A 72,089-nucleotide genomic window follows, 5' to 3' on the forward strand; every position below is an offset into this window, starting at 1 on the left:
GAAAAAACTCATCCATGAAAAACACTGAACCTGGAACACAACAAGAAACAAAAAAAGGTACAAAATATGTTTATATATTTATTGTTAACATGGAATTAACATCAAGGTTTAACATTTCATTTACAATCTAACTTTGAATAGATGATGAAGAAAATCTGACATCCCGAGACTGTGATGGTGGCATCTTTTTTATATTGACACTGGTTTTGGGTAGCATCCTGTCTATTATTGTCCTGATTTCAGTGATATTGTTCTCAATTACACTGAAACAAAAAAGCACCCAGAAAAGAGGTAAACACAAAGCTCATGGATTTTACAATTTTACTAATAACAATTACAATAGTTGAAGCAATGCAACAGATTTGTTTTACTGTTGTCTTACAGATGCTGATGTCCAAGCTAATCTTCAACATGAAGAGGTAACATTAATTATTATTTCAGTATTATTATAAACATTATTAAGTTTGTGTCCACAGTACTTTTTAACATTTAAATTTTAGTTTTTGTGAGTTTACATTGAGCTTATGTTAGTATATATTTATAAAGAGAAAAATCTTTTTATGTCTTATTATATTTTATTTAGCTTTAGACCAACTAAGACCCTGATACCAATTGAGGAGTATTATACAGAAGTGGATGGTCTATATTATATGTAGTTGCCATACAATTTACATAAACCCATCCTGCACACAAAGCAAATCATGTCTGTATGCAGATGTGGTAGTACCATTGTGCCACCGGGGTTCCTTAACATTGAACCATGAAACATGAATCAAGGAACATGACCTAAGTAGTGATTACTAAACATTAAAAGTAAAAAAGAAGATCAAATATAATATTTTAACCCTTTTGAACCTTTTTGACAGTGATTAGTTACTAAGCTGTTAGTATAGTTATATATTTTTATGTTACGGATATAATATGCATGTTGTAATATTAATTAAGATTTCAGTATTTTAACTGACTGTTATAGGAGGACAATCCAGGGATGGTGAACTATTCTACAGTTACTTTCTCCAAAAGCAAGAACAAACAAGCAGAGAAAGAAGTGGTGTATGCAAGTGTTTAGTGCGCTGCAGTAAAATAAACAATTATCACACTGTTTTGCATGAAATAAAATTTGAAATGTCGTGCATACTGTATATTAATCTAATATTTGAGTCATTTAACTGTTCATGTTGAAATGTTATGACGGTTTATTTGAAATACATTATTTGGTATATAAAAGTATGTTGGCACTAATCTGAATTAAAAGTTACTAACAGGTGAAAAACAGCAATTATATAATTGCCTGCAACAAAGTCCCAAAAATGTTGGGACAGACTTTGTAATGTTGCCGTTCTCACAACACTTAAAAGATGTTTTGGCACTGAGAATACTAAGTGATGAAGTGTTTCCGGTTTATTCTGTCCCATTTTTCTTACAAACATGTCTTAAGGTGTGCAACAGTGCAGGGTTGTTGTCACATTTCTCATTTTGGAAATTCTCTTTATATTATCAATTGGGGACAGGACAGGAATGCAGACAAGAATGCAGACAGGTCAGTACCCGTACCCTCTTTTTCTGCAGCCATGCATTTGTAATGTGTGCAGCATGTGGTTTTGCATTGTCTTAAAAAATGCATGGACGTCCCTGGAAAAGATATATTTTTACAAGCAGAATATGCTGCTCTATAATGTTAATGTACTTTTCACCATTTATGTCACAACACTGGAATGCTGATTCGTCTGACCACAATACATGATTCAACTGTGTACTGGTCCATCCCAGATGCCTTTGGGCCCAGAGAACTCAGTGCCTCATCTGGACATGGATAACATAAGACACAGTAAAGTGTAACACAGTCACAGTAAAGTTTTAAGTGGAATTTGTGAATGTAATTGTAGTGCTTGTCAAAGGTTTGCCAAAATGATTCCTTGCAGATGTGGTTATATCAGTTATTGATGAATGGCGATTCTTGATGAAGTGCAAGAGGGTATAGATATCACAAATGTTTAGTTAAGGCGTCCGCACTTGCCCTTTACACACTTTAATTCCTCCCGATTCCTTCTTTCTTTAAGGAACATTGTTTTTAAACCTTTATAATAATTTTATTACGCATTTGTTGACAAACTGGAGATCCTCTGCCCATCTTTGCTCATCAAAAACCTAGCCTTTCCTGGAAGCTGCTTCTGTACAAAATCATGATTACAATCATGTTTACATCACCTGTTTGAAATCACATCATTATAAAGTTATTTTTACCCCTTTACTAGCCCTAAATTCCACCTAATTTTTTTTATCTATTTTATTTAGCCTACCTGTATGTGAACTCGTATTATGTGTATGAAAGCTGCTTAAACACTGCTTAATTTCCCTATGGCGATTAATAAAGTGTTATCAGCTTTTTTAAATCTTATTTTTAGAGATCCACCATTTACCTTAATATCATCCTTGTGAACACTATTTTAATCTTTTGTGCAAACTTTTTTTTACTGTGTTGTATTGTGAGATCACATTCATCTATCTTCCTTTTATTTTTTCATTACAATTATGGTTAAATAATTTACAATAAATACATGTGTTATTTTACATAACTGCAAAAGCTACCCATCCAACTCACATTTAAAAAAGACATCCCATTTGTATAAGGGCAGATGCTATTTTTAAAGCTTCGCTAGTTTCATACTCCATTTCACCAACAGCCAGTGGAGAAGATCTTAGTAGGTAGGTAGGTAAATGAACCAAGAATTTAATTGATGTTTTACTTGTCACTTTGTAACATGGAAGCAGCCATCCAAGAGTCACTACACATTTAGATTCCTGTCCATCTGCACACTTTAGTTTGACTAGCAGCTGGGGACACAGTGACGTAGCCATTAATTGACAATCACCTGTGTCTTGTATCTTGTTCCTTGTTGCCTTGTAATAAAAGTAAAAAAGAAAATATTTCCAATATGAACGCATTTAGAATGGCCGCAACACACTCCCAAAAAGTTTTGACAGGTGTGTTTTCCTATTAATCCTATTAATTCCTATTAATGAGACTTTTCAATGATTTAAGGGTAAGTGTTTTTATTTTTTACATGTTGAGCATATAATAATGCATAGAATATCATGTCAGCCACTGACCTATTTTGGCCCCATTACTGAAAAAGTTGGGATGTTTTGTAAAATGCAATAAAGAATCTGTGATGTGTTAATTCTCTTGAACCTTTATTTAACTAACAAAGGTAGTAACAAAGTTTTCACTGACCAAAAAGGATCCACTAAATGCTCAGTCAGTACTAGATGCTCCACTAAATGCTCACCCAGGGAATCAAACTCACAGTGCTAAATTCTGAATCGTTATAATGTTTACTGAACTCTAAAACATGACACATACAATGGCAATTAATAAGTTAATGGCATGTGGTAATGATAAAAGTATAATCTGTAGGTAAAACTATTACTGGGAAATAATCAGGGGCGGGCGGCTTGTCCCTTAGGGCAGTTGGACAACGCACCACCTAAGGGAGAAGGGGAGGATTTTATTGAAAATCATCTAGATTGCTCTGATCTACTTACCTTCCTACCTACTTTAACTAGCTGATTAATTTGCACAATGCTAACTGATGATTGTCTGGTTAGCTAGCTGTTAATTTACCCATTGAACAGGTCACCTTGCCCTTGCTTTTTGCCCTGGCCCTGTTTGGCAAAGAAGTGGACTATGCTTGCATATTTAGATGTTAGAGAGACACACTGTCATCAAAGCAACATATTTATCTTGGGAAGTCTATTATTTCAGCAACACAATGTCAGACCTCACTCTGCATGCGCTAAAACAGAGGGGTATCATAGACACACGGAACATGTGCTTGACTGGATTGCCTGCAGTCCAGATCTGCCTCCTACTTGGTGCAGCAAGAGGAAACGAACAACTGGGACCACAGTCTGTTGAACAGTCCTCAGCCAAAGATGGTGTGCTGGTGGTGCAGAAAGAATGGTCATTAGGCATGAGAGTGCCGGGCTACACAGCCAGCAGGAAACGACAGCAGGGCTGATCAGTGAGGGCAGGCTGGACCCCTGCCATCAAGGCACTCATCACCAAGTACACTGTAGGGTGACTAGGCTGGCAGAAGGGTCTGTGGTTGATCTGTGTGGTCTAGAACAGACAGGTAAAGGCCTTACTGGACACAAGCTCAACAGTATCACTGCTTTAGCCTTAAGTCTTGCCCAAGCAGTGCTGCAGCCAACTGCAGAGACATGACAGAAGTCTGTTAAAGGCAAAACAGTGTCCATTGTAATGAAGCATGCAGAAAACCAAGCACTTGTGGAATAAGATTAGTAGTTTAATAAAAGTAATCAAAGAGTACAGTAAGGGAGATCCAAAAAGGAAGTTAATTACAAGCCAGACTGTCAGAAATCCAAACACATTAATGAGTAGAAACAGGGCAATTCCACAAAAAAGGTCCAAAAACATTGGACCTGTAATTTCACTATAAAACTGGTCCTATAAGTCGCTGTAATTTGCTAACAACAGAACATGTGGTACGATATTCATAAGGAAATGGCAATACTTTGCAATTAACTGCATACAAAGTATAATACATGGATATGTTATACAATTTAGTACATAGTATAAGTGGGTGGAGGGCATTTTGGAATATTATATTTCTACTGTCTATTGGGTTTCGGTTAAGGGACAACATACTATTTGTAATGAAGAGCGAGCAATAAAGTCAGATTTGAACCAGGGATGCTGGCGCAGGAGACAAACACTCACCAGACTGCACCACCCAGGATATAGTGAACTGCTTTGACTTAAGCTCACTTGAACGGTGCAAAAGCGGGGAATTAGGCCGAAGCCAACCTCCTGCTGACAAGGCAGGAGTGCTAGCGCTAACGCTAAAATAAACTTCAGCACATGGGCTGAACATAGTCGCACCAAGCTTTTCCTAACAAGGCAGATGGAAAAGGGCTAACTACCTCAGCCTTACAGCTTACATACCCGAGCGGTCTTACACCGATCGGGCTACCATCTTTCCCTACAAAAAGTGTGAGTTGATGCTCCAACAAACAGACCAAAGAAACAAAAGGTGTGATGCCCGCTGCTGCATGCTGGTGGCCTAAATAGGCCAGGTGCAGCTGCAGGCAATCACTCTAATTAGCAGACCTCCTACAAGAGGCCTTGCTTTGCTTTGTTCTGTAACGCCTGCTTCGCTGGGAACCCGGGGTAAGTTCACCAGCTACCGCAGGCACCCTAACATGTTTATTCTATGTTTAATGTAACTGAACAACAAACTGTTAGTCAATTTCATAACTAACCATTATTGGTAGGATTACCACCTCAATTCCTTAGGTTAAGAATACAAGGTAATTGAATAGGTGATGATAATCAGACCCGTGATTCATCTGACTGTGATGAAACCGATAGAGGGTTAGTATGCTTTCTCCACTCCACTGTGTGGAACCCATGTTTGATACAAACGGTGGGAATTTGTGATTAAGAAATCCTCCCATCGTCTTATTCTAGTTTCCATGAGGTAGGTCCACATCGTTTGTGTGTGGCTACCATGCAACCAAATCCTCAATTGCCTTACACCCCTTTTGTGGGTTGTTTGCATGATATTTATATTTGGCAATGGAATAATCAAACATACCTGTTATCTAATCATTCAAAGGTTGATATATTGAAATCTTTCCAGTGGGAGGTTCAACACAGTCGAGTGGACATAAGCCTAGAACAAATCCAAAAGAAATTGAATTAATCTTGCATCAATATTTGCTTAAACACTCGGCTAAAGATTCATGGTGAGGTATTTTCAATAGGTGGTCCCCACGGGCCACTTCTTTGTTACAATTAGTTACTCATCCTATATTAGTTCTATTAGGGGTTTCTATTGTCTTACTTGTATGGAATACTTGCTTATGTGTTTATGTTTGTAGACTTGTGTGTAGGGTTTAATATAATGCTATCTGCAACTAAGCCATGGCCGAGGGACCAAGTGTAAAGATATGTTTAAAACCTGGAGTAGGTATTTTTTATTACGTAACGCAATCTAAAGTACGAAGACAGACATATGGTCCAAATCCATGGGGCCCTTATGGCCCTGCATGCTGAGCGGTACGCAAAGAACGCAGCCTTATCGAGATCTGGAATGGACCAACCTTGATATGGTCTAGTAATGTGTTTTGGTCTCGGTTGTGGCCCTGACTCACTGAAAAAGAGGAACAGTTATTTCGAAACTGGGAAGCTGAAATGCACAAACCCTTGCCTTACCCAACCTTGAGACATCGTTATGAAAATTAGTGCAACTCCCAGAAAGGGAGAGAGTCTGGCCAACTCCTTCCCGTTCATACACAAAGGTTCTAGTTAACCGCGCCTGAATTGCTATATAAAAGGGGAAAAGTCCCTGGCACTTGCAGGAGCTCAGCCGTGGGACAGCGTGAATCTCCCGGCATTTCTGGGTGAAGTTTATCTCCTGCCAGAGCTGAAGGGGCTCCCCAGCTGATCAGATGTGGGTGATGATAGCTTAAATCCAGGGTGTATATATGCTTTGCAAGTAGTTTTAGGTTGGGAATTATTACTTATTGTATGTGTAACTATTGTGCATTATAATAAAGCTATTATAATCACGAACCAAGCGTGCCTGCTCTCTAACTCCTGAAAGTGAAAGTGTGAATCATCCATACTAAAACAAGCCAATTATGATTCAGATTTTATTTATTATTTATTTATAATGATGTTTTACACTTTGGTTACATTCATGACAGGACAGGTAGTTACACATTATTTATCAGTTCAAGTTTAATGTCAAACACCATCACAGTCAATTTTGTATCTCCAATTCATCTAATTTCACATCACATGTCATTGGACTGGTAGGAAAGCCACACAGATAAGTGTAGAACATGCAAACTCCAAACAGAAAGGACCCGGACCTTCTAGCTGTAAAACAACAGTGCTACTTCCTGATTCCCTGTGCCACCATTATGATTCAAATAACTGTATACATAAGCCAGTTAGCATTGTGGAAAATAATTAAAACAGTTAAACTGACATCGAAGTCTACCTGCAGGCAAGGGGAAAAAAAAAAAATAATCAAATGTCCTAACTTTGTAAATATATTTAACTCTATTACATGCATTTTATTTTATTTTATTTTATTTTAATAAACAACTCTAATAGTCACTCTGGTTGTTCTTTAATATAAAATATTTTATAACCCATACATTATTCACTTCCCATTTAAAGTTAATATAGTACATTTGTGTAAATAGGCTGTTTGTAAAAACAAACAACCAAAAATTCTATTTGCATGTCTACTGTACTTCTCTAAAGGCCACGCCTCTTACAAGTAAATAATGAAGCAGTTTGATTATGCTCTCATGCAGAAGACCGCCAACTACATCTCAGATATGAAGCTCTACTTCTCACCCACACTTGTGCTCAGTATATTATGTAAGTATATTTGTTTTGTTTCCACTGTGATAAATTAGAACAGGAACAGCTATGTTACTACATAACTATTTAAAAACATGTATAATAAACATTATGGTGCTTTAATATTTAGAGCTGTAAATTACACATTGGAGTATACTATACAACAAAAATAGAGCATTAAATATTTGCAAAAAGCTAAATGCAAATTTTAAATTTCTTCTACCACTTTTTTGTTTTTTTGATGAATTTCAGGTTTAGGTTCTGCCCAGTGGACACAGAGCCACAAACTGACAGTCAGTGCTGGTGAAAGTGCAATTTTTCACTGTTCAAACATTTTGAAAAAAGACATTCTTTACTGGTTTAAGCAACTTTACAACTCATCACCAGTTTGTATTGCAACAAGCCTTTATGCTTCTGGCCGATTTTTTTATTGTAATACATTTCAAGAAAACAAAATTAAAATCACCAGGAGTGAAACAACTTCAACTCTAAAAATTGTGAAAGTGGCTAAAACTGATGCTGCCCTTTATTATTGTGGAGTTATACGCTGGAATCGCATGATCTTTGACAATTCAACAAGGTTAGAGGTTAAAGGTAACAATGTTTAATTATTTACATTTTTACATAATTTTATTCACATACATTGTTGTTGATATAATTGATCACTTTGTTAATATAATGGGTAAAAAACTTTATGTGTATTGAGGACATGTGTTTTTTTTATTCTGTGCTTCAATGATGAACATACTTCTGAAAGTATTTTCATTAAATTACTGTTAGTTTTTGGAAGTAATTTAAAGAGCAAATATTTTTTTAAACATGACCAGTTGTGTTTTTATATAAAATGTGTGACATGTGAAAATATAAAAAAAATCAAGAAGGTAAAAATTTTATTTGTGCCACCTGAACATAGTTTTCAAAATTATTTTGTTTTAAGTCAGTAGGTTTATTACAATGATGCTGCATGACATACAAAAGTTTCCTCTCATTTTTATATAAAATATTCAGAAATTACTTTTCTATCATTTTGCTGAAATGTTGGCTAATGTATTTCTGTATTATAAGAGTATCTGATTGTTTTTCCATCACTGCTCTTTTTTGTTTCTCTGTATTCATTGAAACAGCATTTCTGCTTTTTAGTGTAGGAATTAGTGCAGTGAATGGACACATGTGCAAGTTCAATTTGCATAAATTCACTAAAGCAAATTTCTTATATGGACTTATTCATGTTTGCAAAGTAACAATTTAATTTAATGCTTGTTAACATTGTAGTATGTTAATATTCAATGATGAGAGCCTTGATATTTTACTTTAAAGGAAAAAACTCATCAATGAACAACACTGAACATGGAACACAACAAAAAACAAAAACAGGTACAAATTGTATTTATATCTTGATTGCTAACATGGAATTAACATCAGGGTTTAACATTTCATTTACAATCTAACTTTGAATAGATGATGAAGAAAATCTGACATCCCGAGACTGCGATGGTGGCATCTTTTTTATATTGACACTGGTTTTGGGTAGCATCCTGTCTATTATTGCCCTGATTCCAGTGATATTGTTCTCAATTACGCTGAAACAAAAAAGCACCCAGAAAAGAGGTAAACACAAAGCTTATGGATTTTACAATTTTACTAATAACAATTACAATAGTTGAAGCAATGCAACAGATTTGTTTTACTGTTGTCTTACAGATGCTGATGCCCAAGCTAATCTTCAACATGAAGAGGTAACATTAATTATTATTTCAATATTATTGGAATGAGGAGTATTGCACAGAAGTGGACGGTCTATATTGTAGTTGCCGTGCAATTTACATCAGACCATCCGCAGACAAAGCCAATCATGTCTGTATGCAAACGTGGTAGTACCATTGTGCCACCAGGGTTCCTTCATATTGAACCATGAAACATGAATCAAGGAACATGACCTAAGTAGTGATTACTAAACATTAAAAGTAAAAAAGCAGGTCAAATATAACACCCTAATTCTCTATATATAATGTTAATAAAATGAGCTTGTACAGAGAGTGAACAAGTAAACACTGTCGCACAACTATGATTTTTAATTGGTATTTGTCTTGCATCTAATGTTTGAAAACAATGTTTGGTACCTTCAGAGAAACACATTTGACCTTTTAATAGAAGTGATATTTTAATAGAATTTCTCTGAAGATAAAAGTGTAAATGTGAAGCACCACTGTAGTGATTAGTTACTAAGCTGTTAGTATTATATTTTTATGTTACGGATATAATATGCATGTTGAAATATTTATTTACGTACATTTCAGTATTTTAACTGACTGTTATAGGAGGACAATCAAGGGATGATGAACTATTCTACAGTTACTTTCTCCAAAAGGAAGAACAAACAAGCAGAAAAAGAAGTGGTGTATGCAAGTGTTAAGTGCGCTGCAAATTAAACACTGATCACATTGCTTTGCATGTAATAATTTTAGATCTGCGTTTTATGCTTTAATCTGATATTTAAGTCATTTAACTGTTCATATTGAAATGTTGTGAAAGTTTATCTGATATACACAGTATAGCCAAAAGTATTTACCACTTTGTAATGTTGCCATTTATTCTCACAACGCTTATAAGACATTTTGGCACCAAGAATTACAAGCAATGAAGTGTTTTAGTGTTTTAGTGCTCAGTGTTCCCATTCTTCCTGCAAACACGTATTAGAGTTGTTGTTGTCTTTTTAAAATTTTCTTCATATTCACTACTGGGGGCAGGTCAGAACAGGCCATTCAAGTATACTGTATGTATTCTTTTTTTCCCATAGCCATGCCTGTAATGTGTGCAGTAGTGATGGGAATTTCAGCTCCTTTTAGAGAGCCGGTTCTTTTGGCTCGGCTCACTAAAAAGAGCCGGCTCTTTCGGCTCCCAAGTGGCTCCTTAGATTTTTTTGTCGCTTAAATTAATTTATTACCAAATTACATGTAAAATTAATTACTAATGTAAAAAAACATTGTATCAAATGTTTATTATTTAAATTGCTTTATTTATATACTCAACATGGAACAGAGTGCTCCAACAATAAATTATAAAATACAAAAACAAAGACCCATCTCAATTAGACAAAAATATCTGATTGTGTATATCATTTGTACATTTGCATCTAGAGTGGGACGGCACAGTGGCTAAGTGGTTGGCACTGTCGCCTCACGACAAGAAGGTCCTGGGTTCGATCCCAAGGTGAAGAGCCCGGGTCCTTTCTGTGTGGAGTTTGCATATCTTTCCCATGTCCGCGTGGGTTTCCCCCGGGTGCTCCGGTTTCCTCCCACAGTCCAAAGACATGCAAGTGAGGTGAATGTTCCTGTCATGAATGTAACCAAAGTGTAAAACGTGACGTTAAAATCCTAATAAACAAAACAAAATAAACAAGCATCCAGAGTGAAACAACACATCAACAAAGCATCACTCACACTCAACAAAATATAAATGAAAATGTGCAAAACAAAAAGAAAATCCAGGTGAAAGCATCCAGGTGACAGTATTTGTAAGTATTTAGTTCAGTGGGTCTGAACTTCTCTGTAAAAGGGGCTTCTCGTGTCCAAACTTTACTATGTTTCCTCTCACTCATTTTCCTCACCTTTCCAGTGTGTAATGTCTGGCTGTGTAAAGCGCTGAGTTCTCTCTCTCTCTCTCTCTCTCCCTCTTGTTCGTGTGCACGCTGTCTCTGTGTGTGTAACCCCTCCCCTCCTGCTCAGTGTAAACACACAAACGCCACCACGGATCTTGAACAATCACGTGCGGTTTTGACAGAAAAAAAACGGAAAAAAACGGGAAAAAACGAATCGGCTCCCAATCAGGAGCCGGATCCCATCGTTCACTTTAAAGAGCCGGCTCTTAGAGCCGGATCGTTCGCGACCGACCCATCACTAGTGTGCAGCAGGTGTATTTGCATTGACTTGTTTAAAAATACCTGGACATCAGTGTAAAAGATGTCGTTACATTGCTTCCAGAAAGATCTGAAATACTGCCTTCAAGCCCAGAGAACGTAATGCTACTTCTGGACATGGTTAACATTTTTAACATAAAATTTTTTGCAAAGTAGCATTTGTACATTAACTCTGTATTGTAGTGCTTGACAAAGGTTCGCCAAGGTGGTTATATCAGCTATTGATGAATAATGATTCTTGATGCAGTGCCGTCTGAGGGATCAGTGATCACGGGTGTTCAGCTTAGGCTTGCGCCCTTGCCCTTTACACACTGAAGGGGAAAAATTATGCAAATTTTCTTACACATTAGTTGACAAACTGGAGATTTGGTGACATCAGCTGTTTGGAATCACATCATTATTTAGTTTTTTCACCTCGTTACTAGCCCTAAATTGTCCCCGTCTCAACTTTTTTTGGAATGTGTTGCAGACCTGAAATGCAAGAATGGAGGTATATTAACAAATGAAGTAAAGTTGACCAGATAAAATATAAAATATCTTGGGTTCATACTGTCTGCAGTGTAATAATAAACACTGCTTTTCTTTTATTTTGCATTCTCCAATTATTGTGTTTTTTCAGTTTTAATTAACTTACTTTTTTCTTTGTGTACTTTGTGAATGTAATTGACCTTTGGTGATTAGTAAAGTGTCATTTTATCTAATTTTATCTTATTTATTATAGATGTGCTTTTTACCTTAACATCAGCCTTATAAACACAATATATTTCTAAGTATATTTACCAAGTTGCTTAAAAAATCCATATTTTATTGTTCATTACAATTATGGTAATAAAATAATTTACAATAAAGACATTGATTTTTCTACACAACAAAAAAGCTATGTATCCAACTCACATTTTTAAAAAGGGATCTCATTTGTCTTAACTGTATAAGGACAAATGCTATTTTTAAGACTCTGCTGATATTAAGCTCCATTTCACCAAAAGCCACTGGAGAAAATCCTAGTAAGTAGCAATAAATAAACCAAGGATTGGCTTTAGCAATAAATTAACCAAGTTTTGCTTATCACTTTGTAATGTTTAGGCAGCCAACCAAGAATCGATCCACATACAGATTTTGTCTATCTGCGCATTTTAACTTGACTAGCAGCTGGGGGCACAGCTAATGTTACTGTCACTTGACAATCACCTGTGTCCGTGTCTGGGGTGTGTTATTGGCCCAGTTTTCTTTTTTGTCTTCATTTTTCCCCACAGCCTGCAGCAAACAACCCTGTCCCCATCCCACCTGTTCCCCCTTTCCCCCTGTCTGGGATGGAATGCTACTATAGCAATATCAATATGCAGGCACTGTGGATGGAGAATTATCTATAGGATTCCTTTTTTGGATTTTGGAACTTTAAGAGCTGTTCCTTCAGGAGGGAGTCATCCAAATATGGCCAGCAGAGGGGCACTGAGGTGCAGATGATTAAGGTGTCGGCTCCTTCTCATTGAGCGTTAACTCATTGAGTGAGGGGGATTTTGGAGCCTGGCCCGTGGCAAATGCTTTTCTCATTTGAAAATAAATAGCACACACATAAACACTCATATTTTGTATAAAGAGTGAGGGAACTTAGTTTCAGAGTTCAGAAGTTCACCTGTGGACGAAAACAGCTCTCGTGCCCAGGGTTTTCCCAATCAGCTGAACTCCTGTGGACCCTACTGGAGTTCCCCGGTCAAACGTACACAAGTCATGGCTGTTTGGTGAGGCTGTTTCTGTACATAGTTTACTAATAATCTATTATCTTATTAGCTTCTGATCACTACAATATATATTTGAAGGTGATATCATCACCTTGCTTGCTTGCTGGTTAATAAAAGATACAAACCTTAAACTTGGGTCTCATCATTGAATCCCTGAAAGCTTCTATATTTCCTGTTAATTTAAATTACTCATATTTGGGCAAGCAAAACACTGACTCTCAGTAATTAAATGATTTTTTTCTTTCCACAATCCATCTTCCAACACATTTTCTTTATACTATATTTTAATAGGCATCACTAAAAAGTAGACAGGTCTCCAGGTCAGCCTGGTTTGTTTCACTTTATACACTTTTAGATGCTGGTCAATTATGTGTATTTGGCCTATACAATATCTGTATTATAATAATATACATACATACAAAATACATACATACATACATGTGTGTGTTTTTCACTACTGTAAAAAGTTGTGTGTTGTCTGTTTCTGGGCACTCTGAGCTATGGTAAAAAAATAAATGACTTGAGTGTGATGTGTGAACACATTTGTCAAATATATCGTGATTCCGATTCTAATACATATGCATGTTGTAAAATAAAACAAAAATTATAATTAAATAGGCCCATTTTACATTAAAATTGGCAATGCAAAAAAAAAATCTATTCAAAGATTCAAGCTTAACATCAGAATGGCAGTATAATAATATAAAATTAAAAATAATAATAATAATATATTTTTTTCTAGATGGGAATATAAACAGCTTGTTGGCTTACATGGCTTCCCGACCCAGTTAAATGCTCACTCACTTGTAAGCCACACTAGAAGAACCACACACTAAAGGAACCACACACATGCGGAACCACACACATGGGTAACAGATTGCAGGTTACAAAGACACAATCATTATTTTCCCAGGTAAAACCACTTACCAATTAACAACCTAATTTCTGTTTCTATCCCCCCATCCTCCACAACCTACACCCAATAACACCCCACTTGCAACACTTTTCTTCATTATACAAGCTCTTGTTATGTGATTTGTCACATTGTTGACATTTATTTGCAAAACCATATGAAATATAAACGTAAAAGTATATAATCCTAATAAGAAAAGATCTGAATTATATGAAGGCATTGAAATACTGCTTAGGCACACATGTGAAACAGTGAAAATATGATCATGCTGACTATTATTAGTCTCTTTGTGGATTTACAATAAAATGGTAAATGTTCTGTGAGCAGCTCTCAGAACTCCATTTCCCAGAAGCCTCAGCACTGATTACTGCTGATCAGACACACCTGCAAGACTCTGCATAAAAGGCTCACCCAAATCATGGTTCATTGCTGCACCTTTGTAGAGGGGCAGACAGTATGGTAACTAGGTGAACAAAATGGTAACAAAAAGGTGAAAAAAAAAAGAAGAGAAAGCTACAACAAACAAGTAAAAGAAAGGAGAGAAAAGAACAAAAAGCTGAAACATTTTAGTTAAAGGAGTGGTTTTAGCCCTAAGGCTGAGGATAGTTTTGTGTTGGACTATTTACTATTGTTTGAGCACGCCATTTTCAGCACTTCCATTGTTTGTCGTTCCCGCCTTTTTTACTACCACCTTTTTGAGTGCTTTTTCCATGTGCTTTTCCACTCCCCCAGTAGAGCAGTGGTAAAGCACTGCTCCATGGTTCAGTGGGTTGCCGGTGTGACCACACATATCTCCACGCCTCATACATTGTTTTCTTTGTTTTATTAGGTCACATTCACTGTTTAACCTATGTTAAATAAACCAGGAGCTCTGCTCTTGGGTCCACCACTCCCCCATCCCATAACATGTTTATGCTGTTTAGTTTCAATCTCTAACTGAGGAGTATATGATAGTTTGGTGCGAGTCTCTTTGTGTTTCTTGCTTCTTAGATTTCTTTGCTTGGAATCTAAGTGCAGCATAGCTCATGTCCTCTCTCTCCACACTCTAAAAAACAGAGAGAATTTGTGTTTAATTTAATTACATCCTCGTATTATACACAATATCCTTAATAAAAACAATTCTAAAATATAATAATTTAAGGTGCACAGTGATGCCAGGGAAACTTTACCAGGATACTATTATAAACAATATTTATATAACTTCATCTTTGTTTTATCTCACCATAAACAAACAAAAAAAAAGTTTGTTTTTTATTGTATTGTTAATTAATAATACTCTACAGTCAAGTATTTTAAATGCTGGTGGTACAGGGCTACTTTTCTGCTCTGCAGTCTTTTATATGTTTAGCAAACTATTTGTACATTGTTCCAATTAGTCCTTCACAAAAAAAGTTAAAATTTCAATAGTTACAACAATTATTCAGATCAAAGTTATACCTCATCAATGAAAGAAGCAGATGCATGTGGTCGCTTAGGTTCAAATGTTGGAACACTCATTCTGGTCTCTGTAATGAATTAAGAATCATTGTTAATATAAGCAAACAAGGGAGGTACATTTATTATCTGTGCCTGTGCTTTTAATCTGCTTCATGCACATAAAGTAATGTAATGTACCCTAACTCCCTTTAAAGACATTTACGTATGATTAACAATAGCAAGAATAGAAGTACTTATTTACACTGAGAATTAAGAACAACACACATTCAAAATATTTATTTGGAATACAAATATTAATTATTTTATTTAATCTAAGATACATTTTAAAATCTAATTTCACATTAAATGAGAGTTGTTTACATGTTTACAACAACAATGCATTTAATTTGTTTGATTTGACCGTCATGTTTTACACACTTCAGTTACATTCATGGCAGAAACGGTAGTTACTCATTAAACAAGGTTCATCAGTTCACAAGGTTATATCAAACACAGTCTTGGACAATTTTGCATCTCCAATTCACCTCATTTGCATGTCTTTGGACTGTTGGAGTAAACCGGAGCACCCGGCAAACTCCATACAGAAAGGACCCTTACCGCCCCACCTGAGAAACAAACCCAGGACCTTCTTGCTTTGAAGTGACAGCGCTACCCTCTGAGCCACCGTGCCGCCCAGGATACAAAAAAAATATACACTGTATTCTGGATGTGATATGATCATTTATGATTATTTAAATTTAGGTCCTGTGTCTGGTCCAGTGATACAACTTCTTTAATGTAATGCTGATGATTTATACCTGATCCTAGAGGTACAGATAAAATACAGTTTAACAAAAGCATAAATAAATAAAACAATATTGCAAAAAATACTTCCACTAGACATTGGCTAACCTTCGTAACTGAGAAATACTCCATTTCCGAAAATATTAAGATCATAATCCCAAATAGAACAGTAAAAAATTGCAGTGTCATTTGGCTTTGTGTTGTTAATTGTTAAAGTAAACAGATTTATTATTATTTAAATTTAGGTTTGAAATAGTATGTCCAACTCTGATTTTTGTACATATTAGGTTAGATATACATTAATTTTAATTGTACGTTAATTAAGTTTTATTAGTAAGTGATATTTCAGAAAATATGTGGATAGATACAGCCTTGATAGTAGAAGTAAAATAAAAAAATAGATAGACGTACCAGATGGGCACATGTTTCTGTTTTTTGCCAATGACCACAATAGGACAGCAATGATAATAAAACACATGAGGTTTAATAACGCCAATCCCAGGATGCCCCAGTAAATTTGACTATATTCATCCTTACTTCCTAAAATAAAAAATACATGCTTAATATCAGTTTGCAATATCATCGTGTACATTTTACAAATCTGGTTTGATGCTGCTTATTTATGCTTCCGCTTACCTGTAAATTCAAGTGTAGTGCCGTTACCAAACAGAATCCCTCCACAAGTAGCTACAGCACAGTAGTAAGTTCCAGCATCAGAGGTTCTGAGGTTCCTCTTGGGGAGACTGTAGATACAGCTCTGTGTAGAAGATCCAGCATCAGATTTGTTCTTACACTGATCACTGCTGTCTCCATCAGTGTAAATGATTCCTGGATGAGATTCTCCTGAACCATGTCTGATCCAGAACACACTGTGTTCTCCTGCACAGCTCTGAGTGACTACTGTACACTGCAGAGTCACATTGTCTCCTGGATGAAGCGACTCTTTTAATTTCAGACTGTCCTGTGTCTGGTCCAGTGATACAACTTCTTTAATGTAATGCTGATGATTTATACCTGATCCTAGAGGTACAGATAAAATACAGTTTAACAAAAGCATAAATAAATGAAACAATATTGCAAAAAATACTTCCACTAGACATTGGCTAACCTTCGTAACTGAGAAATACTCCATTTCCGAAAATATTAAGATCATAATCCCAAATAGAACAGTAATAAATTGCAGTGTCATTTGGCTTTGTGTTGTTAATTGTTAAAGTAAACAGATTTCCATTCTTTTTTGCTGTAAATCTTTTATCATGTTTAAAGTCTCCATAAAATTCAGATGTAGCACCGAAAAGGGTGACAATGCAGGTTGGTCCTTCTCCAAGAGACTGTCTGAACCAGTAGAGGTAATTTCCATTAAATTCAGAAATTTTACAAAATAAAGTAACTGTCTGACCTGGTACAAACGTCTGCAGCTTTTTAGGCTGAATTACAGAGACACTAGTCACAAAACCTGTGGAAAAACAAACACAGTGAAAGCAATGTCTTCTTTAAATACTATTTAGATGTATTGCAATTATGAATGTAATATCACTTACCTGTTCCTAGAGAAACAATACACATAAGAATTAGTTTGATCATTTCTAAAGACCCCCTTTTTTAAAACAAGGTCACCCATATACACTGCTTGAAGGAAAAGTGAGACTGACACTTTAGGGTTTGATGTGTCTTTTGAAGGGTGACTTGTCTAAGCCTCATTGGCTGCTCTGATTTTAAATGCAGGCTTTGACAGTGATGTTCTTTTGTTGAGGGATGTTTCCTTTGTTTTTAATATTCAGCATTTTTAGATGTAGCCAGTACTGTATTTTTCCTAGTGTCGCAAACTAAACAGTTGCTCTCAGATTTAGTTGGTGATCAGATATTCCTTTGTTTAAACATTACTTTTCTGATACTGATCATGAATAATCTAGTATAGCCTACACTACGGTGGCCGAGAAGTGCAAAACAAATTTACATTTCAGAAAACAAAATTACAAAAAAAACAAATTTACAACGAAAGCAAAAACAAATTTACAAGTGCTTGTCTCCCATTGATAAAAATACGGACCAAAGCGCGTCCTGTATCAGTTCAATACTGAACGCAGCGTTTAGTTTCCAAATAAAGAAGGATTCTGTATTTTACGGGATGGTTGGTAACCCTGGTTTGATTGTGTCTTATATAGTGAGTGAGATAAAACACAGCGCCAAAGCTTCATCAGTCCCGCACATTCCTGCTGCTTTATTATAAGCTCCGATACACTCCGGACTCCGAGTCCAGTGTTACAAAAGTGAAACAAGCTTCAAAGCCTCGGTATCAAATGTTCCGTCTCTAATAAACAATGTTTTGTCCATTTTGTGTTAATTATTTTCATTATTTCACTTTTTTTGTTCTTGTGGGAATTCCTTAGATGTTTAGAAGAGCGGACGGTAGATAGAGATGCACACACCACGTCTAAACATCTGCACAAACTATCTAATAACTTTCCACAAGAAAAACAATAGCGGGTCAACTGGATAAAATGATTTCCACAAACTAGACAAAACCTTGATTATCGTTACCATCAAAAACTCCGTTCACTTTACCGCTGAGAAACAGTTTGATTGACAGCAGGTAAGCAACACGCACTTCCGGTTTATTGTACCTACCCTTTCCGTCAGAAATGTGCGACCGAGAAGTGCAAAACAAATGTACATTTTAGAAAACAAAATTACATATGCCGAAAACAAATTTACAAGTGCTGAAACACTTTTACATATGCCAAAACAAATTTACAAACACTGGGTACCCAAGCACTTGTAAATTTGTTTTTGCTTTCGTTGTAAATTTGTTTTTGTTTTTTTGTCATTTTGTTTTCTGAAATGTAAATTTGTTTTGCACTTCTCGGCCACCGTACTACACACCCTTTTTTAATGTTGCATAATGTACACTCCAATGTTGTGCCAATCCTTTAACACCCAGACATGTATTGAGTTTTGCACCAACCATGAATGAAAATTTTCCTGTTTTAGGTTTTCTCCAATGAGCAAATGGTTACATAGGTCTCATGAGTGCATTTTCTTAGTTATTATTTTTAATTTTCAGACCATTTATTTGTTTTAGCTCAATTAAAAGTCATTTTGGTTTGGCTTTTTTGATTTTTGCCCAAAAGTGTAGTTGAAGATGAAGCATTAACCTTTGTTCTTTTATTCTTTTGCACTTCAAATCTTATTGAAACATTTGTCCAGCTGCAATCAGATTTTTTTTAGTCTAGTACATATTGATGACGCTTTTTATTTAAAATATTACACAGAATTGAATAACAAAGGACCTTAAGTAAAGTTGTGAAGAGTGACTCCTCCAGACTTGCTTGGTAAGACTTTTTTAAACTTCAGTGGCAGACTGGAGAAAAACATTCTTACACATGATCATGATTATTAATGTCAATGTATTTTTAATTTAAAGTTTAGAACGAATAAACAAAAAGAGCAAACAGTTAAATAAACTGGTGTCCTTTCTACAATGTAAAGATGGTTTAGTTCTTGCCATCATTGTTGTAAATGTGTGGCATATGCAGGTTGCTTTGTTTTCACCCTTCGGTCCAGTAAATCAGAATCCAGATCAATGCAGATTAAGTTCGGACCCTGCTGGTCTTACTATGATTTCAAGCTTACCATCTTGTTCTTGTATTCTAAAGTATTTTTAACATATCTTGGAGGGATGTTTAGAATCATTGTCTTTTTGTAGAATTAAACATTGTCCAACTAGACATAAACCAAAAGTGTATTGCATGGCAATGCTCAGTGCCGTGGTAGCCTGTTTGGGTCAGGACTTCAGTCACTCCATGCAAGTCACTGACTCTGGATCCAGCACCGACTTGGGATTCATATTTGACAGTTGTGTCACACACTGTGAAATCATCCTATTGCCTACTTACCAGTGTACAAACACCCCACCTGAAGAAGTATGTAAAAGTATTATAATTTTTTAATTTATTAGTTAGTAAGACCTTCTTCCAGATGTCAGTAGTCCACTGGCTGTGCTGCATGACCCATAGAACAGCCCCACACTTTTGTTTGCTGAGATAGAATGGTTGTAAGTAACACCTGTAGGAAATAACAATTACCAAATTTTAATGTACATCCATTTAGAGAATAGTTATGTATTAATTTCTATGTTCCCATCTTTTTGTTAAATTATACAATTAAAGTACATGTTTTGGCTGAGCAACTTTTATATTGTATTTTGTAAATATAAAAACAATTGGAATTTTATTATTGCAACACACGTAAAAACGTTGGCATGGGGTTTTACAGAATTTTCAAGTTTTTACACAGTTTTTAAACATTCTATAATAAGCAGGCGAATTGGTATCAGGTGATATCATGGGTATAAAAGGAGGATCAATCTAAAACCTAGCCTGTGCAAGTCATGGTTTCAGCACACATTTCTGCTTATGCTCCACGCCCCCCCTCTTCACATTCATGATCACCACCTGTTCCTTGTTATTCATTAATTGTCTTGTGTACAAGTATCCCCTGTTTTTTTGCTCATGTTAGGGGCTGATTTTTTAAAGTTGGATATAGTAATGCAGCATCAAACCCTACCTGTAATCATGAAAGATTCAGTGTGCCTTCTTTTAGCCTAGCCATAGTATTAGCCTTGATTTCTTTGTTAGAGGTTAGCCATAGTATTAGCCTTGATTTCCTTGTTAAATGTTAGCTGTAGTATTAGCCTTGATTTCCTTGTTAGAGGTTATCCATAGTATTAGCCATAGTATTAGCCTTGATTTCCTTGTTAAAGGTTAGCCATAGTATTAGCCTTTGGTCATGTCCTTGTCTTAGCATGGTCATTAGCTTTAGCTTAGATGTTAGTATGTAGGATTTGGTCAAGTAAAAGGTTTAGAGGAGTCTAAAAGTTTAGCATTTAGCATTAGTATAGCATTAGCATAGCCTTAGCCTTTAGTATAGAGATTCATTTTCATAGAGTAAAACTCTATTGTTCATAGTGTGTCTTGTCTGTGTTCCCAGTTCTTGCCTTGTTTCTTGTTTTAACTGGTTTAGTGACATCAATAAAATCCCCTGCAAACATCTCTGGACATGTGTCTTGTTTAACAAGCTGTCTTAGAAAAGCAGGCATAACAGGCCATGGCTCATTATTTTGTGTGCAACTTTGTGAAAGAGTGATGAACGTTTCTTAACACAAGATTGCAAAAACTATTATTTAGGCCTTTCACCATCTACTATACATAATATATTGGAAAAATTTTGGAAATCCAGAGAAATCTCAGTCAATACAGCCACAGAGGCTTTGGAGTACTTTGGAATATTATTGTTACTTAACAGAATCTACCACTGCATCAAAAAATGCAACCTAAGACATACATCAAATCGATGTCAAGTTTTTGGGCCACTGCTCATCTCTGAAACCTGCTGTGGTCAAATGAGACCACATTGCAGTTTGTTTTTATGAAAAAAGACATCAAGTTCTCAGTGCCAAAGACAAAAAGGACCATCCAGACAGTGATCAGCAAAAAGGTGCAAAGGCCAACGTGTCATGCTGTGTGCTGCATCAATGCCTGCGACATAGGTGGCTTGCATATGTGTAAAACTACCATTAACATGAAGTACATTGAGATTTTGAAGAGACATTTTCATATTCCATATTAAGTTAATTCAGGAATACAATGCTTGGTCTCTTTTTCTGCAAACACAACAACATAGCTTTATAAACACAGATGGGTGGCTTGGTGGCTGTTAAAATCCTAATAAACAAATAAATAAATAAACAAACACAGATTGTCTTTCAATTTTATTGCTGCAACATTTTTTTTGTTTTCAAAAGTAAGGGAATAAGCCTATTTACCACAGTGTTAGATATTATATGAATAATTGTTTATGTGAAACAAGTGTATTTCAAACCACAGCGTTAAACTGTACCATTTACATGTACTATGATGCTTGTGGTGATGCTTAGCTCACTGAAATGATTCGCATACTGGTGGTGGATCATTCTCAGCACTGCAGTGACAATGACATGGTGGTGTGTTAGTGTGTGTTGTGCTGGTATGAGTGGATCAGACACAGCGGTGTTGCTGAAGTTTTTAAATATTGAGTCCACTCACTGTCCACTCTATTAGACACTCCTACCTAGTTGGTCCACCTTGTAAATGTAAAGTCAGAAACGATCGCTCATCTATTGCTGCTGTTTGAGTTGGTCGTCTTCTAGACCTTCATCAGTGGTCACAGGACGCTGCCTACGGGGCGCTGTTGGCTGGATATTTTTGGTTGGTGGACTATTCTCAGTCCAGCAGTGACATTGAGGTGTTTAAAAACTCTATCAGCGCTGCTGTGTCTGATCCACTCATACCAGCACAACACACATTAACACACCACCACCATGTCATTGTCACTGCAGTGCTGAGAATGATCCACCACCCAAATAACACCTACTCTGTAGTGGTCTGGTGGGGGTCCTAACCATTACTATACAAAGTGCTTCTATGGTAAATGAAACTGATAAAATGAACAATGTGTGTAGAAACAAGGAGGTGGTTTTAATGTTATGACTGATTGGTGTATACAGTAATGTGCAAAAGTCAGGTAAATAAATGCTGAAAAGTAAGAATGATTTCAAAAATAGAATTGTTAATCGTTTATTTTTTGTCAAATAACAAAATGCAAAGTGAATGAACAAAAGAGAAATCTAAATCAAATTAAAATTTGGTGTGACCACCATTTACCTTCATTAGTTATTTTAGGTACACTGTAACATATATAAAATACATATTAATGTAAATACATATATATGTATTCATGTATTTATATGTGAGTGAGTATATTTTTATATGTGTATTATATGTGTATTATATATGTGGGTGTATTTTTTTGGAAACAAAAAATTGTATTTAATTTAAAGAGTATATACACAACGTTTACTTTATTCTAATGATTAATTTAAGCCTCTAACAGAGGTGTATATGACAGTTTGGTGTGAGTCTCTTTGTGTCTCTCGTCTCTTGGATTTCTTTGCAGGGAAATTAAGTGCAGCATAGCTTAGGTCCGCTCTCTCCACACTCTATAAATGAAGAAAATTTGTATTAAAATAGTTGCTCATAATATAATATTCTGTAGTTTAGGAAGTGTAATTGTAAATAAAAAAAAAGACAGCATGGAATTTTTAAATGTATGCAGTTTTAATAAAGTGTAAAACACCTTTAAAAGACAAATCACTTGTTTACAAATCACTTGCATTTTACTTTTATTTGCATTATTTCTATTGTTACTTTTTAGAATATTTCTTTACCTTATTGTTGACAGAAGCAGATGGATGTGATTGCTCAGGTTCAAATGTAGAAATAATCTCTCTGTTCTCTGTAATAAATTCAATAAAATCATTAGCATCAGCACAACAAATAAATAATTAAAATGATTTTAATGGGTTTTTCTAGACACGAGCTTGTGTCCAGTATTGTGGCACAGCTAACAAAAAGGTAGAGCCAGGTTTTTACCTTTCCAGACTAACCCTGGTTGGGTTCTTAACACATTTTAAGTATAATTAAAGAAAACAGGATGCCCATGACCACAATCTTAAGTGCCATGGCAAAGAGTCTAAATACTTTTTTGAATAAGGGATTTATTACTTGATTTTTCATTCATTTTCTAAAACATATTTTCGGTGATAAAGTGTAACAAAAATGGCAAATATATAAATTAATGGTTAATTTAACAACCCAATAAATTATGCAAAAATCAAGAGACTAAATCCACTGTATATTTTAGCTCCATGTTTCAGTATTCAGTAATATTCCTGCTATAGATGTGTGGAAGGATGGACACTTAAAACAATAGACTTACCAGATGTGCCTATGTTTCTCTTCTTTGCCAATGCGCACAATAGAACAGCAATTATAATAAAACACATGACAGTTAATACTGCCAATCCGAGGATGGTTTGCTGCATTGTAACAAGTTCATCATTTTCCCCTAAAATTCAAATATAGCTGCTTAACTGCAGTAAGCAACAAGAACATCATGTACATTTTACACATCTGGTTTAATGCTAAATCTCATTCATGCTTCTGCTTACCTGTTAATTCAAGTGTAGTGCCATTACCAAACAGAATTTTCCCACAAGTAGCTAGTGCACAGTAGTAAGTTCCAACATCAGAGGTGCTGAGGTTCCTCTTAGGGAGACTGTATATACAGCTCTGTGTAGAAGATGCAGCATCAGATCTGTTCTCGCACTGACCACTGCTGTCTCCATCAGTGTAAATGATTCCTGGATGAGATTCTCCTGAACCATGTCTGATCCAGAACACACTGTGTTCTTCTGCACAGCGCTCAGCGACTACTGTACACTGCAGAGTCACATTGTCTCCTGGATGAAGCGACTCTTTTAATTGACTGTCCTGTGTCTGGTCCTGGTATACAACTTCTTTAATGTAATGCTGATGTTTTAAATCTGATCCTAGATGTACAGATCAAATACAATTCAACAAAAAGCGTAAAAAGGCTACTACAAATATTACTGATAGATGTTGACCAACCTTCATAACTGAGAAAGACTCCGCTTCCAAATTCAACAAAGTTATAGCTCCAAACAGCACAGTAATAAATTCCCATGTCGTATGGCTTCAATTCTTTTATTGTTAAAGTAAATAAATGTTCATTCTTTTCTGCTATAATTCTGCTGTTCTCATGTTCAAAGTTTTTACAATATTGAGGTCTTTTACCAGCATAAAGGTTGACAATGCACAATGGTCCTTCTCCGAGAGACTGTCTGAACCAGTAGAAGTGATTCTCATTAAATCTGAAAATATTGCAAGATAAAGTAACTGTCTGACCTGGTACAAACATCTGCAGCTTTTCAGATTGAATTACAAAGACACTAGTCACAAAACCTGTGGAAAAAAGCACAGTGAAAGTAATGTCTCTTTTAAATACATTTAAATTACATTATTTACATTATTGCAATTATGAATGTAATATCACTTACCTGTTTCTAGAGAAACAATACACATAAGAATTAGTTTGATCATTTCTGAAGACCCTTTTCATTAGGACTCTTCTTATACATTGCTTGTAAGAAAAGTGAGAGTGATACCTTTGGGCGTCTTCTTAAGGGTGACTTGTTTGATGTTGGCTGATCCTCATTGGCTGCTCAGATTTCAAATACAAGCTTTGACAGTAGTGTGATTTTTTTTTTTTTTTTTTTTGGCCCAATTTTCTACTCTTTCTGTAGTATGTAATGTTAAGCATGTCTAATTGTAAATTGTACTTTTTTGCTTCAGTTTAAAAAATGACTGGAGTGGTTTAATAAAGACCATCAATCTTACCATCAAATCTACTGAGCCACTGACGGGAACACATTTATTATTATTTTTGTATATGGTGTAACAGCACATCTTTTTTAACCATGTCAGCTTTTACTGTATTAAAACATATATACATATTTAATTATTATTTACTGTATATAACTTTTTAAATAATATAAACATATAAATATTTATATAAATATTTTAGTTAAAATACATTATGGCTTAAAGTTAATTAAAATATCGTAAAAATACACTAACAATAAAGAATACTGTACATTAAAAATAAAAAGACATTAAAAATTAAAGACATATTTTATAAGATAAGTTTCTCAAGACTCAAGATTATTCTTATGCTAGTCAGAAACAATCTAAAACCAATCCTTAACTGATTAATGTCAAAGAAATAAAAACTGTATGCACTATTACTTCACTGTTCCTGTCAGAAACACAGCATTCATATATCTCTGTTTTTACATTCATCATTTATCCTCAGTGGAAATGGATTTGTATAAGAAGACCAAAACCTATTTTTTAAGCATTCCAAACATATACAACCCCAAATCAGAAAAAGTTGGGACAGTATGGACAATGCAAAAAAAATAAAAATAAAATGCAGTGTTCCTTACATTTGAACCCATACGTTTGAACCCAATATATTTCATGTTTTTTCTGCCCAACTTAATTTCATTTGTTAATATACCTTCAATAAAAGCTGAAACACTAAATCACTTGGTATCCTCGGTGCCAAAACATCTTTTAAGTGTGGTGAAAAGGAATGGCAACATTACAAAGTTGTAAATGCTTTATTGTCCCAACTTTTTTTTGGAATGTGTTGCAGGCCTGAAATGCAGGAATGGATGTTTATTAATAAATAAAATGAAGTTGAGCAGACAAAACATGAAATATCTCAGGTTCATCCTGTCTGCAATCAAATAAAAGTCAAAGTAAACGTAAGAAACAGTTTTTTTTTATTATTATTTGCATTTTTCATGCTTTAAAAAGGTTTTCAGGTTGTAAAAAATGATGAAAAGCGTCATAGGCTGGTGACATCACATAATATGGACTGGATCTATTACTGGTGCATTACCTACAGTGGGGGCAAAAAGTATTTAGTCAACCACTGATTGTGCAAGTTCTCCTACTTAGAAAGATGAGAGAGGTCTGTAATTTTCATCATAGGTACACTTCAACTATGAGAGACAAAATGAGGAAAAAAATCCAGGAAATCACATTGTAGGATTTTTAAAGAATTTATTTGTAAATTATGGTGGAAAATAAGTATTTGGTCAATAACAAAAGTTCAACTCAATACTTTGTAACATAACCTTTGTTGGCAATGACAGAGGTCAAACGTTTCCTGTAAGTCTTCACCAGGTTTGCACACCTGTAGCTGGTATTTTGGCCCATTCCTCCATGCAGATCTCCTCTAGAGTAGTGATGTTTTGGGGCTGTCGCTGGGCAACACGGACTTTCAACTCCCTCCACAAATTTTCTATGGGGTTGAGGTCTGGAGACTGGCTAGGCCACTCCAGGACCTTGAAATGCTTTTTACGGAGCCACTCCTTCGTTGCCCGAGCGGTGTGTTTGGGATCATTGTCATGCTGGAAGACCCAGCCACGTTCCATCTTCAATGCTTTCACTGATGGAAGGAGGTTTTGGCTTAAAATCTCACGATACATGGCCCCGTTCATTCTTCCCTTAACACGGATCAGTCGTCCTGTCCCCTTTGCAGAAAAACAGCCTCAAAGCATGATGTTTCCACCCCCATGCTTCACAGTAGGTATGGTGTTCTTGGGATGCAGCATTCTTCTTTCTCCAAACACGACCAGTTGAGTTTTTACCAAAAAGTTCCATTTTGGTTTCATCTGACCACATGATATTCTCCAAATCCTCTTCTGGATCATCCATATGCTCTCTGGCAAAATTCTGACGGGCCTGGACATGTACTGGCTTAAGCAGGGGCACACACCTGGCACTGCAGGATTTGAGTCCCTCTCGGCGTAGTGTTTTACTGATGGTAGCCTTTTTTACTTTGGTCCCAGCTCTCTGCAGGTCATTCATCAGGTCCCTCCGTGTAGTTCTGGGATTTTTGCTCACAGTTCTCATGATCATTTTGACCCCACGGGATGAGATCTTGCGTTGGGCCCCAGATCGAGGGAGATTATCAATGGTCTTGTATGTCTTCCATTTTCTTACAATTGCTCCCACAGTTGATTTATTCACACCAACCTGCTTGCCTATTGTAGATTCACTCTTCCCAGCCTGGTGCAGGTCTACAATTTTCTTCCTGGTGTCCTTCGACAGCTCTTTGGTCTTGGCCATGGTTGAGTTTGGAGTCTGACTGTTTGAGGCTGTGGACAGGTGTCTTTTATACAGATAACGAGGTCAAACAGGTGCCATTGATACAGGTACCGAGTGGAGGACAGAAGAGCTTCTTAAAGAAGAAGTTACAGGTCTGTGCGAGCCAGAAATCTTGCTTGTTTGTGGGTGACCAAATACTTATTTTCCACCATAATTTACAAATAAATTCTTTAAAAATTCCTACAATGTGATTTCCTGGATTTTTTTTTTCTCATTTTGTCTCTCATAGTTTAAGTGTACCTATGATGAAAATTACAGACCTCTCTCATCTTTCTAAGTAGGAGAACTTGCACAATCAGTGGCTGACTAAATACTTTTTGGCCCCACTGTACATCTGATGCAAGATTCAGTATTTTTTTTTTACTATTTGTATTTTGTAACTGTGTTACCCCTAACACCTAACACTAGGATGCTTAAGGTCACTCCCTTGGCAGCTGTGAATCAAGTTGCACACAAACAGATTGTAGGTTAAAGCCAAGGCTTAGTTGGTCAATCAACTGGATTTGAGTGCTGATGTTCTGATTGAGGGCTGCAAGCCAAGTGTGTTTATTAGCGTCATGTTTTGCACGTCATTAATGCCATGTTTTACACTTTGGTTACATTTCTACAGGACAGGTAATTACAGGTTACACATGATTCAGCAGTTCAAGTTCAATGTCAAACACAGTCATGGGCCAGTTCAGATCATTTCCATGTCTTTGGACTGTGGGAGGAAAGCAAAGCTCCTGGAGAAAACCCACAAAGACACGGGAGAAACCATGCAAAGTCCAAACAGAAAGGAAACCTTAGACCTTCCTGCTATGAGGTAGCAGTGCTACTTACCGAACCACTGTGCTGCCCTATGAAGCAAAGTAAGAATCAGATAAAGTGGAGGACTGTAAAAATGTTATATCTTACTTCCACAGACAATGAGGTAAATAGTCATTTGCAAGCAAGGCTGCTGGTGTAAACATTATATAATGACACCACAACTATTGGCACAGGCAGTTGGGTGGCATAGCAATCTACTACGGCTAGCCCATCACCGTTGAGATACAGGTTTGAATCTCAGCAGTGCTACTGGCTGACCATGCATCTGCACAGACATGATTGGCTATTTATGAGGTGAGGGATGGCCGAAGCCCTGCAATACACTGGCACCCTGTCCAGGGTTTCGTGCCTTGTACCCAGTGTTTCCTAGTGAAAACAGGCCTGCCGTGACCCTGACCATGATAGAGTAATTGATAAAAATGAGATGAAATGAAACTATAGGTATTACTTTAATGTGTAAACTTAAACTTACTTGACCCATATACAAGCAGTTAATTAATGTATGCTTGCGCTTAGTGTGCAGTAAGTCTAAGAAACAGCAGGGGCAGGGCACGATTATAAAATTTTGTCAACAGATGATTGACATGCCAGTTCATCCTAACTTTATCATGGTTTCTAAGTTACAGATTTGTTAGCTCTTATGTTGGAAAATTCTCTCGAATCCATAATACCAGTCCGATCCAGTCCAGTTTTCTGCGGGCATATGATGCCAGCATCCTTATCTTTTTCTGGGAACTCAGTCAAAATTACAGCATTTTCGGGTATCAACAGGGAACCACTCTGAACATGTGTACTGCTCCATAATGGGTGCAGGCTGTACCAGTTTGTGGGGTTGGGTGACACATCTTGGTCAAAAACGCATGTCCTGCTTTACTATACAGGGTGAGTCAAAAGTCGCAGGACACTCTTTTATTTCAGAAACGAAAGGAAAAATGACATATCTGAATACCCCAGCAAGTAATGGGTGAGGGGGGCTATCTTTTAGGCTATGTCCGGAACATGGCCGCCATCTTGAAAGCCGCTATATTGGATCAAGGGCATGTTTTTCCAATGGGAAAGTGGTCATGTAGCATATCGAAGAAGACCAGAATTTTCTCAGAAATTGATTGCAATCAGATTTGCAATATCTCTTGTAGTTCAACACAGAAAGTTCAAAACTTCTGTTGTTTGTTACAGGTAACTGAAGATGGAATTGACGAAAGAAGAGAGGATTGAGGTGATTCTGATGTCCGGGGAATGCAGCTGCCGTATCATAGCCACAGACTTCAACAACCGACACCCAGAAAGACCACCAATTTCACACAGCACTGTTGCATCCCTCATAGCCAGATTCCGAGAAACTGGGACTGTGGACAACAAGTCATGTAGTGGTCGTCCGAAAACCGCTACCAACGAAGAAACAATGGTTTTGGCAGCCTTTGAGAAAAGTCCACGACACAGCAAGCAACGTCTCGCAGCAGAATGTGGTGTCAGCCAGTCATCCCTTATACGGATACTTCATACCCTGACCCTGATAGACATGTCGAGTTCTGCACCTGGGCGTTAGACCAACCTCAATGGGAACCGCCAGAACGTGAGGTACTAGAGTGATGAAAACCCTCACTGGACTGCAGACACCAAAGTTGTAGGTGATGTGAAGGTTATGGTGTGGTGTGGAATATGGGGCACCCGTGTAATCTAACCCATTTTCATCGACCAGACCCTAAATGCTCAGCGCTACCTGACAATGCTACAGGAAAGAGTGTTCCCATCCATTCTGACCAAAGATGGCAGTTTCCCCTGTTATTTCCAACAGGATGGGGCTCCACCACACTACAGAGGTGTTCGTCAGTGGCTGGATATTCAATTCCCTGGTCATTGGATTGGCCGTCGTGGTCCTGTGGAATGGCTGCCCAGATCACCCAACCTCACACCACTCGACTTTTATCTCTGGGGTCATCTCAAACAAATTGTGTATGCTGAGAAAATCCACAACAAACACCACCTTCAGCACCGCATGGTGAAGGCTTGTGACAGCTTTTCTCCAGAGATTCTCATGCAGGTTCATAACGATTGGATCCAGCGATTTCAGCTCTGTGTTCAGCACCAGGGACAACACATTGAACACGTCAAATAGCTGTGCATCACAGGGGAACATTCCCGGTTGTTGTTGCAACTTTTTGTGTTGAACCACAAGAGATTGCAAATCTGATTGTGGCAATCGATTTCTGAGAAAATTCTGGTCTTCTTTGATATGCTACATGACCACCTTCCCATTGAAAAAACTTGCCCTTGATCCAATATGGCAGCTTTCAAGATGGTGGACATGTTCCGGACATAGCCTAAAGAATAGGCCCCCTCACCCGTTACTTGCTGGGATATTCAGATATGTCATTTTCCCTTTCGTTTCTGAAATAAAAGAGTGTCCTGCAACTTTTGACTCACCCTGTATATGTCTGGCAAAGAAAGCATGGAGGTGCCAATGACTGATGTGTCAGTCCTCTTAATAGACAGCCACCTGGGCCTCATTGCTGGGCATGTGTTACACTTGTTGGCGGTGTGGGATGATACTTGTGCATTGTCGTCCCCAGCTTGTTTTGGGTTTGCTTTCTTTCCTCTTTTTCTGAGAACTTGGTCATCGTGGGTGACCTGAGCAGACAACCAGTTCTGCATTATCCCTTTTACTGTCCTTTTTTTGTTGCAGAGTTTTTTTTTGTCTTTTATTGGATAATTTGTTTTCATTGTTTTGCCAACTTCTTTTTTGTCATGACCCTTTTTGTTTGTGACCTTTTAGCTACATTATTGTATTGTATATATGCTTGGTTAAGCATCCTACAGATTGGGTTAATCTTGCAGATGTGGTCTACTCCAGCTGCCTCAGAGGTAACACATGACCCTGTTAAACACCAGCTTGAGAATGCTTTGAAAAACTATTGTCAGTGCAACAGGGTGGGTCATGCCTTGTGAGTCAAGTGCAAGGTGATGTCCTATACCAGCAAAAGTGAAAAAGTATCCCAGTGCAAGATATTTAACCAATGCAGAACAATAGAGGACAGTCAAAAATATGTAATGTGTTGGAAACAACAAAAACAAACAAACAAAAACATCTGCAGCCCACAACAGAGAAAGTGAATAGGAAAGGGATAGTGCAGAGGTAAGAACTGATTGTCACAATATGACAGGCTTTTTTGTGACAACCCAGCTCTCCAAAAAGGAAAGAACAGAATTGGCAATACATGAGAAGCACCCCAACAACACCGACTAGGGAACCTCGTGCATAACAAGGATGCTGCTGGTGGGACAATCTGCTCTCCCAGGGTGATTCTGTTGTGAGGCCAAGCATCAGGTGACTTCCCAGAAAGAGATTTTTAGTTAACTAGTTAGAATTTTTGTTAAATTTAATTTTGTGTATGTATGATTTGTGTAAATCCTATTTACTTAATTATCCTCCAGGCTACCCAGGGAGGATGGGTCCCTGCTGAGTCTGGTTCCTCTCAAGGTTTCTTCATGTATTTTTTAAGGCAGTTTTTCCTTGCCACGGTTGCCCTCGGCTTGCACAACAGGTCTGTTTTGGTCTGTTGGTCCTGGATTCTGTAAAGTTGCTTTGAGACATTGTCCAGTTTAAAAAGCACTATACAAATAAATTTGGCTGGACTTGAGTTTAGATAAAAAAATTTGAAAATGTGAAAGTTGGCCACTATTTTATGAATTAAAATTTCTAGAGAATAAACATCATAAATAAGTCCTGGGACTGTAGTCGTTTTATTAATATTGCATTTAGAAAAACCCTGTTTAAGTTTAAGGCATGTTTAAGATATTTGGTACATCATTATACCTAAATATCTGTATATATTTAAGTTATTGTCTTTTAACATGACCATTTTTACCAGAAGCTGTTCAGAGTGTGTACTTAAAATTTACTCTCACTCTGAATGTAAACTTTTGACATTCCTGGTCCTGTAAAAGTCACTCTCATGGAATGATGGGAAAACCGTTGAAATATTTAGCACTGTCCATCAGTGGGGCTGGTTGTATAGTGTTGCCAACTCCTCAGTAAGAAAAGTAGCTATTGGCTGTCCTAAAAGTCGCTAGAAGTCGCTAAATGACATCATTGCCTAATTCGCATGTAATTGACACTGTAGAATAGAGGAATAACACCGTGGGAGAGACAAAAAGTGAGTAAAAAAACACCCTAAATATCACAACCCCCAGGTACTTAGAAACACTTACATCTGTGGACTTATCGAGGAGGAGACTGAAACTCTGGCCACCCACATCTGCAACCAACTTTTTTAGAAAGTATGGTGCTAGAACACCATTAATCATTTCTGTGCACTTTGTCCTGTGCATAGCAGCAGTGGAGTCTGAGAAAGCAGCTTTACATGCTTCCCCAATGTGATCACATGCCAGCATGGAACAGTGTTCTCTGCTCTGACTGTAGCTACTGTGAGACTGACCGCCTGTGAGTGCTTTGGGATGGAGGAGAGGCTCACGGCAGCATCCGCTGCTCGTTGAGGACAGTAACTGCAGAACGATATGTGCTTTCACGTCCGAGTCTCCAAAAGTCTCCAATAACACTTTTAAAAAAGAGTCGCTAGAGGGGTCTGAGTTGGCAACACTTGTTGTATACATCAGAATTGTAATTATGTACAGTTCCTTAAATTACAAACATCAAAAATCACACACAGTCTTCTGAAAATGTTTTATTGAACAACCAGGACAGAAAAAAAAGATTACATTTCTAAAAACATGAACAAAGCTGACAAGACATGTTGGATGATTTTCTAGGATTGATAAAATTGTTGTTTTAATACCTCCTCTAAATTTTACATGTAAATGTGATAATATTCATTGTTTCTAAATGTTTTATATTATTCATATTTTTTTTAGAAAATGAATCATTCTTAATATATTTAAATGTCAAACTATGTACACACATTTTATTTTAAGAAAAATGTTAAATATTTATCAGTATTAATTACAGTATATTGTCATCATGATTATAAACCCTTAACAGAGGTGTATATGACAGTTTGGTGGGAGTCTCTTTGTGTCTCTCGTCTCTTGGATTTTTTTGCAGGAAATTTAAGTGCAGCATAGCTCAGGTCTCTCTCCACAGCCTAAAAATAAAGAGATTTTGCAATAAAATAATATTGCTGCATTATTGCTAATAATCACATTTATAACAATAACAGGCACTGTTGAATATAATGACCTAATATTTGAACAGTAGGCAGGATGACTTTTAAATATGTAATAGTGCATTTAGTGTGGTAAAAATATATACATATAAAAATTTATTTTTTAGTTCTGAATGCTATCTGTTTGAAAAAAAAAATTTAAGTGTTCACTTTGCATTACTGAAGTTATGCTACCTGATCGATGTAAGAAGGCGATGCATGTGAGCTCTTTTGTTGAAATGCAGGAACATTTACTTGGGTCTCTGTGATAAATGAAAAAAAAATAAAATCCTTGTTAATATAATCCCAATCAATCAATCAATCAATCAAATATGCAATCAATAAAGACTGTGTATCAGATATTTCAGAACTTTTAAAGTGGGTGTTTTAAGAATATGCTTATAATATAAAAATCATAAGATTATATGTACAGCAACTTAGATTATTAAACTGGTAGTTAATAGGTAACAAGTAGTAAATTCTACAGTGACATTTAACTTTGTCATGGCCTCCTAATTCCTTGTTAGATGTTATGAAAAACTATAACTTCCCATGAATATAGAGCTAGGTTACCTTTACCCATTAAAAAGTACATGAAATAGGCAGAACATGACACACATTTAAATGGAATTGTAAAACTACACCACAAACTTTATAGCCTACGATAACTTTTTGTATGTATATTTTTGAATAAGAAAACACTTATATAAAGAACCTCGATTTGTTAACGTTGTTTTAACCATTTTGGCAAAAAAGAACAATAAAAAAGCAAAAATGTTTCCCTAAAATTAAACAACTAAAAATAGTGAGGTCATTTATCTCTTGAATATGAGTAAAAAGCAAATGCTTTTAAGAAATACAACATAAATCTTAAGGTGTTTTTTTCATTGTAAATACAAATTGAAATGCTTTTAAGAAATACAACATAAATCTTAAGGTGTTTTTTTCATTGTAAATAAAAATTGAGTATTCGTATTTGCAATGCATAATATAGAACCTGCTCTTTCTATAAAGAAAAAAAAAACAGCATATACCTCAAGTTATTACAACACAATTGAACAGAACAGTGTTTGTCTATTAAATCTATACACAGCATATACTGCTAAATTAGACCTTAAGACCAGAGGATATAAAGCTGTAGAACTGATTGTTTTCTTTTCTATTTAAGCATTTGCATCAACAGAATGTTAAGGCTACATTAATAAACACATTAAGTAAAGTTTATAGACACAGACATAAATATTCTACATACCAGATGTGCTCATGTTTCCTTTCTTTGTCAGTGCACACAATAGAACAGCAATGATTATAAAACACACGCTGTTTAATAGTGCCAATCCAATGATCCATTGCATTTGAATATCTTCCTTTTCCCCTGTCATTCAAATATAACAATACAAACATTATGTGCATTTTATGCATCTCGTTTGATGCTGAAACTGTTACTTATTTAAGCTTCTGCTTACCTGTTAATTCAAGTGTAATGCCGTTACCAAACAGAATCTCTCCACAAGTAGCTACAGCACAGTAGTAAGTTCCAGCATCAGAGGTACTGAGGTTCCTCTTGGGGAGACTGTAGATACAGCTCTGTGTAGAAGATCCAGCATCAGATCTGTTCTTACACTGACCACTGATGTCTCCATCAGTGTAAATGATTCCTGGATGAGATTCTCCTGAACCATGTCTGATCCAGAACACACTGTGTTCTCCTGCACAGCTCTCAGCGACTACTGTACACTGCAGAGTCACATTGTCTCCTGGATGAAGCGACTCTTTTAATTTCAGACTTTCCTGTGTCTGGTCCTGAGATACAACTTCTTTAATATAATGCTGATGCTTCAAATCTGATCCTAGATGTACAGATCAAATACAGTTCATCAAAAACACCTGTAAAAGAATGACTAATATATACTATAAATATTACTGATAGATGCTGACTAACCTTCATAAGTGAGAAATACTCCATTTCCAAAAACAATATAACTATAATCCCGAGCAGCACAGTAATACATTCCAGTGTCGTTTGGCTTTGTGTTATTGATTTTTAAAGTAAATTGATTTTCATGGTTTTCTACTGTAAGTCTGTTATCATGTTCAAATTCTCCATAAAACGTAGGTGGAGTGCCGGGATAAAGATTTGCAAGAAGTGTTGGTCCGTTTCCAACAGACTGTCTAAACCAGATTAAGTAATTTTGATGAATTTCAAAAGTTTTGCAAGATAAAGTAACTGTTTGACCTGGCACAAATGTCTGCAGCGTTTGAGACTGAATCACAGAGACACTAGTTATAATACCTGTAGGGAAAAAAAATCACTGTCAGAAAAATGCTTTTAAATACTAGCCAGATGTTTTGAATCATAGTGCATGAACATTATATGTAAACATCACATACACCAGATATGTACTATGATTTATTGCATGTACTAATGTAAAATCACTTACCTGTTCTTAAAGAAAGGATAAAAATTAGAATTAGTTCAGTCATTTCAAGTGAACTTTTTGATGCAGCACCACCCATACACTGCTTGATGGAGAGTGAAACCTTATGGTTTGGGGTGGTTGATATGGATGATGTTGGCTAAGCCTCATTGGCTGTTCTGATGTCAATGACATGATCTTGAATGTCTTTTGTCTCTGTTCCACTCAATTTAAATTAGTAGTTTTATATACTGTACATCACTGGCTATATTGCAATGACAGTAATTTGATGTAATAATAATCTACAATATCTTATTTTAAAACACATTTCAGCACATTATAATCAAATTATATTATTGACATTTTAATCCCAAAGTGCGAAAAATACCTTTTTGCAGGTATGTTTTCACAAAAAGAGATGGTAGATAAATACGTATTTTTCTGTGTATATTTATAAGAACAAATTTGAAGTGGCTATATGCACTGGATATACTGTATATCGGGCATAAAAAAAAACAAGGGGTACATTATTTCTTCCCATCACTGTATTAAGTTTGACTCAAGAACCCTTCTAGTAAAAAAATTTATAAAAGTTTTTTAAAAGACTTTTTTAACTCTTGTGTTGTTTTAATTCTTATTTTACTATTGGACAATATGGGCTTTACTAAATCAGAAAAATCATGTGTGGGCTCTGGATATACATACAGTGGACCCTTGGGTTATGAACGGTTTACCATACGAACATTTCAGGTTACGAACGATCTTTTTCAACTTAACGTACGAACAAATTTCGGATTACGAACCGAAATTCACGAAACACGTGACACGAACAAGTGGACTCCAACCGTCTCTCTCTCTCTCTCTCTCTCTCTCTCTCTCTCTATATATATATATATATATATATATATATAAATATACATATTTAAGCAATAGAACACGAGAGGGAGTGTGTTATCGCGAATAACATCACGGCTGTGATTCGGTCGCAGGCACGAGCCGAAGGCGAGTGCCGTAGACCATCACAGCCGTGATGTTATTCGCGATAACACACGACCTCGAGTGTTCTATTGCTTTTATACAACAGTTTTTACAAAATAAAGAAAGAAAATAAATCAAAGAAGCCCTGAATTTCATAATAAATATGCTTTAATATTGACAATACCTTCCGCCAAAAAGTAGTTCCACAACAAATATAAAGTTTAACACTACAAAGCAGACATTCCAAGTTGCAAAAACTCATTTCAGGGAGGTAAGAACAACAAGATGAAAAAGGTAAGAACCTCCGAAGGGAAAAAAAGAAATAAAAAAACCTCTTGCACACACCAGAGGATATACGGGTGATAACAGAATTCTTAGAAGCTGCTAACTGGGCTATTATGCTAACTGTTCGCGGTACAAACACATTAAAGTTCCCTACATAGTGCACTAGAATGTGTATCAAATCACGGATTTATGTTCGCTACACAGTGCACTAGATAGTGAATTAGACAATTGGTTATGTTCCCTATACAGTGCGATAGATTGTATATCAGATCACGGATTTAAAAGGTGATCGGGAGCTGTGTCGCCTGCGTGCACGTTTGTGTGTGAAGTATTATTAAAAAGAAATACAGGAGATAAACTGTTCCGTAGAGCTTTGTTTTATTGCATCCTTAAACTGAACCCACGCATGCGTATACGGCATCAAGCATAACTCCGTATTCTGTGTTAACCCTTTAACGTCTTAAAGGCACAACAGTGTGCATGCAGCTTGTCGTTACTGGCAACGCGTCAGCGGAGTAATACCGTTGTGGTGTGAAAAGCCCGTGCTGTTGTCACGAATAACAGCACGGTTAGAAGGCTTCTCAACCAATCAGATTGTATGGTCGGAACTAACTGTTGTATAAATATATATATATACAGTGAGCGAACATTCAGACAGCGGGCGGTGTTTTTTCTGTGTTTTCTTTATATTTTGTAAAATTCAATATTAAAATGGCCTCAAAGAAGTTGCAGAGGAAGCGTAGTTGTGAGAAAATGAACAAATCTATTACTATTCGTTGTTGTATAATTACTTCTGCCAGTAGCTGTCACTGTGTATCACACAGACGGGACAGTGAGTGAGAGAGAAGAAGGAAATCGCAATGCAATTACTCTTACAAAATAAAACACTATTAAAAAAAAGAAGGAAATGAAAAAAATATGAGAGTTATTGTTGTTTCTGGTAGATACATCTTATAAAAAAAAAGAAGGAAATGTATTATGGAGTATAGTAAAGCACACGTACTGTATTGAAATGTGATGTGTGTTTTATGAACAGTACCACTGTGTATTATTGTTTATTATTGTTTATTACAATGTATGTTCTATAATTTATGATTTAAGGGAAAATATACTTGTATTTATAACAAAAAAAGAGCATTTAAGACATGAGAAAGGTTAGGTAAAGGGGTTTGGGAGGTCTGGCACGGATTAATTCTATTTACATTATTTCTTACGGGAAAAATAGGTTTAACTAACGAACATTTTGACTTGAGAACAACCCTTCGGAACCAATTAAATTCGTAAGTCAAGGGTCTACTGTAGTTGCAATAATTCGTGGTCAATATGAGACAGTTGGAAGCAAAAAAACAGGCATAGACTCAATTTTACTAAACTGATGTGATGTTTTCTTTTCTCTCCTGCTTACTGTAGAGTGTACAAGTCTATAAAATTATTCAGTACATGTAATACCAGTTATCTTTGACCTCAGTAATACTATCCGCTTTGTGGGCACCTCTTAGTTCATGAAGAGCTAGAAGAGGTGACCATGCCATAACATTAAAACCACCTCCTTGTTTTTACACTCACTGTCCATTTTATTAGCTCCACTTACCATATAAAAGCACTCTGTAGTTCTACAATTACTGACTGTAGTCCATCTGTTTTTTACACTGCTTTCACCCTGTTCTTCAATGGTCAGGACCCCCACAGGACCACTACAGAGTAGGTATTATTTAGGTGGTGGATGATTCTCAGCACTGCAGTGACAATGACATGGTGGTAGTGTGTTAGTGTGTGTTGTGCTGGTATGAGTGGATCAGACACAGCAGCGCTGCTGGAGTTTTTAAATACTGTGTCCACCTTGTTGGTCCACCTTGTAGATGTAAAGTCAGAGACGATTGCTCATCTATTGCTGCTGTTTAAGTTGGTCATCTTCTAGACCATCAGTGGTCATAGGATGTTGCCCACGTGGCGCTGTTGGCTGGATATCTTTGGTTGGAAGACAATTCTCAGTCCAGCAGTGACAGTGAGGTGTTTAAAAACTCCACTGGCATTCCTGTGTCTTATCCACTCATACCAGCACAACACACACTAACACACCACCACCATGTCAGTGTTACTGCAGTGCTAAGAATGACCAACCACCCAAATAATACCTACTCTGTAGTGGTCCTGGGAGAGTCCTGACCATTGAAGAACAGCATGTAAGGGGGCTAAACAAGCATGCAGAGAAACAGATGGACTACAGTCGGTAACTGTAGAACTATAAAGTGCTTCTATATGGTAAGTGAAGCTGATAAAATTAACACTGAGTGTAGAAACAAGGAGGTGGTTTTAATGTTATGGCTGATCAGTGTATATATTCACTAAAGCATCTAAGCATATACCTAGCTGATATGTAAGGCTGGCTTGACTGTTGAGAGGTAACAGTTTCTAATTTATAAAATGGGAAGCTCCTTGTCAGGTTTTTAATTATAAGCACATTTACAAAATAACGGATTCTATTTCTAATGGGACACACGGTTATACATTTAATAGCATCTGGAAGTACAGAAGCTAAGGTAAGCATTGTTATGGATTTTTTTGCTGTGTTTTGGATGTTGGCCGCTGTGCCTGATTTATTGCGCACTTTTCAATATATGTTTCATGTTTATTATATTGGACTCGGACTCGAATTTTTGACTAGTGAACGTCTCTGATTTGCATAAGTCCATTTGCATGTAATTGACGCTGTAGAACAGAGGAATAACACCGTGGGAGAGACAAAAAGTGAGTTTATAAAACGGATAGTTCCGGTCCTAAAATCTGATTGGCTGAGCCGCGTTCGAAGCCGTTGTAAAATCCCCGATAAACACACACCTAGGACCACCTCACATCATTCCATATTAATACGCCACTGAATCTAAAAAGTTAATGTTATTTTCGCCCTCATGTTGCCTAGCAACACTGTTAATCGAACTATTTTGCGTCGCGAAAGAATGCTTTATTGTAAGTTTATACACAATAAATACATTTATGAATTAAACATTGTTGTATTTATTATATTTTATGTTGACCGCCGTTTTATAAAAGCAATAAGCCACTCGAGACCGTGCATTACTGTTATGATTTTAGCACGGGGAAAGAAGTTTTAGGCACTTCGCGTCGTGCCAAAAACGTCATCCCCGTGCTAAAATCACAGTAATGCACGGCCTCTCGTGGCTTATTGCTTTAAAAACTCACACCCTAAACATGTTTAAAACTACTAATGAACTTTCTTCTGTTGATTCTTGTTTTGTTTTTTCAATTTTTGGCATTGAAATAGGCCATCACTTATCAAAATAACTGCATGACTTTAATGCTTTGTCTAGACCCACATTAAATGAATACATTTTGTCTTGTCTTGTATTATTGTGTGTCTGGTGTCCCTAAGGTACCTTATCACAACCCCCAGGTACTTAGAAACACTTACATCTGTGAACTCGTCAAGGAGGAGACTGAAACTCTGGCCACCCACATCTGCGACCAACTTTTTTTTAGAAAGTATGGTGCTAGAACACCATTAATCATTTCCGTGCACTTTGTCCTGTGCATAGCAGCAGTGGAGTCTGAGAAAGCAGCTTTACATGCTTCCCCAATGTGATCACATGCCAGCATGGAACAGTGTTCTCTGCTCTGACTGTAGCTATGTGAGACTGACCGCCTGTGAGTGCTTTGGGATGGAGGAGAGGCTCACGGCAGCATCCGCTGCTCGTTGAGGACAGTAACTGCAGAACGATATGTGCTTTCACGTCCGAGTCTCCAAAAGTCTCCAATAACACTTTTAAAAAAGAAATGCTAAAGGGGTCTGAATACTCGCTAAAGTTTTTCCTTAAATTACAAACATCAAAGATCACAGACAGTCTTCTGAAAATGTTTTATTGGACAAGCAGGACAGAAAAAAAAGATTACATTTCTAAAAACTGTTGAACAGGCCATGTTGGATGATTTTCTATGATAGTAAAAATTGTTGTTTTAATACCTCCTAGATTTTGTCTTTTAGTTTGCTTATTACAAACTTAAAGTATTTGAGAAAATTACATGTAAATGTGATGATATTCATTGTTTATAAATGTTTTATATATTTTTTTAAAATTTCAATTATTCTTAACATATTTAGATGTCAAACAATAGGTACACACATTTTACCTAAAGAAAAAAATGTTAAATATTTATCAGTATTAATTACAGTATATTGTCATCATGATTATAAACCCTTAACAGAAGAGTATATGACAGTTTGGTGGGGGTCTCTTTGTGTCACTCCTCTCTTGGATTTTTTTGCAGGGAATTTAAGTGCAGCATAGCTCAGGTCTCTCTCCACAGCCTAAAAATAAAGAGATTTTGCAATAAAATAATATTGCTGCATTATTCCTAATAATCACATTTATAACAATAACAGGCACTTTTAAATATATATATTATATATATATAATGTATATATATATATATATATATATATATATACAGTGGGGCCAAAAAGTATTTAGTCAGCCACTGATTGTGCAAGTTTTCCTACTTAGAAAGATGAGAGAGGTCTGTAATTGAGAAAAAAAAATCCAGGAAATCACATTGTAGGATTTTTAAAGAATTTATTTGTAAATTATGGTGGAAAATAAGTATTTGGTCAATAACAAAAGTTCAACTCAATACTTTGTAACATGACCTTTGTTGGCAATGACAGAGATCAAACGTTTCCTGTAAGTCTTCACCAGGTTTGCACACACTGTAGCTGGTATTTTGGCACATTCCTCCATGCAGATCTCCTCTAGAGTAGTGATGTTTTGGGGCTGTCGCTGGGCAACACGGACTCCACAAATTTTCTGTGGGGTTGAGGTCTGGAGACTGGCTAGGCCACTCCAAGACCTTGAAATGCTTTTTACGGAGCCACTCCTTCGTTGCCCGAGCGATGTGTTTGGGATCATTGTCATGCTGGAAGACCCAGCCACGTTCCATCTTCAATGCTCTCACTGATGGAAGCAGGTTTTGGCTTAAAATCTCACGATACATGGCCCCGTTCATTCTTCCCTTAACACGGATCAGTCGCCCTGTCCCCTTTGCAGAAAAACAGCCTCAAAGCATGATGTTTCCACCCCCATGCTTCACAGTAGGTATGGTGTTCTTGGGTTCTTCTTCTTTCTCCAAACACGAAGAGTTGAGTTTTTACCAAAAAGTTCCATTTTGGTTTCATCTGACCACATGATATTCTCCCAATCCTCTTCTGGATCATCCATATGCTCTCTGGCAAACTTCAGACGGGCCTGGACATGTACTGGCTTAAGCAGGGGGACACGCCTGGCACTGCAGGATTTGAGTCACTCTCGGCGTAGTGTGTATACTGATGGTAGCCTTTTTTACTTTGGTCCCAGCTCTCTGCAGGTCATTCATCAGGTCCCTCCGTGTAGTTCTGGGATTTTTGCTCATCATTCTCATGATCATTTTGACCCCACGGGATGAGATCTTGACCCCAAGGGAGATTATCAATGGTCTTGTATGTCTTCCATTTTCTTACAATTGCTCCCACAGTTGATTTATTCACACCAACCTGCTTGCCTATTGTAGATTCACTCTTCCCAGCCTGGTGCAGGTCTACAATTTTCTTCCTGGTGTCCTTCGACAGCTCTTTGGTCTTGGCCATGGTTGAGTTTGGAGTCTGACTGTTTGAGGCTGTGGACAGGTGTCTTTTATACAAATAACGAGGTCAAACAGGTGCCATTAATACAGGTAACGAGTGGAGGACAGAAGAGCTTCTTAAAGAAGAAGTTACAGGTCTGTGAGAGCCAGAAATCTTGCTTGTTTGTTATTGACCAAATACTTATTTTCCACCATAATTTACAAATAAATTCTTTAAAAATCCTACAATGTGATTTCCTGGATTTTTTTTTCTCATTTTGTCTCTCATAGTTGAAGTGTACCTATGATGAAAATTACAGACCTCTCTCATCATGGGCCAGTGATAGCTCAGTGGTTAAGGTACTGGACTAGTAAACAGAAGGTTGCCGGTTCAAGCCCCGCCACCACCAAGTTGCCACTGTTGGGTCCCTGAGCAAGGCTCTTAACCCTCAATTCCTCATTGTGTAAGTCGCTTTGGATAAAAGCATCTGCAAAATGCTGAAAATGTAAAATGTAAATATATATATATATATATATATATATATATTAGGGCTGTCGAAGTTAACGCGATAATAACGCATTAACGCAATCTCAATTTAACGCGATTAAAAAAAATAGTGCCGTTAACGCAAATTCCTATTTGGCCCTGCGAGTCATCCGTAGTTCATGTTGACACTTGACCGTGCACGGCATCTCTCATTAACACAGCGTTTCTGAAATGTAACCGAGCGTGGTAGTGATGCACTTTCTTAATAAAGAAATAAATACACGCTATATTCACAAGTTTCGGGAGCATTTAACATTTTATTAACAACTTCTGTTACGGTACCGAATAGCTGACAGCTAGAGAGTCCTCGCGTTAGCCGAGCATGCTATTACATGCACTATGGAAGACCCAAAGGGTCAAAACACACTCACTTAATGTAGAAACGTCCATCAAACCATTGTCACAATACAACCACAGAAAAGTCTGTTACAATAACTACGCCTTATCCCACCTAAAGCATCGCTGATCTACAATGTTTGCTGATGGAGAAATTCTAACCTACAACATTTATACGAAGTCAAGGATAGTATTACTGCCTAGTATGTGAGTGAATAAAACTCCCTTACAGTTTTCTCTTGTACCAGCAGTTTTTAACATCAGTACATTTAGCATAACATGTGTTCACCATTTTAATTGTAACATTTCACTTAAAAATCCTTGTTTTCTATAACATTTACACAGATTGTTTTTTATGCGATTAATCGCGATTAACTATATAAAATTCTGAGATTAATCGCGATTAAAATTTTTAATCGTTTGACAGCCCTAATATATATATATATACAGTGTATCACAAAAGTGAGTACACCCCTCACATTTCTGCAAATATTTCATTATATCTTTTCATGGGACAACACTATAGACATGAAACTTGGATATAACTTAGAGTAGTCAGTGTACAACTTGTATAGCAGTGTAGATTTACTGTCTTCTGAAAATAACTCAACACACAGCCATTAATGTCTAAATAGCTGGCAACATAAGTGAGTACACCCCACAGTGAACATGTCCAAATTGTGCCCAAATGTGTCGTTGTCCCTCCCTGGTGTCATGTGTCAAGGTCCCAGGTGTAAATGGGGAGCAGGGCTGTTAAATTTGGTGTTTTGGGTACAATTCTCTCATACTGGCCACTGGATATTCAACATGGCACCTCATGGCAAAGAACTCTCTGAGGATGTGAGAAATAGAATTGTTGCTCTCCACAAAGATGGCCTGGGCTATAAGAAGATTGCTAACACCCTGAAACTGAGCTACAGCATGGTGGCCAAGGTCATACAGCGGTTTTCCAGGACAGGTTCCACTCGGAACAGGCTTCGCCAGGGTCGACCAAAGAAGTTGAGTCCACGTGTTCGGCGTCATATCCAGAGGTTGGCTTTAAAAAATAGACACATGAGTGCTGCCAGCATTGCTGCAGAGGTTGAAGACGTGGGAGGTCAGCCTGTCAGTGCTCAGACCATACGCCGCACACTGCATCAACTCGGTCTGCATGGTCGTCATCCCAGAAGGAAGCTGACGCACAAGAAAACCCACAAACAGTTTGCTGAAGACAAGCAGTCCAAGAACATGGATTACTGGAATGCCCTGTGGTCTGACGAGACCAAGATAAACTTGTTTGGCTCAGATGGTGTCCAGCATGTGTGGCGGTGCCCTGGTGAGAAGTACCAAGACAACTGTATCTTGCCTACAGTCAAGCATGGTGGTGGTAGCATCATGGTCTTGGGCTGCATGAGTGTTGCTGGCACTGGGGAGCTGCAGTTCATTGAGGGAAACATGAATTCCAACATGTACTGTGACATTCTGAAACAGAGCATGATCCCCTCCCTTCGAAAACTGGGCCTCATGGCAGTTTTCCAACAGGATAACGACCCCAAACACAACCTCCAAGATGACAACTGCATTGCTGAGGAAGCTGAAGGTAAAGGTGATGGACTAAACCCAATTGAGCACCTGTGGCGCATCCTCAAGTGGAAGGTGGAGGAGTTCAAGGTGTCTAACATCCACCAGCTCCGTGATGTCATCATGGAGGAGTGGAAGATGATTCCAGTAGCAACCTGTGCAGCTCTGGTGAATTCCATGCCCAGGAGGGTTAAGGCAGTGCTGGATAATAATGGTGGTCACACAAAATATTGACACTTTGGGCACAATTTGGACATGTTCACTGTGGGGTGTACTCACTTATGTTGCCAGCCATTTAGACATTAATGGCTGTGTGTTGAGTTATTTTCAGAAGACAGTAAATCTGCACTGCTATACAAGTTGTACACTGACTACTCTAAGTTATATCCAAGTTTCATGTCTATAGTGTTGTCCCATGAAAAGATATAATGAAATATTTGCAGAAATGTGAGGGGTGTACTCACTTTTGTGATACACTGTATATATATATATATATATATATATATATATATATATATATATATATAATATGTGTGTGTGTATGTGTGTGTGGTAAAAAATATACATATACAAATTTATTTTTCAAATATGAATGCTCACAGTTGAAAAAAAAAGTGTTCACTTTGCATTACTGAAGTTATGCTACCTGATCGATGTAAGAAGGTGATGTATGTGAGCTCTTTCGTTCAAATGCAGGAACATTTACTTGGGTCTCTGTGATAAATGAAATAAAATAAAATCCTTGTTAATATAATCCCAATTAATCAATCAAACAATCAAATATTCAATCAATAAATACTGAGTATCAGATATTTATAGATACATACTGTATATTTCAGAACTTTTATAGTGGGTATTTAAGAATATGCTTATAATATAAAAATCATATGATTATATGTACAGCAACTTAGATTATTAAACTGGTAGTTAATAGGTAACAAGTAGTAAATTCTACAGTGACATTTAACTTTGTCATGGCCTCCTAATTCCTTGTTAGATGTTATGAGTAACTATAGCTTCCCATAAAAATAGAGCTAGGTTACCTTAACCCATTAAAAAGTACATGAAATAGGCAGAACATGACACACATTTAAATGGCATTATAAAACTACACCACAAACTTTATAACCTACGATAACTTTTGTATGTAGACTTTTGAATAAGAAAACACTCATATAAAGAACCTCGATTTGTTAACGTTGTTTTAACTATTTTGGCAAAAAAAAAAAACAATTGTGGAAATCGATAAAATCCCAAGACTGTTTCCCTAAAATTAAACAAGTAAAAAAAGTAAGGTCATTTATCTGTTGAATATGAGTAAAAAACAAATGCTTTTAAAAAATACTACATAAATCTTAAGGTGTTTTTTTTCATTGTAAATAAATTGATAAAGGAATGTTAAAAAAAGTGAGTATTCGTATTTGCAATGCATAATATAGAACCTGCTCTTTCTATAAAAAAACAGCATATACCTCAAGTTACGACAACACAGTTAAACAGAACAGTGTTTGTCTATTAAATCTATACACAGCATACACTGCTAAATTAGACCTTAAGACCAGGGGACACAAAGTTGTAGAACTGATTGTTTTCTTTTCTATTTAAGCATTTGCAGATTTTTATGCTACATTACTACACATTAAGTAAAGTTTATAGACACAGACATAAATATTCTACATACCAGATGTGCTCATGTTTCTTTTCTTTATTAGTGCACATGATAGAACAGCAATGATTATAAAACACACGCTGTTTAATAGTGCCAATACAATGATCCATTGCATTTTAATATCGTCCTTTTCCCCTGTAATTCAAATATAGCAACACAAACATTATGTGCATTTTATGCATCTGGTTTGAAGCTGAAACTTATTCATGTTTCTGCTCACCTGTTAATTCAAGTGTAGTGCCGTTACCAAACAGAATCTCTCCACAAGTAGCTACAGCACAGTAGTAAGTTCCAGCATCAGAGGTACTGAGGTTCCTCTTGGGGAGACTGTAGATACAGCTCTGTGTAGAAGATCCAGCATCAGATCTGTTCTTACACTGACCACTGCTGTCTCCATCAGTGTAAATGATTCCTGGATGAGATTCTCCTGAACCATGTCTGATCCAGAACACACTGTGTTCTCCTGCACTGTTCTGAGCGACTACTGTACACTGCAGAGTCACATTGTCTCCTGGATGAAGCGACTCTTTTAATTTCAGACTTTCCTGTGTCTGGTCCTGAGATACAACTTCTTTAATATAATGCTGATGCTTCAAATCTGATCCTAGATGTACAGATCAAATACAGTTCATCAAAAACACCTGTAAAAGACTAATATATACTATAAATATTACTGATAGATGTTGACTAACCTTCATAAGTGAGAAATACTCCATTTCCAAAAACAATATAACTATAATCCCGAGCAGCACAGTAATACATTCCAGTGTCGTTTGGCTTTGTGTTATTGATTTTTAAAGTAAATTGATTTTCATGGCTCTCTACTGTAAGTCTGTTATCATGTTTAAATTTACCATAAAATTGAGGTTGAGTGCCGGGATAAAGATTTGCAAGAAGTGTTGGTCCGTTTCCAACAGACTGTCTAAACCAGAGTAAGTTATGTTGATTAAATATAGTGGTTCTGCAAGATAAAGTAACTGTTTGACCTGGCACAAATGTCTGCAGCGTTTGAGACTGAATCACAGAGACACTAGTTATAATACCTGTAGGGAAAAAAATCACTGTCAGAAAAATGCTTTTAAATACTAGCCAGATGTTTTGGATTATAGTGCATGAACATTATATGTAAACATCACATACACCAGATATGTACTACAATTTATTGCATGTATCAATGTGAAATTACTTACCTATTCTTAGAGAAATTATAAAAATTAGAATTAGTTCAGTCATTTCAAGTGAACTTTTTGATGCAGCACCACCCATACACTGCTTGATGGAGAGTGAAACCTTATGGTTTGGGGTGGTTGATATGGATGATGTTGGCTAAGCCTCATTGGCTGTTCTGATGTCAATGACATGATCTTGAATGTCTTTTATCTCTGTTCCATTCGATTTAAATTAGTAGTTTTATATACATCACTGGCTATATTGCAATGACAGTAATTTGAGATAATAATAATCTACAATATCTTATTTTAAAAAACATTTTCAGCACATTATAATCAAATTATATTATTTACATTTTAATCCCAAAGCGCAAAAAATACCTTTTTACAGGTATGTTTTCACAAAAAGAGATGGTAGATAAATACGTATTTTTCTGTGTATATTTAACAGAACAAATTTAAAGTGGCTATATGCACTGGATATATATCGGGCATCAAAAAAATATACATACAGTGGACCCTTGGGTTATGAACAGTTTAGCATACGAACATTTCGGGTTACGAACAATCTTTTTGAAATTAACATATGAACAAATTTCGGATTACGAACCGAAATTCACGAAACACGTGATACAAACAAGTTGACTCCAACCGTCTCTCTCTCTATATATATACTGGTGCTGGTCATAAAATTAGAATATCATGAAAAAGTTGATTTATTTCAGTAATTTCATTCAAAAAGTGAAACTTGTATATTATATTCATTCATTACACACAGACTGATATATTTCAAATGTTTATTTCTTTTAATGTTGATGATTATAACTGACAACTAATGAAAACCCCAAATTCAGTATCTCAGAAAATTAGAAAATTAGACCAATACAAAAAAAGGATTTTTAGAAATGTTGGCCAACTGCAAAGTATGAACATGAAAAGTATGAGCATGTACAGCACTCAATACTTAGTTGGGGCTCCTTTTGCCTGGATTACTGCAGCAATGCGGCGTGGCATGGAGTCCATCAGTCTGTGGCACTGCTCAGGTGTCATGACCAATAAAAAAAAAGGATTTTTAGAAATGTTGGCCAACTGAAAAGTATGAACATGAAAAGTATGAGCATGTACAGCACTCAATACTTAGTTGGGGCTCCTTTTGCCTGGATTACTGCAGCAATGCGGCATGGCATGGAGTCCATTAGTCTGTGGCACTGCTCAGGTGTTATGAGAGCCCAGGTTGCTCTGATAGTGGCCTTCAGCTCTTCTGAATTGTTGGGTCTGGCGTATCGCATCTTCCTCTTCACAATACCCCATAGATTTTCTATGGGGTTAAGGTCAGGCGAGTTTGCTGGCCAATTAAGAACAGGGATACCATGGTCCTTAAACCAGGTACTGGTAGCTTTGGCACTGTGTGCAGGTGCCAAGTCCTGTTGGAAAATGAAATCTGCATCTCCATAAAGTTGATCAGCAGCAGGAAGCATGAAGTGCTCTAAAACTTCCTGGTAGACGGCTGCGTTGACCTTGGACCTCAGAAAACACAGTGGACCAACACCAGCAGATGACATGCCACTCCAAACCATCACTGACTGTGGAAACTTTACACTGGACCTCAAGCAACGTGGATTCTGTGCCTCTCCTCTCTTCCTCCAGACTCTGGGACCTTGATTTCCAAAGGTAATGCAAAATTTACTTTCATCAGAGAACATAACTTTGGACCACTCAGCAGTCCTTTTTGTCTTTAGCCCAGGCGAGACGCTTCTGACGCTGTCTCTTGTTCAAGAGTGGCTTGACACAAGGAATGTGACAGCTGAAACCCATGTCTTGCATACGTCTGTGCGTGGTGGTTCTTGAAGCACTGACTCCAGCTGCAGTCCACTCTTTGTGAATCTCCCCCACATTTTTGAATGGGTTTTGTTTCACAATCCTCTCCAGGGTGCGGTTATCCCTATTGCTTGTACACTTTTTTCTACCACATCTTTTCCTTCCCTTCGCCTCTCTATTAATGTGCTTGGACACAGAGCTCTGTGAACAGCCAGCCTCTTTAGCAATGACATTTTGTGTCTTGCCCTCCTTGTGCAAGGTGTCAATGGTCGTCTTTTGGACAACTGTCAAGTCAGCAGTCTTCCCCATGATTGTGTAGCCTACAGAACTAGACTGAGAGACCATTTAAACGCCTTTGCAGTTTTTGAGTTAATTAGCTGATTAGAGTGTGGCACCAGGTGTCTTAAATTTTGTACCTTGTCACAATATTCTAATTTTCTGAGATACTGAATTTGGGGTTTTCATTAGTTGTCAGTTATAATCATCAACATTAAAATAAATAAACATTTGAAATATATCAGTCTGTGTGTAATGATTGAATATAATATACAAGTTAAACTTTTTGAATGGAATTACTGAAATAAATCAACTTTTTCATGATATTCTAATTTTATGAGCAGCACCCGTATATACAGTGAGCGAACATTGGTGTTTTTTCTGTGTTGTCTTTATATTTTGTAAAATTCAATATTAAAATGGCCTCAAAGAAGGTGCAGAGGAAGTGCAGTGGTGAGAAAATGAACAAATCTATTACTATTCGTTGTTGTGTAATTACTTCTGCCAGTAGCTGTCACTGTGTTTCAGGCAGAGGGGACAGTAAGTGAGAGAGAAGAAGGAATTCGGCTCAGTAAAGTATTCTTTCTTTCGTGCAATTACACCTACAAAATAAAACACTACTGAAATTAAGAAGGAAATAATAGAGAAATATGAGAGTTGTTGTTGTTTCTGGTAGATACATTTCATTAAAAAAAAGAAGAAAATTTATTATGGTGTATGGTAAAGCACACGTACTGTACTGAAATGTGATGTGTGTTTATGTACAGTACAGTACTACTGTGTATTATTGTTTATTACAGGAATGTCTATTCTATAATTTAAGATTTAAGGGAAAATATACTTGTATTTATAACAAAAAAGACCATTTAAGACATTAGAAAGGTTAGGTAAGGGGGTTTGGGAGGTCTGGCACGAATGAATTCTATTTACATTATTTCTTAAGGGAAAAATAGGTTTAACCAACGAACATTTTGACTTAAGAACAACCCTTAAGAACCAATTAAATTCATAAGTCAAGGGTCTACTGTAGTTGTAATTATTCGTGGTCAATATGAGACAGTTAGAGGCAAAAACAGGCATAGACTCAATGCACTATTTTACTAAATTGATGTGATATTTTCTATTCTCTCCTGCTTACTGTAGAGCAGGGGTGTCAAAGTCACGGCCCGTGGGCCAGATTCGGCCCGCCACGTCATTTTATGTGGCCCGCGAGAGCTTAAATGACTGTACGATTGTTGTGACGGTTCGAGTCGTTACAGAGATGCGCTTATAATTTAATGGGACATCTGCACCTTTAAGTGCAACTGTTGACATCGTAGTCATGGCAACTAACTTTGACCTTTGCTGAGAAGCCATGTGACTTTTACGGCAAAAGAACGCGGGTAGTAATGTAAACAATAATAATAAATATAAATAATTATCTTGCAATAAAATACCAAAGCATCGTCTGTAAGTAGTGGCGTTTATATTCTCAGTTGTTTGTAAATGTTTAGTGAGTATATCACAGCGTTTTAGTTACAAGTTTACCATAATTAAATACAGTTGTTACTGTTACTATAGCATTTAGTATCTTTACACAAAATGCTAACTCGTTAGCGCTATTTTACGTTTGGTTAAATCTCATATTGTACCAGATGTAACACTTGACTACAGCTGTGTGCTTTTACTGTATTAAGTTCTTTATTGTTTTTATTGTTTGTATTTTTACTTCATTCTGGTGCACACAGTGTCTCACACAGCTGGGAAGCAAATAAAACCGACTGTATTCTGAAGAGAGCTGTCTGTCTGTCTGTCTGTCTGTCTGTCTAGCTGAGCAAGGGGGATAAACTATTAGCGAGGGCAGAACAATTGTCTTAAAATACACTGTAAAATCCTACATTAACTGTGTAATTGAGAGTTGCCATGGTGATGGTGGACGCTGGCGCATTTGGCTGCCGCTACCGTTACCGTATTTTATCGTATTTTATTGTATTTTTATCATTTTTCGTTTTCATCTTTTTACACACCTTGTGGCTCTATTTCTTTTATGTTACTTTTGATACTTTTATTTGTGCTTTTGATACTTTTTGTTCTTTCTACTGTACGTCGCGTCTGCGGCCGGTGGTGAACGGTTGATGAGTTTTCCTGGGATCGGCACAATGTTGAACTATTCCGTTGACCAGCTGAGGAAGTTCAACAATTGCACTACTCCATCGTGTATTTCAGTCATCAAACAGCTTGGACTCCTTCGCCGGCCTCGTTATATTCACAGGGGCTCCCGGAGAAAGCTTGTTTATTTTCGAAATGGTAACGCTATTCCATCCTTCTGGTCAGCCGTGCGCACTGTCGCTCCGCAAACACGTCATCAGAGCGCTGCTGCCTTGCACACTAGTAGCGGTGTAGTCTCCATGACAACGCTGTCCACGGAGTGGGATGGGAAACGCGGAGTGGACTTTGCAAATCTCCGTTCTCTTCCTCGTTCCTCACAGCCAACTACACAACAATACCACTTGAAAATGGCATTGCTTAATGTTCGTTCACTCAACACAAAAAGTACTGTACTCAGTGAATTTATATCTGACAGTGAACTAGACTTTTTCTGTCTCACTGAAACTTGGCATAAACCCTTGGATTATTTTACGTTAAATCAGACCACGCCAATGGGATACTCGTATATTGATGAACCTCGTATGGAAGGGCGAGGTGGTGGTGTTGCTGCAGTCTATAGGGATGATATTAAAATAACCACTTTGTCTTTTCCTGCTGCTCTTTCTTTTGAACACCTGGCTTTCAAGTTGTCAGGGCCTACTCCTCTGGTCACTGCTGTAGTTTATCGTCCGCCAAAGCCAAACGCTTCCTTTCTCTCTGATTTTTCAGATTTTTTAACCCAGCTTAGTGCCCTCTCATCCTCTGTACTGCTTATGGGTGATTTTAACATCCATATTGATGACAACAACTGTAAATTTGCCAGGGAATTTTTGGAATTGTTACAGTGTTTTAATTTCACACAACATATACATTTTCCAACTCATAAAAAAGGTCATACTCTTGACCTTGTCTGCTCTACTGGTGTCCTAGTTCATCAGCCGTCCAGCCATGACCTTACTGTCTATGATCATTTGACAATCATCATGGACATTGAGGTCACTAAGCCCATCACTAGAGCTAAACATAAAATATCCTTCAGGAATCTTCAATATATCTCTCCCTCTGCTTTCTCAGATTCTCTTGTTAAAAAGATGTCTGTCTGTCCTGTACTGTCTAGTAATTCATCTGACCTTGTCGATTACTATAATGACATACTCGCCTCATGTCTTGATGAGCTGGCTCCTTTGAGAACCAAATTTGTTTCATTTAGTCATTCCGCACCATGGTACACAATTGAGCTTCACCAAATGAAATCCCGTAAACGCCAGCTTGAAAGACTTTATAAGAAAACCGGTCTAACAGTACATTATCAGATTTATTCTGATTATCTTCAACATTACAAAGACGCTCTTATGGCAGCCCGATCCACTTACTATTTCGAACTCATACATGCTGGATCAACAAATCCTAAGACTCTCTTTTCCACAATAAATAAACTTTCTCAAACCAGTTGACAATACTACCAATTCCTTTACAGTTGACAAGTGTAACTCTTACCTCTCATTTTTTCAAACAAAAGTTGAGAATATCGACAATTTTCTGACAGTTTCCCCTGTCATCTCTGTTTCTCCGCCTGTCTCACCTCAATTTATTACCCAGCCTCTGTCTCAGTTCTCACCTGTGTCTCATTTGGACCTATCTAAGATCTTGACAGGGATGCGAAGCTCCACTTGTGTTTTGGATCCTGCTCCATCAAAACTTGTTAAGGGTTGTTTTCCAGTTATCTCATCACTTATCACAGAGATAATCAATTCCTCTCTTAGTTCTGGCTCAGTCCCTCAATCACTCAAATTGGCTGCTGTTACTCCCATACTTAAAAAACCTGGACTTGACTCTAACATTATGAGTAACTTTCGGCCCATTTCCAGTCTTCCATTTCTGTCGAAAATACTGGAACGTGTTGTTGCCTCACAGCTCAAAGATCACCTAAATTCCAATAATCTATTTGAATCATTTCAGTCTGGTTTCCGCCCCCAGCACAGCACTGAGTCAGCGCTCCTCAAAGTCACAAATGACCTTCTTCTTTCCTCAGACTCTGGACAAATTAATATTCTCGTCCTCCTTGATCTTACTGCAGCTTTTGACACCATTAATCACTCCATTCTTCTGTCCTGCCTTGAATCCTCTGTCAACATCACTGGTACTGCCCTTTTGTGGTTAAGGTCATATCTCGTAAACAGACAACAGTTTGTTAATATCAACAATTGTAGTTCTGCCATTGCTCCACTGTCCCAAGGCGTTCCCCAAGGCTCAGTGTTAGGTCCCCTTTTGTTTATTCTTTATATGCTCCCCCTTGGTGACATCATACGTCGGCATGGTTTACATTTCCACTGCTATGCTGATGATATTCAGCTTTACATCTCCTCCAAATCCATTAATACTGAGCTTCACTCCACTCTGACAAATTGCATCACTGAAATGAAATTGTGGATGAAAGCTAATTTCCTCAAATTAAACTGTGAAAAATCTGATATGATCATCGTAGGTCATACATCCCTGGCAAAAAACACAAAAAAATTTCAAATTACCATTGATAATGACACTTTGTCTCCGTCTTCTAACATCCGAAATCTTGGTGTAATTTTTGATAGCAACCTCTCTTTTGACCTCCATGTAAATCACATCACCAAAACTGCTTTCTTTCATCTAAAAAACATAGCACGTCTACGTCCATCACTCTCCTTTTCTGCCGCCGAAACCTTGATTCATGCTTTTATTACATCCAGAATTGATTATTGCAATAGCATCCTTTATGGTACATCTAACAAAATCCTAAAAAAACTTCAGTGTATCCAGAATTCAGCTGCTCGCCTCCTTACTCGCTCTCGTGATCATATTACACCTGTTCTCCAAAAACTTCATTGGCTTCTCGTTGCTCAACGCATTCAATTCAAAATTCTTCTATTCACTCACAAAGCTCTCCATAATCAGGCCCCATCCTACCTCACCGACCTGCTCCATCAGCACATTCCCTCCTGTAGCCTTCGCTCCTCTGAGGCTAACCTACTGTCCATACCCTCTAGGACCAAGCACTGGACCTGGGGTGACGGGGCCTTTTCCATAGCTGCTCCATCTTTATGGAATGCTCTCCCCAAACACCTACGAGATTGTCCTGACCTGTCCAAATTCAAGTCACTTCTCAAAACTCATCTATTCAGAGTGGCATTTAACTTGTAACAACATGAAATAAATGCTTTTATTTTTGCTATTCTTTTTAATAGTTTTTATACTTAAATCACAACAGAAATGTGAAGTCCTAGATCCTAAAACTTGTAAAGTTTTCAGTTTCCTGATTGCATGTGAATCTGTCCTGTTTCTGTCTAATTTTAAGAAATTGTTCTATATTTGTTGTTCTCTCTCATAATTTAGCTAATTTTTTATGAACTGTCTTATGCTGCTCTCTTTGTTTTTATCTTAATTATTCTTGATGTTGATGTACTATTTTGATTTTGCACTATGATTTGTATGGTGTATGTATTTGTTTTGATTATTTGTCTTATGTAAAGCGTCTTTGAGTATCTTGAAAAGCGCTATATAAATAAAATGTATTATTATTATTAACTGCATCTCTCAAAATGCATGCTGATTTTGTGACCTGCAAAGTGACACATCCCGCCAGTAGATGATGTTAAGAAATATTTACACATAATCCCAAAATGTACAAGAACATAAGTAAGAAAATTAAGCAGAAGGAGGAAATTTAATGAAAATTAAATCAAGTTTGTGCTTCAGGAAGAGAAAACGGTGCGTCTCTTGTGTTATGAGGCCGTGTCTATGGTAAAGGAGGACAATATAAATGCAGAATTTAGCCTCCAAGAAAAACAACAGACTGCAATCTCAGCAGAATACATTACAATTGGCCCTTTGAGGGCCTCAATAATGCTGATGTGGCTTTCGGTGAAAATGAGTTTGACACCCCTGCTGTAGAGTGTACAAGTCTATAAAATTATTCAGTACATGTAATACCAGTTATCTTTGACCTCAGTAATACTATCCGCTTTGCGGGCACTTCTTAGTTCATGGGAAGCTAGAAGAGGTGACCATGCCATAACATTAAAACCACCTCCTTGTTTTTACACTCACTGTCCATTTTATTAGCTCCACTTACCATATAGAAGCACTCTGTAGTTCTACAATTACTGACTGTAGTCTATCTGTTTCTCTACATACTTTTTTTAGACTGCTTTTACCCTGTTCTTCAATGGTCAGGACCACCACAGAGTAGGTATTATTTAGGTGGTGGATGATTCTCAGCACTGCAGTGAAACTGACATGGTGGTGGTGTTTTAGTATGTGTTGTGCTGGTATGAGTGCTGCTGGTATTTTTAAATACAGTGTCCACTCACTGTCCACTCTATCCTACCTAGTTGGTCCACCTCGTATATGGTCCACCTCATCTATTGCTGCTGTTTGAGTTGGTCATCTTCTAGACCTTCATCGGTGGTCACAGGACACATTTTTGGTTGGTGGACTCCACCGGCATCGTTGTGTCTTATCCATTTATACCAGCACAACACACAGTAACACACCACCACCATGTCAGTGTCACTGCAGTGCTAGGAATGATCCACCACCCAAATAATACCTACTCTGTAGTGGTCCTGGGAGAGTCCTGATCATTGAAGAACAGCATGTAACGGGGCTAACAAAGCATGCAGAGTAACAGATGGACTACAGTAAGTAATTGTAGAACTATAAAGTGCTTCTATATGGTAAGTGAAGCTGATGAAATTAACACTGAGTGTAGAAACAAGGAGGTGGTTTTAATGTTATGGCTGATCAGTGTATATATTCACTAAAACATCTAAGTATATACCTAGCAGATATGTAAGGCTGGCTTGACTGTTGAAAGGATCACTTGTTTTCGCAGTTTCTAATTTATAAAATGGGAAGCTCCTTGTCAGGTGTCCATCTACTTTTGGATATATTAGCTAAACAGCTTCAACTGCAGGTGAATCAATCACAAAAAAAAATCTTGGAAGTTACACAGTCACCACAAAAACTATGTTGAGAATTTGACAAAGCTCGAAGTCTAATATATGATAATGTGTAACATGGTGTCACTACGTGTTTCAACAAGACAATGTCAACAAGACTTCATAGAGTACAGGGTGCTAGGCTGGTCTGCCTGCATTTTATTCTTGTCTCCTAATAAAAAAATATAAAGCACAATAGTCGGACTATGCTCTTTATCTCCCAATCTAGTTGTTTTCAATTCATGATTGCAACTTTTCTGTCACTTGCACCAGAATATTATGAGTAGGGCCCTACCTAATTCACGGCTGTGAAAATCATGTCACGCACCGTGAAATGAGCCTTTTCCCATGTAATATGCAATATGATGTGAAATTCTAAATTTAAGGTTTGTGTTTAGCGATTTAACATTTTTCATTCGCATAGCGCATAGCCTCACGTTTACTGGTTAATTTGGACAATGATGCGGTCCTACGGCAAAACAGTTAGCTATTGGTTAGTCAAAATGTCTAAGAGGTCTGGGGGAGGTCAAAACACAGATGAGAATTTTCATCTTTGAGATGTTCTAAGTTTACATTTATTCTATCATTGAATTTATACTTGTAATTTAATGACTGTTGTGCATTGTGGTATTTTTCTTTTCTCCGTAAAATTAAGCAAAATTTCCTGTGAATTTAGTAGCACCCCAGTCATCAGGAATGTGTGTTTGCACTTCTAATGAAGAGAGCAGAAGGGGCATGTGCCTCCTTTGACAGTCACACAGTCATCGGCTGCTTCTTTTCACTTGCTAAAGATGGAATCTCAAAGAGAGCGGTATCACATATGAAGAACCATTCCATACTCTGTGAGTGTGATTGCTGAACAGTAAGCAACCATGTTGACATTACTCCCTCAGACAAAGCCAATTGTGCCTATTGGATGCCCACCCAGGTTGAAAGCACAGTTGAGAAATGAAACTCGAGAGCTTGTGATCTCAGTAGTGGTGGGCCGGTAAGTTTATTAAATACAAATGAGAAAGAATTTGCATTTGTCATTTGCATACTGTTTTCAATTGCATTTTATATTACAGATATTTGTATACAAACCATTATGCACTGTGTGCTGTGGGTTTCTTTATGGAAGAAGACGTTGTGGTTGTTTTAGAAAAAAGTCAATAGGGTGATAAGTCTTAGTAAGTGATGCTTTTAAATATCTATGTGTTGTATCGTCCTAGTTCATACAACATAGATCGATAAGGCATAACATTATGACCACTTTCCTAATATTGTGTTGGTCACCCTTTTGCTGCCAAAACAACCCTGACCCGTCGAGGCATTGACTCCACTAGACCCTTGAAGGTGTGCTGTGGTATCTGGCACCAAGATGTCAGCAGCAGATCCTTTAACTCCTTTAAGATGTGAGGTGGGGCCCCCATGGATCAAACTTGTTTGCCCAGCACATCCCACAGACGCTCGATTGGCTTGAGATCTGGGGAATTTTAAGGCCAAGTCAACACCTCAAACTTGTTGTTGTGCTCCTCAAACATTCCTGAACCATTTTTGCTGTGTGGCAGTGTGCATTATCTTGCTGAAAGAGGCCACAGTCATCAGGGAATACCGTTTCCATGAAAGGGTGTACATGGTCTGCAACACTGCTTAGGTAGGTGGTACGTGTCAAAGTAACATCCACATGGATGGCAGGACCCAAGGTTTCCCAGTAGAACATTGCCCAAAGCATCACACTGCCTCCACCAGCTTGCCTTCTTCCCATAGTGCATCGTGGTGCCATGTGTTCCCCAGGTAAGCGACACACACGCAACCAGCCATCCACGTGATGTAAAAGAAAACGTGATTCATCAGACCAAGCCACCTTCTTCCATTGCTCCGTGGTCCAGTTCTGACGCTCACGTGCCCACTGTTGGCGTTTTCGGCGGTGGACAGGGGTCAGCATGGGCACCCTGACTGGTCTGCGGCTATGCAGCCCCATACGCAACAAACTGTGATGCTCTGTGTAATCTGACACCTTTCTATCAGAACCAGCATTAACTTCTTCAGCAGTCTGAGCTACAGTAGCTCGTCTGTTGGATTCGAACCACATGGGCCAGCCTTCACTCCCTACATCATCAGTGAGCCTTGGCTGCCCATGACCCTGTCGCCGGTTTACTAATGTTCCTTCCTTGAACCACTTTTGATAGATACTGACCACTGCAGACCTGGAACACCCCACAAGAGCTGCAGTTTTGGAGATGCTCTGACCCAGTCGTCTAGCCATCACAATTTGGCCCTTGTCAAACTTGAAAAAAAAAAGACTTTAGCACTGTATTGGAGGGATGAAACACCATTATTTTGAGTGTTTATGATACTTAGGTGATATGTTAAAACCTCAGTACAAGTTAATTAAAATAGCATAAACTTTCAGTTAACTGCTGTTGCCTCTGGATGAGGGAATTGTCATTCTGAAACAAAGACCACTCCAATCAAAAATAAATATTTCATCAGAATAGTCATGCGATCAGTTAGAATAACTTTGCAACAACTTGCAGTGACCTTTCTTTAAAGAAAGCACAGAATCTAACCATGCATGCCAAATGTATGCTATATTGTCAGTGTTGTAATCAAACATACAAAAATGTAAGTTTGTACCTTGTCATACTTGCATAATAAAAATATGGAATAAAGACATGGTGCAGTTTATCTTGTCTTTATTTCATTTTAAAATTGGATAGTGATATACAACCTTTGGCTGGATTTTATCTGGTAACAATTAATACTTTTAAAAAGGTACTTTTAAGTCCAGAAGTCCATTGCAATGCTTTATGCAAACTGCACACAAGAGCATTTGGTAGCTCTTATCTGCAAAAAGAACCCGCTGGAAAGTTTCGACCACGGATGTGTGAAAGCTGTTGAAAGGTTGTTTGTTTGCATCGTTCTTTTTTTAGCGTGCATAGGTGGGTAGCAACATACTTTGGCTTCTGTAAACAACTGACAGCAGTAATGAACACACATATTTGTGGAATAAGGCCTCTGTGTATTATTTTATCCAGTTTTAAAAATTAAAAAAAATATTAAATGCATATGCTATATGAAGGACATTTTTGTTGCATTATATGCTGTCCTTGGACTATGTAATCTGGTAAAAGCATGCACATATTTATAATATGCATCATTTTAAATTAACCAAGAGTGGTGCTTATAATAGGTGCACTAGACTGTAACATAGTGATATGATGGCTGCATTATTTATTTGACTTGGAGAGTGAAACTTACAAATGTACTTTTCATCATTAACTCAGCTGAAAGAACTTAAATATGAGACTTAAATAAATGCAACATAATTAAATATTTTATTTTTATGATTTTTTTTTTACATTTTATCAAAGAAATTAAATAATTACTTTTAATTTATTAGCATTTTAACATAATGTTTTACACACCTTGATTACATTCATGACAGAAACGGTAGTTACCTGTTACACAAGATTCATCAGTTCACAAGATTAATGTAAAACACAGTCATGGACAATTTTTCATCTCCAATTCACCTCACCTGCATGTCTTTGGACTGTGGGGGAAAGAACATGCAAACTCCACACAGAAAGGACACGTACCGTGTACAGTGTTTTTTACATTTACTTTACTAAGATATTTCATGTTTTGTCTGCACTGTTAGCCCGGACTTTATATTTAATCAAACATTTTTAGTACAACTTACATCAATTATTTAAGTTTTTTTGCTCTACTAAAAAATGCAAAGTGCAATGTACTCATTTGAGTACACATTTAAATGTGCTAAAAGATTTAAGTTTACTAAACAAAAAAAATTACTTTTCTATCAGATTAACTTAAAAAAGTTAAGTTAAGGTAATTAAACAGAAAAACGCCCCCATTTACGTGTAAGTCCACCTTTTTTCAGCTTGCTGTTGGTGAATCAGGCAAAAATGATTTTCTCGGGTAGCCATTTGTTTTAACTTTTGTAACCTGTTGTTGCAAATTACTTTTTACTTTTCATTTAAGGCTTTTTGCAAAAGTAAACTTGTCTTTTGTGAAGTGGAACCTTTGTTAAACTAAATGGACAAACATTTTCTTCCTCATTATGCTATTTTTGAGCATGTACACCAGTCTGATGGGACTTTTTCATCTTCCGTCCAATTTTGGTAAGTGTTGTACTTTACTTAACAATTTTGTTTATAATAAATTATCTTAAATGTTGACACTAAATAAATAATCAAACAGCGCTGCTTTATTTGCCGTGTTTAGGCTACATGCTAGCATGCTAGCCTTCATACGAAGCAAAGAGTGTGCTGGCTTGCTTTATTTTAATCCTTAAATGAATGGTATTAATGTTGATATTAATACTTCTGTTTCTTTGTTTTGTTTTAGAAAGCTACCAGCCAAACGTTAAGAAATCAGCTTGCTGTGTGAAACTGAGTACAGGTTCATGGTTACTGTGAAGAGCTGTTTGTGTTTCATCAAAACTTTATATACAGCTTGTACAATTTTTAAGATGTTTTCTTGACATGTTGTATTTTAAGTAAATACTTCTGAAGTGAAATAAAGAAAAACTATTTTATAATTCTGTCTGTTTTTCTATAAACATTTGTAATTGATATTTAAAATGTAATTAACATGAAAACTAAGAAGAAATCAATATTTTTGTCCATTGAGCTCAAGATAATAAGTAGAATTATTGGGAAAAGCAGTTGGTATAACCAAAACAACAAAGTTTAATCAACTTGCCTTTTAGGTGTAATAACTTAATGTTTTAAGTTATGCTAACTCAAGTTTTCATTATACATTTCTTAACTTTTTTAAGGCAACCGGTTTCCTCAAATTTTTTAAGTAGATTGAACTTATCCGGGCTTACAGTGTGCTCAACTTCATTTCATTTATTAATAAACCTCGATTCCTGCATTTCAGACCTGCAACACATTCCAAACAAAAGTTGGGAGGGGGCAATTCAGGGCTAGTAATGAGATTTTTCTGGGCTCTGAGGCATCTGAGGAAAAATATGGAGGAAATGTGTATTGTGGTCAGATGAATCAGCATTCCAGTTTTTTTTTTTCCAGACCAAAGACAAAAAGGACCAGGACTGTTATCAGCAACAAGTCCAAAAGCCAGGGTCTGTCATGGTATGGGGTTGTGTCAGTGCCCTTGGCAAAGGTCATTTACACTTCTGTGATGGCAGCATTAATGCAGAAAAGTACATTGAGATCTTAGAGCAACATATGCTGCCTTCAAGACGTCATCTTTTCCAGGGACATCCATGCATTTTTCAACAAGACAATGCAAAACCACATGCTGCACACATTACAAAGGCATGGCTGTGGAAGAAGAGGGTACAGGTACTGGACTTGCCTGTCTGCAGTTCTGACCTGTCCCTAATAGAGAATGTGTGGAAAGTTTTAAAATGGAAAATGTGACAACGAGGAGCCCGTACTGTTGCACATCTTAAGACGTGTTTGCAGGAAGAATGGGACAAAATAAAAGCTGAAACACTAAATCACTTGGTCTCCTCAGTGTCAAAACGTCTTTTAAGTGTGGTGAAAAGGAATGGCAACATTACAAAGTGGTAAATGCTTTACTGTCCCAACTTTTTTTGGAATGTGTCACAGGCCTGAAATGCAGGAATGGATGTTTATTAATAAATGAAATACAGTTTAGCAGGTAAAACATGAAATATCTCAGGTTTATCATGTCTGCAATCAAATAAAAGTCAAAGTAAATGTAAGAAACTCTGTTTTTTTTTTTATTATTTGCATTTTTCATGCTGTCCCAACTTTTTCTGATTTGGGGTTGTAATATGTTCTGCTAAATGGCATGTCAAACTTCAAACTTGAGCTTGTGTGTGTGCCTGGATTAAGTATTTTTTCAAATATTTTATAGATTTTCACAAGTAATGTTAAAGGTTTATGCTGGTCTGCTTAAGTTCCCCTCAGCAGGACTTACTGTGTAGTGAGCTTCTCCTTCCTGCCCCATACTGAACAGGAAATGATATACCACCCACTGTCTCCTCCTTTATGTTTGCAACATTTACACCATCATCTTACTAGGGTGTAAGCTTTTATTCAACTACAAATCCAAATTTAATTAAGAAAAAACTGGAATAGTGTTTAAAATGCAATTAAAAGAATGATCTGTGATTTGTTAATTCTCTTGAACTTTTATTTAACTCACAAAAGTACAAAATAAAGATTTTCACTGTTTTCACTAATTGAATTTTGTACATTCAAACAAATGTATACTGATACTTGCAAATGTCTCTCTAAAATCATAATATACACTGTACACTATATACAAAAGTATTCGCCTGTCTGCCTTCATGTGCATATGAACTTAAGTGACATCCTATTCTTAATCCATAGGGTTTAATATGATGTGGGCCCACCCTTTGCAGCTATAACAGCTTCAACTTTTCTGCGAAGGCTTTCCACAAAGTTTAGGAGTGTGTCTATGGGAATTTTTACCATTCTTCCAGAAGCGCATTTATGAGGTCAGACACTGATATTGGATGAGAAGGTCAGGCACACAGTCTCCGCTCTAATTCATCCCAAAGGTGTTCTGTCAGGTTAAGGTCAGGACTCTGTGCAGGTCAGTCAAGTTCTTCTACACCAAACCTGCTCATCCATGTCTCTATGGACCTTGCTTTGTACACTGGTGTGCAGTCATGGTGGAACAGGAAGGGGCCATCCCCAAACTGTTTCCACAAAGTTGGGAGCATACAATTGTCCAAAATCTCTTGTTATGCTGAAGCATTAAGAGTTCCTTTCACTGGAACTAAGGGGCCGAGTCCAATTCCTGAAAAACACACCCCACACCATAATCCCCCTCCACCAAACTTTACACTTGGCACAATGCAGTCAGACAAGTACCGTTCTCCTGGCAACCGCCAAACTCATTTACATTTACATTTTCAGCATTTAGCGGACGCTTTTTTATCCAAAGCGACTTACACAATGAGCGGAACACGATGAGCAATTGAGGGTTAAGGGCCTTGCTCAAGGACCCAACAGTGGCAACTTGGTGGTGGCTGGGCTTGAACCGGCAACCTTCTGTTTACTAGTCCAGTACCTTAACCACTGAGCTATCACTGGCCCCAGACTTGATGTAAGGCTTGGATGCAGCTGCTCGGCCATGGAAACCCATTCCATGAAGCTCTCTGCGCACCGTTTTTGAGCTAATCTGAAGGCCATATAAAGTTTTGAGGTCTGTAGCAACTGACTCTGCAGAAGATTGGTGACCTCTGCGCACTATCAGCATTTGCTGACCCTGCTCTATCATTTTATGTGGCCTAACACTTCATGGCTGAGTTGCTTTTGTTCCCAATTGCTTCCACTTCATCATACCACTGACAGTTGAGTGTGTAATATTTAGTAGCAAGGAAATTTCACGACTGGACTTGTTGCACAGGTGGCATCCTATCACGGTACCACTCTAGAATTCACTGAGCTCCTGAGAGCGACCCATTTTTTCACTAATGTATGTAGAAGCAGTCTGCATGCCAAGTTGCTTGGTTTTATACACCTGTGGCCATGGAAGTGATTGGAACACCTGAATTCAATGATTTGAATGGGTGAGTGAATACTTTTGGCAATATAGTGTATATAGTCCTTCACACATTTGCAAGTCCCCATGCCAGGGGCACTGAGGCATGCCCATACAACAATTGCTGTTGGCTTTTGCACTGTTTACTGATAACAGCCTGGATGCTCCCTTTTCTTTGACACTGAGACCTCTGCATCAGTTCTTCCAAAAAACATGCTGAACCATGGACGTACCTACAGTAACTACAAAACAAGTTTACTTTCTCTGGGATGAGGCGTAGGCCCAGATAGCTTGGCAGCCTTTTCTACATAGAGCTAATGTGCAGCTTTCTCTTTGTGTAATAAAGTTTAAGGGCACATTTCTGGATGCAGCAGCAAACTGTGTTAAGTGACAATGGTTTTCCAAAGTACTCCTGAATCTATGTACCTACATTTATGTTGGAAGTAGGAAGATGGTTTCTCATGCAATGAGGACTCAATGGTCACACATGCCCCTACACAGACTGAGATTTCTATGAATTTCTAAATCTTTTTAAAATTAAATGGACAATACATGGTAAAGGTCTTGACTATTTGCAATCTTATGTTGTGAAATGTTCTGTTTGAATGGATTAAAAATTTTTTTACAAAGTTTGGCACAAAGTGGTGAGCTATAACCCACCTTTGCCCATCTGTCCTTTTGTACCCAATTATGATTATGATACCCTCACCTGTTAACAATTCACCTGCTTATTGTGATTTTTTCAAGTACTGTACCTTAAATTTTATAAACTGTTCATTCTCAATTTTCCCCGCCCCAGCTTTTTTATTGTGTTGCAGTCATCAGATTCAAAATGTCTAAAATTTAATCTGCTAGTGCAGCAGGGGTAACACTATATGCTGCATATAACATTTAACTGCTGTTTTTTTTTCTGAGAAAAATAGTCTAATACTAATTTTGTTACATGTCTGTCGATGACACAGAGTGGTTCTTATAAACTTATAGACAATAAAGTCTGGACCTACTAAATTCCCTTTACCATTATGGAATCAAACATATTCAATTTATCTCTCACTATTTGAATTACTGCCAATACATTTTTTTATTTACTGATGTTTTGACTAGAACCTTTAATGTTTGATTTAAATAAAAAAGATGTATTTCAATAAATTAAGTTTTACATCAATAGGTATTTACATCTTCATTTTGTATTTATCTTTTTCTCTACATTTAGCAGAAAGTCTACATTTATTTTGCAAAAAGTTATACAGCAGTTTTTGGCCTGTTTAATTTATTGATTCATTCATGAATTCATTCATACATTAATTTATTTGTCTGTATTACCGCTGCTTTATTCTGGTCAGTCACAGTGAGTCTGATTCCGTGGGCAAAAAATAGAAAACAACCCAGGCAGGTCACCAGTCCATCACAAGGCAGACACACACACCCACACACTTAGGGCAATTTTTAGTAGCTCCAATTAACCTGACTGCATTTGGACTTGTAGGAGGAAAGTGGAGCACTCATAGGAAACCCACGCTGACACACAGAAAGCATGCAAACTCCACACAGAAAGAACACTGGTCACCTGGCCGGGGAATCAGCAGTATTCACTGTGCCAACAATACTTCAAAGAAATTTTAGTACAGAGGAAACCATGCGATGAAGTGTTTCAGGTGTACACATCATTATTTAGTTTTTCTTTTTTTTATCTTATTACTAGTCCTACATGACTGAGATGCAAGAATTGATATTTAATTAAATAAAATGAAGTTAACCAGACAAAACATTAAATATCTTGGGTTTACACTGTCTGCAGTAAAATAAAAGTAAATGTAAGAAACACTTTATTTTTTTACTGTGAAAAAAAAACAATTAAATGTAGAATTTATAGAATCATGAATTAGAACTGCACTGCACAGAGAGCAAAAAGGTGATGCAGTGATACAGTATATGCAAAGAGACTGATAACCATGGCAGTGTTATCAGCCATAGAACACTGGGCTTAAATTAGAAATATACAGTGGACATGATACAAGGTGCATAGCCATTTATAGCTGAATGCATTTATTTGATTGGTGGGAGCTTGGTCCAAACCACGTTAATGGCAGCCAATCCCCTCTTAGTTAAGAATCATGCTGTTTTTTTGCTGTCTTAGGTTAAGAGCATTGCACACATCTAGATATTATGCAGTTGGTTTGCTCTAGTCCTTCAGAACCTGTAAGTGAACTCACAGAACTTGTAAGTAAACTTAGACCATGTAATCTTTTTATATTGTACTAAAGTATATCGGTTACCTTATTATAATTATTGTTTCTTTACAGGAGCCACTGTAGATTATTTGTGGAGACAATGGTTTTTATTTATTTACCTATCTTGCTCCTAACATTAGGTATTGTTTTATCTTTGTTTTGCAACATTTTATATGCATACTCATATTTACATCTGTGTGCACTTTATTAATACAGTTTATTTTCTCTTTTCAGATTTCTTACAGTTTTCATTTTCAGATGATACCTTTAAGGTGGACATTGTACCGCAAGATAGGACAAAGTTCATTCATGTTGGGCAAAACATTTCTTTAAATTGTACTTTTATATCCACCGAAGCTTCAACAACTGCATGGTTCAAACATACTGCAGGAGAAAAGCCAGTCCTTATTGCATCTGCATATCATTCAAACCCAGTGATATATAACAATTCACTAAACCTCACACGTTTCAGTGTGTTCAGAGAAGGCAACAATTTCACTCTTAATATTGTAAATGCAGAACTGTCTGATTCTGCAACTTACCTCTGTGCAGTTTCATACAATTTATATATGGTTTTAGTGGACTGCACAGATTTAGTTATCAAAGGTAAGTAAAAGTACATCTACATATTTTTACCATTCTCACCATTTTCACCAAAATTACTTTAACGTTCTTAATAGTAATAACACTTTTTTACCTATCAAGGTTCACCAGCCAGTCAGTATGCTGTTCTCCAGAATCCTGCATTAGAAACAGTAACCCTTGGGGACAATGTGACTCTGCAGTGTACAGTAGTTGCTAAGAGCTGTGCAGGAGAACACAGTGTGTTCTGGATCAGACATGGTTCAGGAGAATCTCATCCAGGAATCATTTACACTGATGGAGACAGCAGTGGTCAGTGTAAGAACAGATCTGATGCTGGATCTTCTACACAGAGCTGTATCTACAGTCTCCCCAAGAGGAACCTCAGCACCTCTGATGCTGGAACTTATTACTGTGCTGTAGCTACTTGTGGAGAGATTCTATACGGGAAAGGCACAAAACTGGAAATTAAAGGTAGGTTAAAATACCTTCAACAGTATATATAAAATCACATATAATTATGTGTAATATGTTTAAACAAAACTCTATTGTATATAAACAGGTTTATGCATATTAAAAAATTTGATCTCAATATACAGTCACTGAATGACTGCTCTAATTTTTTTTAGTTTGTGTAATTACTTTGCGACATGTGTTTGCATTTTTTACTTTATGACTTCAATAATGATTCCCAATTTTTTATGTTACAGAGAATGCTGTTTTTGATTCAACTGTTTTTATATTAGCAGCATCAAACGTCTTACTTGTGATTGTCATTTTCATTATGTGGAGAAAACAATGTAAAACACATCACAGGGGTATGTTTTATTATTTAACACAGAAGAATACACATTGTCAAAAATGTAACATTTAATAACGTGTGTACTGTATGTAATTCCAAATATCATTTGTTTAAGATGAGGCTGGAGGTCATGCAGCTCAAGGAAACAAGGTAATTTTACTTAATTATATCTATACATATTCACTCTATGAGTGCCAAATGTTTGTAGACTTAAGATTATAGTGCTGACAGTCATTTTATCATTTAGCTCTTTTGCATATTTGTCACTGCAAATGGTTTCAGATCCTAACAAAATGAACAAATACAAAACAATTGTAACTTAAATTTATAGTATCTAAGCTGTTTTTAATTGAATGTAGAATATATTTTTTTTATTTAAATACAATATTTAAATACATTTTAGGCTCATGCAAGAACAGACCTTAATATTAACATTTGACAGCAAAATCTAACTATTAAAAACAGCATGTAGCATGTTCTATCTTTTTTTCATTCAACAAGTTGAAAACTAAACAAGTGTATTTAAATATGCAAACAATTTCCCAGGTAAATAATGTTATTGATTGATTACTTGATTGATTCATTACTGTATTGATTCCCAAAGGGAAATTGCAGTGTTACAGCAGCAATTTACAATCACAAGAATTACACAAAACACGTCAATGTAGTGCAAGGACATAAAATAAAAAATAAAATGTAATGTAATGTAAAAATCTAAAAAATATTAAAAACAGAGTCTCACATAGAGGCTCAGTGGATGCAATAACAATGATTATAACAAACTATAACAAAGTATATTTTTTATACTTGTTGGTGACCTTGTAGGACAGTGAAAGATTCCACTGTAGGAACTGATCTAAACCAACTAGAATTGAGTTTTGGAAGTCATACAAAGCAATTGACGCACTTTTTATCATGTACACCATGTTAACATTCTATTGTAGCAGTATTAATGGAATATGACTACTGGCAAAAACTCCCTAAGCATATCAAAATTTTCTAAGTAGTAAATGATTATGTATTAATATTCTAGTGTAAATTAAAAAATTTTCTCTCACAGAACAAAAAAAGGGGTAAGCCTAAAAGGTGCAGTTTATAGACATTAGATGTTTAATTGTGCACTGTGCAATTAAAACAGTGCCACGTGTAAATGTGCATATCAAATAGCACCATTTGCAAGGTTGATGTCTTTCATGGGCATGATAGGCCTCGATAGTCCTCGATAGTCCTCTTGTTGCACCAGTGAGAGTCATTGTAGATAGTCACAGCAGTGGGCAGAAATGACAAAGGGTGTGTGGTGTTGTCCATTATACTAAGCAGCTTGTGCAAGATTCTTTGCCTTCCTTATAAGCTTGTTCAGCTTCTTGGAGTCTTGTAAGTTACACAAGATGAACAGTAAAGACTGAAACACATTCTTTTTTTGTGCTCGCCTTTTTATTCAAACCCAGTTGCAAAATATTTGGGACAGCAGGTAAAATGCTAGAAATATATTATATATACAGTGTATCACAAAAGTGAGTACACCCCTCACATTTCTGCAAATATTTGATTATATCTTTTCATGGGACAACACTATAGACATGAAACTTGGATATAACTTAGAGTAGTCAGTGTACAACTTGTATAGCAGTGTAGATTTACTGTCTTCTGAAAATAACTCAACACACAGCCATTAATGTCTAAATGGCTGGCAACATAAGTGAGTACACCCCACAGTGAACATGTCCAAATTGTGCCCAAAATGTCAATATTTTGTGTGACCACCATTATTATCACTGCCTTAACCCTCCTGGTCATGGAATTCACCAGAGCTGCACAGGTTGCTACTGGAATCCTCTTCCACTCCTCCATGATAACATCACGGAGCTGGTGGATGTTAGACACCTTGAACTCCTCCACCTTCCACTTGAGGATGCGCCACAGGTGCTCAATTGGGTTTAGTCCATTACCTTTACCTTCAGCTTCCTCAGCAAGGCAGTTGTCATCTTGGAGGTTGTGTTTGGGGTCGTTATCCTGTTGGAAAACTGCCATGAGGCCCAGTTTTCGAAGGGAGGGGATCATGCTCTGTTTCAGAATGTCACAGTACATGTTGGAATTCATGTTTCCCTCAATGAACTGCAGCTCCCCAGTGCCAGCAACACTCATGCAGCCCAAGACCATGATGCTACCACCACCATGCTTGACTGTAGGCAAGATACAGTTGTCTTGGTACTTCTCACCAGGGCGCCGCCACACATAATGGACACCATCTGAGCCAAACAAGTTTATCTTGGTCTCGTCAGACCACAGGGCATTCCAGTAATCCATGTTCTTGGACTGCTTGTCTTCAGCAAACTGTTTGCTGGCTTTCTTGTGCGTCAGCTTCCTTCTGGGATGACGACCATGCAGACCGAGTTGATGCAGTGTGCGGCGTATGGTCTGAGCCCTGACAGGCTGACCTCCCACGTCTTCAACCTCTGCAGCAATGCTGGCAGCACTCATGTGTCTATTTTTTAAAGCCAACCTCTGGATATGACGCCGAACACGTGGACTCAACCTCTTTGGTCGACCCTGGCGAAGCCTGTTCCGAGTGGAACCTGTCCTGGAAAACCGCTGTATGACCTTGGCCACCATGCTGTAGCTCAGTTTCAGGGTGTTAGCAATCTTCTTATAGCCCAGGCCATCTTTGTGGAGAGCAACAATTCTATTTCTCACATCCTCAGAGAGTTCTTTGCCATGAGGTGCCATGTTGAATATCCAGTGGCCAGTATGAGAGAATTGTACCCAAAACACCAAATTTAACAGCCCTGCTCCCCATTTACACCTGGGACCTTGACACATGACACCAGGGAGGGACAACGACACATTTGGGCACAATTTGGACATGTTCACTGTGGGGTGTACTCACTTATGTTGCCAGCTATTTAGACATTAATGGCTGTATGTTGAGTTATTTTCAGAAGACAGTAAATCTACACTGCTATACAAGCTGTACACTGACTACTCTAAGTTATATCCAAGTTTCATGTCTATAGTGTTGTCCCATGAAAAGATATAATGAAATATTTGAAGAAATGTTAGGGGTGTACTCACTTTTGTGATACACTGTATATATATATATATATATATATAGATTTAAATAGTGTGCAAATTATTATTTATTTTTACTTGATGAGTATCTGGAATATGTTTTGCTTGCAATGTTTGGTCTGAATGCACTTTATTATTTTATTTTTTTTAGCATTCAATCTGTGAAATAATAATTTTATATGACTTTGGTCACTGCATTAATGCTCCACATGTCTGGTTGTGTTTGTTAGGTTGATGACGATGATGCTTGGAACTATGCAGCTCTTAGTTTTGCTCAGAATTCCTCCTCTAGAAGAACCAGAGAAAATATTTGCAGCC

At 37.1% G+C, this 72,089-nt stretch overlaps 2 protein-coding genes across 2 annotated transcripts; both read right to left on the bottom strand.

Annotated features, from left to right (window-relative positions):
* Nucleotides 1-14,898: 14,898 nt before the first annotated feature.
* Nucleotides 14,899-25,192, bottom strand: LOC134311893 (immunoglobulin superfamily member 3-like). Its single transcript, XM_062993542.1, has 10 exons — nt 25,150-25,192; nt 24,998-25,054; nt 24,241-24,621; nt 17,735-17,740; nt 17,302-17,649; nt 16,830-17,213; nt 16,605-16,733; nt 16,208-16,213; nt 15,411-15,478; nt 14,899-15,018 (listed from the first exon to the last, which is right to left on the bottom strand). The coding sequence occupies exons 1-10, from the start codon at nt 25,190-25,192 to the stop codon at nt 14,899-14,901; spliced, it is 1,542 nt and encodes a 513-aa protein (XP_062849612.1).
* A 22,211-nt stretch (nt 25,193-47,403) lies between these two features.
* Nucleotides 47,404-54,222, bottom strand: LOC134311894 (uncharacterized). The gene is made up of 3 exons (XM_062993543.1): nt 54,212-54,222; nt 47,896-48,125; nt 47,404-47,807 (listed from the first exon to the last, which is right to left on the bottom strand). The coding sequence occupies exons 1-3, from the start codon at nt 54,220-54,222 to the stop codon at nt 47,404-47,406; spliced, it is 645 nt and encodes a 214-aa protein (XP_062849613.1).
* Nucleotides 54,223-72,089: the final 17,867 nt, after the last annotated feature.

This window comes from Trichomycterus rosablanca, chromosome 4, assembly GCF_030014385.1.
Source record: "Trichomycterus rosablanca isolate fTriRos1 chromosome 4, fTriRos1.hap1, whole genome shotgun sequence".
In the NCBI taxonomy this organism is placed as follows: Eukaryota; Metazoa; Chordata; class Actinopteri; order Siluriformes; family Trichomycteridae; genus Trichomycterus; species Trichomycterus rosablanca.

Coding starts and splice junctions, on each gene's coding strand:
- LOC134311893 (XM_062993542.1), bottom strand. CDS start 25,192: ATGATCAAACTAATTCTTATGTGTATTGTTTCTCTAGAAACAG. Junction 25,055..25,149: donor TATTGTTTCTCTAGAAACAG/GTAAGTGATATT, acceptor TTTTTTCCACAG/GTTTTGTGACTAGTGTCTTT. Junction 24,622..24,997: donor GCTGCAGATGTTTGTACCAG/GTCAGACAGTTA, acceptor CTGTACATCTAG/GATCAGATTTAAAACATCAG.
- LOC134311894 (XM_062993543.1), bottom strand. Junction 47,808..47,895: donor AGTATTTCTCACTTATGAAG/GTTAGTCAACAT, acceptor CTGTACATCTAG/GATCAGATTTGAAGCATCAG.